The sequence below is a fragment of the Quercus suber genome, unplaced genomic scaffold (genome assembly GCF_002906115.3).
Source record: "Quercus suber isolate HL8 unplaced genomic scaffold, Cork oak 2.0 scaffold_2, whole genome shotgun sequence".
NCBI classification, from domain to species: Eukaryota; Viridiplantae; Streptophyta; class Magnoliopsida; order Fagales; family Fagaceae; genus Quercus; species Quercus suber.
Window position 1 is genome coordinate 2,372,416 of NW_027069469.1, and position 72,089 is coordinate 2,444,504.

Genomic DNA, 72,089 nt, shown 5'->3' on the forward strand with positions numbered 1-72,089 from the left:
TTTTGTGTGTGGATCTTGTGAAGATTTCATTGGAAAAGTCATTTTAGGTTGGGTTTGGATAGCGTCCCACAGCACGTCTGCATTTTTTTTGGATGGATCCCGTGCACTATTCACAAGATCTGTAAGTACGGATTTCAGTAAAATCAACTTTAAAAATTGGGTCTCACAGCACTATTCACACATTTAAAAATTATTTTGCTATATTATTTTCAGTTTTCAGTTTTAGTTTTCAGTAATAAGTGGTATCCAAATAGATCCTTAGTGTCATGTGATTGAACCTGGCATTATTCGCAACTTTGCATATTAAAAAGTTTAGAATGATAAAAAAAAATTAATGATATTATTCACTTGTTGGGTATGCTTGTGCACATGCGAGTAATTAAAAATCTCACATAGTGGAAAAACAAGGAAGTTGAGGAATTAGTATAACATAATTGGGTCAATACTTAAAGAGTTTAAATGTTTGAGTTAAGAGATTTTCAATGGTAATTTTTCTAGATTGAAGCAAATTCTTCGGTAGAAAGTCTCAATAAAATTACTTAAAATTTGAAAATAATAAAAGTAGGGTTGACCTTTATGAAATTTGCTATTTTTCTCTTATTTTTTTTAAGTAAAAAATTCGTTACTCCAACTTCATTTGGACTTAGACTCGCCGCCCAAATTTTTGCTTGGGCCTACCGAACATGGGTTTGAGATGAAAATGTAAAGTCATTGGTCTTGTCCCACCTTTTCTTACGCAAAAAGAGTATTAATTAAACTAGGTTCTCAAAAAGGGTAAACATGGACCTTTCCTCCACCAATATTCACCAATGTGAATTGAAATATTTTATTTATAAGACTATTAACATTTTGTCAGATGTAGCGAGAGCTGTCATCCAAAAACCCTAACCAACCTCTAATGAGGGAGATCAGGATCTAATCTTGATGAAAATTACTACTTTAATTTTGTGGTTAGTTTAGAGTCCACATAAATGGAAGCAAATTATTACAAGTTATAGAACTTCTTGGTCAACTCATGTACCAAATATTAATACATTCATATAATAATTACAATAGTAATTCAGGGATCGAAAGCCTATGGCCTCTGAGGCTGCTTTTACTTTTTATTTTTCAAACATTAGAAAGTAGAAATTGAAGAAAGTGTTTGCTACTTTAATGTCTAAAAAGTATGTCTAAATTCATTTGGAACTCTGCGAGAGCTTAATCCCTCTTTTAATAATCTATCCACGAACAATACTTCATGGGTGTCATGTGATTGAAATGTGTAGCTTAATTATACCATCCACGAACAATATATACTCCATGGGTGTCATGTGACTGCAGTTAAATCTAAATAAACACTACAGTTAATAGACCAAGTTATATTTTATTTTCCGTATACCTGTTTGATCACTAAATATATGTAATATTTTAACTATTTTAGAAATTCTTCTTTTTGCTTTTCCTATGTTAAAATGAATGGAAATATATAAAAATAAAAATAAGGAATTTAAGGCTTGTGCTATTAACAAAACGCATGGTGGAATCGTCATGTCAAATATAAATCTCAGTCACTAAACACATTTAAACAAATTGTGTATTAATCATGTTCATATATATATTTTTCTTAATTTATAACACTTGTACATTAAATAAAAAAAATGCATCGTGTCTTTTTTTGTAAAATACAAAGAAAAAATATATCGAAACCCATAACTCCAAAAAGAATTAATCACGCGTTTAAATGGAAGAAAATTTAAAAAAAAAAAATTAAAAGAAAAGAAAAAGAAGAGATGGTTGGAAGTTTGTGTAGCCATGATCTATCAGAAAAGCTTGTCTAAGAGGCAAATCTTTGCATGTGATTAGGACCTAATATTGTCCCCACTTCTGATTAAGTTATTCTACTCCACTGTGAAACACTTCAAAAACCCTATGAGCTATTAGTATGATGAATTGAGCTTGAAATCTTTGAGTTTTTGTTACACCCCAATTATTTTCTTGTAAAATAAGCTTAAGCTTGTTCACAGATTATTTGATTAACTAATTTCTTTTTCATATATTGTAAAAAAAATGACTAAATTTTTTACCCTATCATAAATCTATAAATTTTTATTATGAATAGATTGTTTATATTATCAATAAACTATAAATAATAATTTGATATCATATATAATTCTATTTACAAAATGTATACAATCTAATTTCAAATATATATAACTATTTTTTTAGAAAATCTAGAAAATTGTACATATAAAATATATAATTACACATGGTTAAATTGAATCTTATATTCACAAGCTTGTTTACAAACACATTATTATATTTAAACTTGTGTCATTTAATAGTCAAGTCTAATCTTAAGCTTGAGTATAGCTTGTTTGCAAAACAAAGGAACAAAAACAAATTTTTATCCAAATTAAGCTCAAATTATTTATAAACAATTTGGTTCATTTATTATCCTTTAATTTAAGAAAAGCACACACTTCCACATCTAATTTTATAATATGTTGGTGTATGACTATGAGTAATGAAACTTTTTTTTCAATTTTTATTTACATGGATCCACATTTTTTGATTGATCACTTCTGATCGCACAAATCAAAAGATTACAGAATTAATTAGAAAAATGAATGTGCTCGTGATATTGTTGCTAAGCGGCTACCATAATGATTCCATCACATGTAGCGTTCTGGCAAGACCCATCTTGTTAACATGGTCCATCCACGTGGGTACGCACCCACCATTGGACACAAAAACCATAAATAAATAAACAAATAAAGATTCACATCCAAAGAAAAAGAAAAAAAAAAAAAAAAAGCAACCAAATAAACAAAACTTTCTTATTCGGCAGAACCACACCCATGTACTCATATTGCAGCCGGGACCCACCAACTAATAGTAACCACACACGTGTCACCACATTAATTAAAATCCCAGATATTACAAACAACCACTGGACCCGACCCTTCATCGTGGACCCATATCTTTCACAGAGAATCAACTGTGCAACGTGGCGGCAGTAGGACCCAGATGCAAAAAAAAAGCGGTTGTGAGTAACCGCACCATAGCCACGTCACCTCACTCCCTTAAGAACAAGTTTGGTTGGTCACTCTTTCTTTGTCTCTCCATTTTGCTCACTTCTCAGTTCTCACAAACCAAAACACCACAGTCTGGTAACTGTAACCTTCAAAACCAAAACCCCAAAATAAACAGCCAAACACATCGTTAATACACAATGAGTTTGAAGTAACTAACTTTTCAACTGTTAAAAGACCTTGGAATCTCTATCTGTGACTGTGAGTACTCTTTCCATTTTTTTTTTTTCCTTTGTAAAATTCATGAAACAGTTGAAGTTTATTGTTGTAAGGTACAATCTAGAAAATATTTTGGTCCCACTTTTTTTTTTTTTTTGGGGTCTAAATTTTCTTTTGGTGGTTATTATTGGACAGGGGGTTTTGTTAGAGTAGTTTGAGTGTAGAGAGTAATTGGGGAAATGGCAACTGATATGGATCATCATTATCATCATAGCTATTGTGGCAATGAATGGTCACAAACTGAGGTACCATTAGAGGGCCAACAATCTCAGGTACACTCTAAAATTACTATTTCAATAGCTTAAAAAAAAAGATTGAATAAAAGGTAAAGTGATTAAGGTCAAAGATAGAGTTGCTTTCTGTGATGGTGAAATAAATATATGAATGATTGATGAAGTATTCAATTAAGCTGTTTGTACTATTTGAAGTAGTTTTGGAAAGGCTTAAAATTTGGTCAAATTTGGATTTCATACTTTATAGTTAAACAGCTGCAATTTAATTTGACTGAGAAGCAATGAACATAGTGTCCTACACCTTCCTCTCACATAAATGGTGGATCCCACATGTGAGAAGGAGGTGTAATACACATGGTTTACCGAATAATTTCTCATCAATGGGAGTGTGATTTCGTCCATTATTTGGGGGGAGTGTCATTTTGTGAAACCTTAAGAAAGGTTGGTGTAATATATCCATATGATTACCTATAAAGAAATTCTTTATGTGATAGACAAAGTGTTGACATTGTACATTAAAAGGCTAGAACATGATCTCTTCTCTGTTTCTAGAAAGGGAGACCATTTCAAGGTTCTGATTTTAAATGAAGTTGTACACCTTTAGATTTGTGATGTACAATTGAAACATGAACTAGATTTTTTTCAAATGGAAAGGATCCTTTTCCTAAAATGCAAATGTGACTTGGAATAGCTTTAACAAAAAATAGAAGGATGAAATTATTACCTTTTTAATATTTGAAGAACAAAAACTAAAACTTTCACAATTTTTTTTGAAGCACTGGCTGACTTGGTTAAGTTATCTACTATTTCGGAATGATATTAGCGAGTATATTGTTCTGATGTGAGGCTATTCTGTTTTTGGAGATTTTAAAGCTTGAGAAGTGAGTTTTAATAAATGTTTTGTGAAAATAGATTGATTGTATTTTATGTGGACATCTAAATATTCTTTAGAGTAATGGTAAGGGTGAAACAATGTTTATTACAATTTTGTTGAAACTGCAGTGACTTTTACGTGGTGGTACAAATTAATTTGTGGAATGCAGGATTGTGTGATGCACATGGCATGACAATGTAGCAGCCATGTCAGTTTGTAACTTAGATGTAACCTGTAAGAATTTAACAATGCTGCAGGCATAACAAATTTCACTTTCTTGTTGAGGTGGTAGATTGTGATTTGTAATATATCATTTTCACACAGGAGTCCCAATAACATCAATTTTACTTCATACCAATCATGGGCTGCCACCTTAGCAGTTGTGAAATTGGTTGTGGGCTTAGACTTATTGGTAAGCAAAATTTGTAAGAACTATAGCAATTTTCTACTCTTCAAGAGTCTACTTGGTTTCCAAATTATCTAAGGAAAATGAAAATAAAAATAATTGGAGCATTATAATTGTTGTGATCTAGATATAGTTCAATTGACTTTTGTATTTGACATTTAAACATACACTGATTCTTCTTCTTTTTCCCACTTTTCTTTTTCTCTAGCCTTTTTAAGTCCAAAGGCTCAAGTGGGGAATTTTGGATGGTCCTAAATCTTGAAATTAAATGTGCTAAGATGGTTTTCTTATGCTTTACTGGGTTCTATGTTGACATTTCTGCTGTATGGCTTTGTTATTACATCTAAATTTTACTTGGGCAAGCAGGTTGTTTCCATCTCTGACATTCTGGATCATGGTTCAATATCTTTTGGAAGATTTGCTGTTGAATCACTTGCTTGGGAAAAGCGGTCAGTGTTCTCCCACAACAGACGTCAGGAGGAGCTGGAGAAGTTTAAGGCCCCTGGATTTGTTGCTCAAAAGAAGGCATACTTTGAAGAATATTACAAAAAAGTTAGAGCTATGAAGGCATTACAAGCAGAACAGCAACAGACAACACAGCCTGATTCTTGCCTGGTGGCAATGAGCACCATCACACAAGTGGAAAATGCTGACTTCATGAAAGAGGAAAAGAAGCCTATCATTGTCAGTGAAAGACAGGTCTTAGAGAATGACGCAACTAGAGACATTCTGGATAGTTCAAAAGGTGCTTCCAAAGAAGAATTAGGTTGCTGTGGTAATGACAATGACAAAACTAGCCTGACAGATGAAACCAGTGTGTCCTTATCTGCCATTGAACTCCAACATTTTGTAAAAGAGGCTTCCTCCACTTCATCAGTCAGTAAGAGCTCAGAAACTGCCCAGCATGACTGCTCTGTCTCTGACAGAGCCAAGCATGATGCCAACAAGCAAAAGAAACAATCATCCAGTCTAAATGCTAAGGTAAAATGTTGGATTTCTAATTTGTGTCTCATTTCCCCTTAACCAATGATATAAAAATCTGTGAAAAGATTCTCACTTTTCTTGAGGACTATTTACTAATAATCCTTTCAAGTGGATAGTTTGCTGAAGTAATCTATAGAGCTCAGGATGGCATAACTTATTAACACTGACTTTAGAGGCCAACAAATTTTTTTTATGAATTGCAAAGTGAAACTCTGCCAAAAAAAAAAAAAAAAAATTCTTAGTCCAAAGAAGAATTAGGTTGCTGTGGTAATGACAATGACAAAACTAGCCTGACAGATGAAACCAGTGTGTCCTTATCTGCCATTGAACTCCAACATTTTGTAAAAGAGGCTTCCTCCACTTCATCAGTCAGTAAGAGCTCAGAAACTGCCCAGCATGACTGCTCTGTCTCTGACAGAGCCAAGCATGATGCCAACAAGCAAAAGAAACAATCATCCAGTCTAAATGCTAAGGTAAAATGTTGGATTTCTAATTTGTGTCTCATTTCCTCTTAACCAATGATATAAAAATCTGTGAAAAGAATCTCACTTTGCTTGAGGACTATTTACTAATAATCCTTTCAAGTGGATAGTTTGCTGAAGTAATCTATAGAGCTCAGGATGGCATAACTTATTAACACTGACTTTAGAGGCCAACAAATTTTTTTTATGAATTGCAAGGTGAAACTCTGCCAAAAAAAAAAAAATTCTTAGTGTGTTTAGACCTGATTACTAAATAGCTGTTATACTGCTGTATGCATTATCTTGTTAATTGGAACTCTCTTGCTGTATCAAGTTATGGCCCCATTTATATTTTGATTGCACTTGTGGTTAGTTGCCAAAGTTTGCTAATGTGCAACAGATAGGTGATTTTCTGTTACTCAGTTTTAAGTTGTTCTACCAGGTGACGGTTGCTTCTGCTGAAAACAGAACACATTCGAACTACAGAATTACCAAAGGTGCTGTTAAGCTATCTGAGAAGCCGAAAGTGTCTATTAATGATAAAATTGCTGGCAAGAAAGATAACGGTCTTGTTTCAAGCAAAAGAAGTACACCTAAGATTGCAAAAGACATTAGTTCCAACAATGTTTACTCAAATAGACAAAATACGGAAATACGCCCCAATGCCACTGTTCTGCGCACTTCATTGGTGAGGGCTAGCTCAGTGACATCTTCACCCATTAGTATAGTTAGTCAGGTGAAGGCAATTTCAACTTCCAAAGGGTCAGTAGACAAATTGCCAACGAAGTTGCCACTTCATGAACGATCCACCCAGGTAGACTATCATGGTTGTATTCATATTGAATTTTAGTTCCTCTGCTGATGGCTTTTCTTGCTGGTTGCATGCAACTATATATGCAGAGCACTACAAAGGAGGCTTCTGTTACTGGTGGTTTGAGAAAGAAAGCTCTGGATAACAGGAGGTCTGGTTTCACCAATTAGAATGCTTCTCTCTCTCTCTCTCTCAACAACCCCCTTTCCCCCCAAACCCCTCTCCCTCCCCTCACTCCCTCACTAATCTGAATTGTTTGTTCATTTTTAGGAGCTGTGATGGAGTTGGTAGAAAGCCTTTAGAGCCTAGTGGCTGCCAAATTACAGCCAATGGCGGAGTATCTGAGAACCAGAGACCGAAAATAATGTAATGTGCTATATCCATTTACATTTGTTTTCCTCAGATACTGTCACCACCATTTTTTTTTTCTTTGCTTATGTGATATTCTAATGGTTTGGAAATACAAAAGGTCTATGAACCTTCGTGCTCAGAATAATGTAAATCAAAATTATGGAGTTGAAGCTGAGCGAAAGAGTAATGTCAAAGGGCTGCAGAAAGAGGTAATTCCTGCTGGATATGATTCAGTTAAGCATGCATACATTTGTGTATGTCGGTTTCTGCATTTTAAAGATGTGATCGTTTTAACTAGGTTCCTCTAGGAAGCTTGGACCATTGGACTTAGAATTATCCTAATCTCAGCTTCCATTAGCTTGAACACATTGAAGTGGTCAAAAGATCTTGCATACACTAGGAATCTCAGGATCATAGAGAACTTAGGTTGTAAGGATTTTATTTACAAAATTAATTCATGAAGCATCATTTTAAAGTATTTATTATAGGTTCATGACATCTCTAATTTTTTCTAGGCTACTACCTATTATAGGATCTCCAATTTGGAGAAGATGGGTAAGTTAATTTCTTATCTATCTTTACTTAGAGATTTGGTATTACTGACAGTATGTTACACCTGGATCACAAATGTGGCCTACCAAGACATTAATACAATGACAATGAAACGTTGTGCTGGTTCTTGCTAGAATTTTAGGCTTGTTACTTGAAGAGATTTATGGCGCGGACGATGAAATGTAGTTTTATGATTGACGAGGTTCAATCATATTGTTTAATAATACTCCAGTTTAATTGTAAATCTATAAGCTTAATGCCTAAGACATGACTGATTTATGAAACTATGTTTTTGTTATGTTTAGTTTGAAGAGGCATGCATTCTGGTAATGAGCATTCTTCTGTTTGTTATATATAGAGGAATTTTCAGTGTTGGATGCTCAGATCATGCTTGCATTTTGTATGTGCGCAGGGAGACGAGAAAAGTAATGCTGGGCTTGGGAAAGATCCAAAATATGCATCATCTACCTTGTTCACCATTCACAAGGCTCCAAATCCAAAACCAGTTCCAAAGGTCATATTTCTATTCTTTCTGCTAAGGGTTAGGAAATTACTGCAGAATATTAGGACATAATTTTATTCCTTATCCATTCTATCTTATTTTATTCTCTTTTATTAATTGGAATAAAAAATCATGAAATTGTGTCATATAACAATTTGATCAACATTTCCAGATTGCATCATCAGAATCTGCAGATCTGACCCATGCAAGAAGAGAACCAAGGTACGATATGCTCTATGTTACTCTTCAATTACTATCCCCCTACTAATTCTTAAACATGAAGTATATACTTGTTTAAATTTGAGCATTTTATGAACAATTGATCATGAGTAAGATTTACCTTGGATTAACACGCCCAAATTCGCCTAGGCTTTTATGTTACCTCATTGACTTCTGGTTTTTTATTGTCCTCCAATTCATTTCTGACCAGTTAGCATGTGCATTGTGATTGTGACTTGTACTTGATTGCAATGCAGACCGAAGATGCCAAGTTGGCGGTGAAATTGAAACTCAAGGGGATTCGTGAATTATCATAGCCCAGGAATCTGAGGCTGTCACTTGTCATACTCATCACATTTGCAATCGAAGGTATCTGCACCGGATTTTATGAATTCAGGGAAAAAGTTTCAAGCTGGCACGAATTATGGTCTCAAGAAATTGCAAGAAACCAGAAGGAAAACCTTAGAAGGGGTAATTCAAGCATATGAGATACATTTGTAGAAGCAGCTACAAAAAATTTAACATTTAGGGCTTAAAATATGTGACAGAAATTAATGATTGTATAAAAAGTTCATGCTTGTATGGATCATAAGGCTGTCATCAACTTCAGAAGATAGACCGAAAGTATGTCAAATCTTCTGCTAACATTTCAAATTGAATAAAAACATGATATCTTATGATGCTTATTAGTTGATTTTGTATATATACACAAAATATATTTGAGAAATATATATACACAAAATATATTAAATGCTTAGTAGTTGATTTTGTATAATATCTTACAAAATAATATTAAGGTAACATAAGTATGCATGCATGCTACTAAATTGGAATATAGTAAAAGATAAAAATTAACCAAGAGTCGCGTAATTTAATGGCATTGTTTAGTCATTTTCATGTGGAGAACATGAAAATAAAATTAAAGTTATCAATTCCATTCCATTCTAGTGAAAAAATTATGTGCTAATTAATCAATCAGTAAGAATCAACCAAATTCCATCTCAACCTAAATTCCTACCCCATTTTAGTCTATTCCACCTGTTTAGGTCCATTTCACTCAATTTTCGATAAATGTTGATATGGGCCAATATGTGAACAAAATATTGACATTGTATGGGTACTTTTTATTAAATTATTAAATTTGAAATTTGAAATTTGATTTGATATTGTATATTGTCATGAAAATTTTGAGAAATTAATTTAATTCTTCTTAATTTTTCTTGATTTGATCTTTGAAATATAGTCCTATTAGACTCGACTATCGATTCATCCTAAATTAATGGAATCCTTGTTATCTTGTTATGTAACGAAATATTTTAAATTATCTTTTCATGTAATGGTGATGTTAAAAAAACATGTGAATAATTGGTTTTGATTTGATAGTTTGATATGATATAAAATTATGTGATATATATATATATATATATATAATAGTATACTCACGATTGTCATAAACTCTTTTGTGATATTTCACTTTTGGGAAAGAGGGATCAAAATCAAATCTTTTTATTTCATCGCAAGAGGAAACAATCCTAGAAAATATATAAAAGTATATATATTTATTTTTTTTAGAGGAATAAAAGTATGTTTACTTGAACAATTTGCTTTATAATACAAAATAAAACTTCCATCTCTTACCAAAAACATTTAATAGAATGAAAAATCCAATTGTACAATCAGCAAGACTAAATGAACAGTTAAAGTCTTTTAATTATCATGTTTAAGAGAAGTTTGAATGTTTTTTAGCAGTAGAATTTAAAACTTAATCATCGAGTCCCACTGCTAATTAACTCTTCTCTAGATTTTATCTAGTAACTACTCAACCTGTATGAGAATGGAAATTGCATGAGCTAAGAGTCTCATAGACCTTGATTTTGTTTTGTCTTGCCAAAGAATATAAGGACCCAAAACCCTACATAATCCTTAATTTTATTATTTTTTATTGGGAATATTACTGTATAATCCTTAATTATATACCTATTTAATTTTTCTCAGACAAAATAATATATCTATATTTATATCTATATACTATTCAAAAAAATATATATTTATATCTATATATATATGATCTTAATACGCTTAGAATCCAAATCACAATGATCTTTATAATAGGTAATTTTTATGCCACTTTTCCACGCAATATAGGACTTGACCTTACGTAGATCAAATTTTGCAAATATATATATATATATATATATATTTTTTTTTTTCACCTTGTTAAAACTTAGGAATCTCAATCTACATGAAAACAAATGGTGTGTCTTTTTTTGGTTAGATCAAATTTTGCAAATATATATATATATATATATATATTTTTTTTTTTCACCTTGTTAAAACTTAGGAATCTCAATCTACATGAAAACAAATGGTGTGTCTTTTTTTGGGCAGTATGGTGAATGACACAACGAAGATACTTTACCGTACACATTGTGATTGTACCGCATTTCAATGTTAGAATTAGATTATAAGTATAATTCATGTATCAAAAAGATTATAAGTATAATCCTATTGAATCAATTCTAAATCAAAATTCCAAAGTCAGTGGTCTTCTTCAGTTTCTTCTTCTTCAACAAAGAGAAGTTGACTTTATATATATATATATATTCCGAATATTTTATTGACTTGTATGTATTTGTTACTGAATTGTATACACTGTATAGTATACTCATGATTTTCCTAAACATTTTTCCAAAATTTTTTTGGAAAGGGGATTAAAATCAAAATCTTTTCTTCATGAGAGGAAACAATCCCAGAAAATAATAAACTAATATTTTCTTGAACATTGTGCTTTATAATTCAAAATAAAACTTAAGCAAACATTTTGCTTGATATGTTAGAATCCAAATTACAATAAACTTGTAAGATCACATGGTGATTTATGCCAATTTTTCACACAATATAAGAATCGACCTTACTAGGTCAAATATTACAAATATTTTTTCAAAATATTTGCATGATCATATTATTTGTCAAAACGTAGGAATAATGATATGGTGAAGATACTTTACCATGGACATTATCACATTACCGCATTACAAATGTGAGAATTAGATTATAAATATAATTCTCATGAATCCATCCTTAATCACAATTCCAAAGCCAAAATCCATTTCATTGGTGGTCTTTCCTTCTTCTTATTCTTCTTCTTCAACCAAGAGAGACCAAAAATCTTCTTCATTCCTTTGTTTGAGTGAGTGAAGAGAAATGGGGAAATCAATGCTGCTCCGAGTGTATTATGCAGCCCTTCTAGTCCTATTGACAGAAGTGTCAAGGTGGAGAAAAGCCTCTAAGTGGTAAATAATTCTACTTAATCTTCCTATTTGTTTTTTTTTTTATTATTCATAAAACTTCACTATTATGATTCAAAATCTTAAACATGCATTTTAATATTTTATAACCTTTTATCCATTAAAAAAAAAAAAATTCATTCTTAAACATGAATGGAATATGCTACTCTTATATATTCTTTCTACTTTTATGAAAAGGGTAGGGACGAGACTAGTTGTAGTAACCCTCGTACCCATTGTATTGAGGATCCAATATACAAAGTAGAGCCTTAATGAGTTCACAAAGGTTTCCCAATTTTAATTTTATAAGCCCCATCAATATTTTTTGGCCTACCATTTGTGCCTTTTTTTTTATATAGCATTACATTTTTTTTTTAATAATCTTTTTGTCCATTCATTTCCTTCTCTTACTTGTCTTAAAAATAACACACTAATTATGCTTTTGTTGTAGCAAGCGTGCGATAGAGGAGGCTCAACTTCGTCTAGCTATTTTGAAGAAAAGGATGAATTCAATTATACGACAGTCTCGTGCTGATATTGCTCAGCTCCTACAGCTTGGCCAGCAAGAAAATGCCTTATCTAGGGTATGATTTCTTCTCATATATGTATAGTGACATTAATCACCAAGTTTTTGTTATTGGAATTATATGGTTGAAATTCTTTTCAAAATTAATTTCTTTATTAAAATTATGGTCCTTGCACAAACTCAAGATCTATAAGAGATGTTCATTCAACCTACCAAAATTATGAGACCGATCTGATCCAATCCAAAGTAACTTGACACCTTTGTTGGTTTTCATGAGTTGTGTTGGGTTGTGATTGTTTTTTTGAACATCAGGTTGGGTCAGGGTTTAGGCTAATAGTTTTTCTAACCCATTCATTCCAGAATATGTATATTAGTTTATATTATTGTTCTTATTCTAATTTTTAGTATGACTTATTTTGATATTTTGAGAATTATTTATTTAAAACTTTAGAATAAAATTTAGACATGTTAATATTTTTTTTAAAGCTTAACTATTTTATGAAAATCCAAATTTTTATAAGTCATTAAACATATAAATATAATGCACCCACTCAACCTGACCAATGTGGGTTGGTTTGGTTTCTACTCATATAATGAGTTGGAAAATTTTCAACCCTACAAGGTTAGATTGGGTTGAAAAAATCCTTCAACTCGACCTATGCACACTTCTAGACCTTCAATTTATAGTTTATTAACTATTATGAATTTCAAAAGCTAATCAGGGACAAAATTACCATTTAAGTATACTCTAAAATATTTGTACGTAGGTCAAGACTTTTTTCTTTGGAGGTTCGGGCTCATGAATGCTTTTTTCCCCCCTTTTAAAATTATATTTAGGTCAAGAAAGTCTTCAAGGATCAGAAAATATTGGCAGCATATGATGAAATTAATGATTGCTGTGAATGCATCCTCACCAATTTCTCCCATATTAGCCAACAGAGGTACATAACTTGGACTCAACTTTATTAAATTTCAAAGGTTTTCCTTCATGTGATCGACATTGATTAGTTTATTATTCATAGTTTCATAAACAATAATAAAATGTTGCTCTTAGTCCTAGTTGATATTTGCAGTGACATACGATCCTTGCCCATTGATGTTCGCCAAGCTTTGGCAAATTTGATATTTGCTGCGTCCAGGCTTGGTGAATTGCCAGAGCTACGTTTGTTCAGTCATTATTTCAAAGGGCGCTATGGTCGTAAATTTGAGACTGTCAATGTCCAATTAGGACATGGACATCTTGTGTCTTTCCAAATGAGGCAGAATCTAAACAAATATGTGGTACCTATTGATCAGATTGTCACATTGATGAGTGAAATAGCTGAAGAACACACATTTCATCCAAGCACTACTACTACTCCTTTAGCTAACAAAAGAGACATTCAATCATGCCCTTTCTCTTGGAATAGTGAGAGAAAGAAGACTCATAGCGGGGTCAAAAATCATCACCATTCATTTCATACTTCAAATCATGAAGTGCTAAAAGACAGCCCAGCTCAATTGACTCATGTCCATCCAAAGCTTCCCAACTATGAAGATGTGGAGGCCAAAATGAGGGCTATAAAGGAAGAGCATAGGCGATGTAATAATAGTTTCTCGAATTGTTGAATATTATGAAAGTACCAATAAATTTTATGTGACTGTCATCTGATATTTGATAATTTGTAGGATCGGTTTTAACACTTTTTCTTAGTAGGTTATGGTGGATGTCACTCCTTTCTGAGAATTTGTGCTCTTAACTCTTACGTAGTATTGCTCAATAAAGTTTGATTTTCTTCCCTCTCCTTTTTTAAAAAAAAATTATTTATTTTTAAGATCATTACTGTGCTAATGATTTTCTTGGTTCGATAAATATAAATGGATAGGAACAATTGATTTTCTATGGATGTTTAACTTGGATTGTTGAGTTGTCCTACCATTCACTAGAAATGTCGTGTCGATTTCATATTTAATCACTCTTGTGACCCAAAAGCATTGGATAGAATTTGACCAATAAGGCATCTATAAATTTATTTTTATTGCATTTTTACTTGGGTAACATCAAGGATTGGATAATTGAATGCTATGTATACCACAGGATTGGTGAATGAGAGACTGTATTTTTTGATGAATGAGACTGTATTTTTCCACACCAAAAGAGCACGGTTTACAGCATTGAGCAAGCATGCAATATAAGTGAAAAATTAGTCTTGATGCAAGTTCAAAAAGTGTTTCTATCATACATCATATAAATCCATTAAAATTTAAAACCTACAACTACATATAAATCCAATATTATACAGAGTGGAGCCTAAAGCTGCGAAGTAACCGTTATAGAAATAGCTGATCCTCGAAAACGATTGGAACCCGTTCCTTTCATCTAACATCTGCTTCCACTGCTGCTTCTGCGCCCACAGTGGCTGCTTCTTCTTCTGCTGCTGATCATACCCATTTAACTCTGCCTTTGGGTCAGGGATCTTAAAGCTATGCCAATCTATGTATTCTTGGTGCATCAAATGATACCCATAGAAAACGATCTTAAAACTCCGTTGCCTTGACCCAGACCCTGAACCTGAACCTGAACTTGACCCTCCTGATGAACATTGATGTTGCGAAATTGGGAATAAGGGGGCGGGTTTACTTTAGGGTTAGGGTTAGGAATTAGGATGAGAAGAGGAATCTAGGAAATCATCTCTAATTCCTTAAAAATTAAGATCACTTTTTCGGTAAAAAAAATCATCTCTAATTCCCTACAAAATAAAATCACCATTCCAGTTAGTTTTTCCAAACTCAACTCTCACATTTCTCCCATAATTTATTCACCCCTTGTTTTTACTTTTTTTTTTTAATCCTTTATCCTTACCTTATTCTCACGTTTTTTCCCCCCCAAATCTTCTCTTTTTTATTTTGAAAAAATAAAAACTTCTACTATAAAAAAAATGGCCACTATTCCATATCCTCAACTCTCCTATCTCTCCCATATTCCACTCACCCCACATTTTTATTTTTTACTTTTTTTTTTCTTTTATCAAGACTTATTTGTTTCTACCTTAAAAAAGAGAGATTTATCTGTTTCTTTTGTCCCTTTTTATTTTCAATAAAATATCCAGTTTTCTTACTCTAATCTTACGGTTATTTTTCTTTTTTCCAAATCTCTTCTAAAAAAAACTCCTACTATAAAATCACTACTATAACTTCTCATCCATATCCTTAAATTTAGGTACCACCATAATTTTTTTTTTTTCCTAAATGGCAAGCCAGTTGCCAAACAAAACAAAACATAAATAAATATTCTCTTCCCCTCAGCCCTGCTCCTGCATGGCATTTTATAATGAGTTCCAAGCAAGTATGCTACTATACAAATCTACTGGCACTTTAAGAATCTTATTGCTTATGGCTAATTGTTGTGACCATAAAAACCATACACACTAATTGGGACTGCCTCATTAAGGGATAACATAAATAATTTTAGAGAAAGAATCACCTTTACAACAATAATCACACTCAATGAATGAGAATACATAGTTGAGGCATCCATTAATTATCAACAAATTTGCTCATACGAGATCTGAAAATAAGACTAAGCTTCATGCTTACCACTTTCATTCAATGAAATACCAATATTTGGATCAATGAGGAAAGGAAACCTGCATGGATAATAAGAAGCTCTATAATTATAAATAGGCAAAATTTTGTGAATGTGAAGAAGCGAAAGAAGAAAGAAACCTTACCCTTTGCTCAAAGAATAAATGTCCAAAAATGACATGATGACCTAATACGCATAACAGATTGTTACAAAACAAGTTGAATTATGAAATCCGGTAGAGAATTACATATTATTGCTCTTTGCCACCGGATCTTCTAACCATTTCTCTATGTCGGAGAGCCTTTTGGACCGCCATTGAGTTCAAATTAGGAAACTAAATGACAAAAGAGCATCAATAAGAAAATAATTTCCAAGTTTTACAAACAAGGCTGAAAAATAAAGGACATAAAATAGTTAATCCACTAATATACTAGACATATTTTCTTCTCTAAAAAAAACTAAATCCAGCTATACAAGCCAGTTTTAACAAATTATCAAGATCTGCTTGAATGATCAAGTTTGGACAAAAACTTCCACTAGGTTGGGTTCAAATTACACCTAGTGTAATTTTAAATAATATTACACTGCTCAATATTTTTTTTAATAGAATACCAATTTTGATAAATTCACCGTTAGATTACATTATCTTCGTATATTCTCCATACTTCAAACTTCAAATGTTATACCTTGTTTTCAAACTTCAAAAAAACTAGGATTTGCAATGCTGTTTTGCCTCCATTAGGCCGCATTATCTTCATGGCTCATTGTTGATAGTATATGTTATATATTATATCGATAAGTGGGAGTCGATGATTGAAACCAATGGTAATTGTTTTTTTAGAATATTGCTACCATATGTGGTACATATGCTTGTTTATTTTAATGAAAATAAATATATAAAGTTATGAGATTTTGTATTTTGCTTCATTCGGCTTATAAGAAATTTCTTTGTTATGATTTTTTTTTGGTTACAGATACCATAGTACTTCAAAATTCATCAAATATATGTTATTTGCTCTATGTTGATTTTTTTTATCATTAGACCAAGATACTGATTGATTTTAGTGTTGGTAAGAATTGAACCCAGATTTCTTATTAGATAACAAAAACTTTATCAATTGAGATAACTAACACCTACTCCTTGTTATAATTTAAATAAAGTAGCTTAGGTATGTCATATGACATGCACAACGAAAATTTTTGTGAAAAATTGTATCAAAATCCGAATGAGCATTAGACATGCTATATTTAATTGAGAAAATGTTAAAAGAATATAGAAGAGCACCGCATTAGCTAGTAGTAACATATTTATTTTGATAATTCGATAGTTACAATAGAGGAGAGGGATTTGAATCCGGGATGTCATAAACACATTAGAATATGTCAACTAATTGAGCTACAAGATTCTTGGCTTGCCAATATTATGGATAATGACAATAAGCTAAAGGTGTTTATTATGGACAATGTTACTAATGTGAGAAGTACAAAGAAATATTTGTTTTAATTTAGTAGATTGTATTTTTATTGGTCAATTGTATTTTTGTCACTTCTTTTTGAGAATTTCTGCTCTTAACTCTTATGTAGTAATGCCCAATAAAGTTTGAATTTTCTTCTCTCTCCTTTTATTTATTTATTTACTTTTAATACCATTACTGTACTAATGATTTTCTTGGTTGCAATAAATATAAATGGATAGGACTATAGGAGTAATTGATTTTCTTTAGATCTATAACTAGGAATATTGTTCAGTTGTCCTACCAATTGCTAGAAATGTAGTGTGTCCATTTCATATTTGATCACTCTTGTGACCCAAAAGAATTGGATAGAATTTGACCAATAAGGCATCTTTAAATTTTTGTTTTCTACTTTTATTGCATTTTTGCTTAGGTAACATCGTGGATTAGATAATTGAATCCTATGTATACCACAAGATCGGTGAATGAGAGGCGGTATTTTTTGTCTCTTTTTGATGAAAGAGACTGTATTTTTCCACACCAAAAGAAGACGGTTTACAGCATTAAGCAATTTGCAATATAAGTTTAAAATTGGTCACGATGAAAGTTCAAGGAGTATTTCTAATTTTCTATCATTCATCGTATAAATCCATTAAGACCAACAAGTAGATAAAATTCTTAGCTAATAGAATAATTTGCAATTTTGTATAGATTTTATCCACACATTTGAAGCTGACATTCAAATTGTTCAGAGGAAGCATGCTCAATTCAGTCTCAATTATCTTATATTTTTAAATATAATAATGTAAAATCATATAACTGATTTTAACTAATTTGTCGAGAATTCATAATCAATCTCAAAATTTTGGAACTAAGGTTTTGTTGTTTGTTATTGTACTACAATGCAAAATCATAGATAACCTCAATTTTTTTGATCTTCCAAAACAAATTATCATAAGTATTTATGAATTTAATATCAAGATTTATTGTAGCTATCCACCTTAAAACTAGGGTAAATTTCAATTATTAACCCTAGATTAGTCTCAATTATTTTAAAATCATATAAATTAAACCCTAGATTTTTCGGGTTTGATTTGGGAGTTTTTAGGATTTAATTTGTGACATTCTTAATCTTTAAAATCTAATATGAAACTTTTTAAAATCTATTGAGTTTAATTGAAAACTTTACTAAAAAAATAAATAAAATAAAATATGATAAATTTACTAACAATTCTTTTTTTTCAAACAACCTTTATCAATTAAGGTGACAATAAATATGATTGATGTCACATTAATAATATAATAATAATAATTCAAATTTTCAATCACTTTTTTGTGTTATACTTTAAAAGTTTTTTTTTTTTTTTTTTGCGCCATAAAACCATTTCTCACTTTTACTTTTTTAATCTAAATATAAAATTTAATAATTATTAATAGAAATTTATTATGATTATATTTATATAAGGAATGATGTGTATCAAGCAAACACAATCAAACAATATACATTCAACCATATAAAGAAAGTACATGTACTAAAAATTCTAATTAATTGAAGTTTTAAATTGACTAAAAAAATATATATTGTCAACCGCCTTTAATTTTATAATATTATTAGAGATATTTTTTATATAAAAATAATATTATAGATTATAGATTTATCCTAATTTATTATAGATGGATTTATTAGGAAGACCATTTTGCAAAAACAATTTAAAATTTAAAATTAAAAAGTGAACTCTTTTTTTTAATTAACAGAAAAAGAGTTCATCGTGAGTCACGCCACTGATCTTGGGTCTTGCAGCTTGGTTATATAAGCTTGTGTATATGTTTATCAAAAAAAATTTGTCTATCTTTCCATGAAAACCCTAATTTGTCTTCAACCCTAATATTCTCTCCAGCCCTAACCATAACCATGAATCCCTTTGATGAAAACAAGCCTTATTGCCACTTAAATCAGTTAAATGTGCCTACGCTTCATGTGCCGAAAAACGAAGCCGCGAAAAACCCAGACCCTTTAACCCTCCCTGAAGATACAGAAATCTTGGAAGCCACGGAAGCTCTGGAGGTACCTGTGGAACCAGAGTTTGAGTTGTTGGCTGCCATGGATTCAGAGTCTGACAAGTACTTTTGTGGGGATTCAATGTCTGACTTGGAAAGTTATCATGCCCCCAAAAACGATGATATCATAGTGCCTCAAAATCCCAACATGAGTGGTGTTTGTGACATGTGCTTGAATAGGCTGCCTGAGAAAGGATACTGTAATTATGGGTAAGGGCTCAATCAAAGAGAAAATTGCAGTTTTCTCTCTGATTTAGAATGAGACACTTACATTAGTCAAAGTTCAAACTACTCCTATTTACATTGACTTTCCTCTTTTGGAGGACTAAAATAGCTTTAAAAATTTTGAATTTTCTATTTTACACTTCACTTTGTGTCGACATCTCAAAAACATAAAGAAAATCTGTGCAATTTTTCCCTATAAATGAAACATATTGATTATCGAGGTTGAGTTGAAAAAAGAAAAAGAAAAAGGAACTTCTTGTCAAGACCGATGGATTTAGAGATATTTCAATATAATGCTATAATTAATTGTTTGATTATTTTGATCTTCTCTGGTTCAATTTGTCAAATATTTTAGTCAGTCTATCCATTCTTAAATTTTTATTACGCATTATATGTATTCAAGTAGTTATTATGACTGATCAAGTAGAATAACTTTATTTTTATGTTTTCACAAATATTTCCAGCATTTAATTTTTCCTCGTTCTTTCTCTCTTGAACGCCAGTAATTTGCTATGTTAATGATGTTATTCCTCATTGTGTTTCTTCTTTTTCCATTATATTAATCACCATCTATATCTGTGTGATGGAATTTGATGTTGTTTCATTATTATTTGACCATAACTATTCACAGTCTAGACAATGATTCTGCCAAAAAGTATAGAAGACATTAAAAAAGACTCGCTAAGAAAAAGAAAATTGGAAATATAACTGGTAATTATGTTCTAAAAAAAACTTGGAACTTTCATTAGCTAGAGCTGCTAATATTGACTTTGACACTTGGATTGATTAATTAATCTACAACACAAGATAAACTTATTTACCATGTCTTTAAGGTGAACTTAAGGTAGCTTTATTCAGGGTAACTTCATCTAACTTCGATTTTATCTATAATTTTCTTGGTTTTGTGCTTGAGAATTGTACAGGTCATAATTTTTATGTCCAATTAAGATTTATTATATACAATTCTATCAATAATTTTTAATACATTAGTTGATAAATGAAGTCATGTGTATGTCTATGTGTATATACTATATATACATCGTCTTATTCCTCCTTAAGTGAAAGTCATTAATAATCATATAATTCTTTCTGATAGTTTTAGATTAGCAAAAATATATCATATATGTATACTTGACACTGAAACTTGATTATGTAAATGCAGTTTTGATAATCAAACATTTTGTAGCATTGAGTGCTGTGACAAACAGATTGTCGTTGACAGGATAATATCAACAGAAGCCAATTTAGCCAAGCTAGATCTTCGTGACGAGCCAAAACAAGTGAAGTTGTTTGGCGTTTGTTTAAAACACCCATAGATTGGCAGTAACCTAAGATTTGCTATGCAGTTTTGCCTACGCTAGGCATTATCTTCATGGCTCATTGTTGATAGTATATATTGTTTATAAGTGGAAGACAATGATTTGAATTTTTTTTTTTTTGAGAATGAATGCTGCGATCTTTTATTAAGAAATCCCAGCCAAATCAGCCTGATATGAAGCAAAAACATCCGATGGAACATCTTCCATCCATATTACACAATTTGGGATAGTAACAGTTAACTTCGCCAAATCATGCGCTACTTGGTTGCCCTCTCTCTTTGTATGAGAGTAAGACAATAAAGAAAAAGCTGAAATGAACCCATAGGCATCCTGTATCAATAGACCAAATGGAGCAAGTCCAACGTCCTTGGTTACTAATGCCTTAATCACCAAGAGCGAGTCTCCCTCAAGAACAGCTTCCGAGATGCCCACCTCCCTAGCAAACTCAAGGGCCCTTATGGCTGCCATGAGTACAATGAATTGAACTTAATGGTAGTAGTTTAGTAGAATAGAGTTACCATATGAGTACATATGCAGCTTTTTTCTTTTAATGAAAAATAAATATATAAACTTATGAGACTTTGTAACTTTTGGTTCATTCTATACGAATTTTATTTTTTATGATTTATTTATTTTTAGTAAATACTATAATATTTCAAACCTATGACGTCTACTTTATGATAATTGTTCATTATCATCAAGCTAAAATATCAATAGTTTTGGCATAGGTAAGAAATATTACCTATTTAGCTAATTGAAATTTGCTCTTTATTTTGATTAAATATAATAAATTAGGTATCTCATATGACATACACAATAAGAATTGTCAAAAAATTGTATTAAATTCTGTATGACTATAAGAAATGCTACATTTAATTGAGAACATGTTTGGGCAGTTCAAGCATTCCAACCCTGTAAAGCATTCCAAGAAGTCGACTATGCTCCCACAATATACACTTCTAGCCATTTCCCTTATATATATATAAATCAAATGGAAATAGGGGCACTACAGTCAACCTCACAAACTGTCCTTAAGACATCTAGAAGGCTGAGTTTACTAAAACAAAAGGACCTAGAAGATGAAAGGGAGATGAATTATAATCTCTCCTAACCCAACTGAAATTACAATTAAAAAAAACTCTCTGAGACTAAGGATGCCAATGACCCATTGCTGATACTTGTTCAAACAAAAATCTGATATCTTTGCCTCTTGACCTGTGAGAAAATAGAAGCTCCAGAAGACCATTTTCCACAGCTCTCTGACAACTCATTTCTAATCCTAATGGCATTAGCTATCAATTAAAGAAGGTAAAGCATTCCTTGTGCGCAGACCTCTCACAAATATATCAGAGAGTCTTAAGCATAGTATTGTAATTTGATATATAAGACAAGAAGACCATAACTACAATGTCTTGGTATAATATGAACCTTCTCATTGTAGAAAGAACAGATTAAAAATAGCAAGAAAAATCTTATATTGAAATGCAAAACTTGTTTGTGAATCCTCCCAATGCATGGTTCCATGTTCACTAATCATGATTCAAACATAGAAAAGCAAGTCTAAATCATCAATAAGCCGAACACGAGATTCAATTAAATTCCCATGATAAAGAACAACTGAGATTAATGCACACATCAATCACATGTTCAATAGAAAGTTCTACCAAAAATAAGGAGCAGATTCTTACAATTTGTAAAAATCAACAATATTTCCAATAATTTTCCTATTTTTCTTAATCTTCTTGATAGCCAAATTTTGCATAAAGATATATATAAATTAATGTGAAGAGAAATTAGGGTGCCAATATTAAGTTTTACGAAACAAAACAAAAGAAAAGTGAGAACATTCTTAGCATCTATATCTAATGTAAAATTCCCATTGCGATCCCAAACTATCAACCTCCTATCATCAGAAGACAATGCCAACAGAATTTCATGATCAGGATCCCATTCTTCCTGTAAGAAAAAAAATCCTGATTAAGGCATTTCAAACAATCTGGTTTTATCAAATTTATCTCAAAGCGAAATGATAAAGAGCACAACTTAGTATGGGAGATATCACAGGAAATTGCAATTAAGCATTACTGGGAGCAGGATAGCCAGAATTCAAAAATAAAAATAAAAATAAATAAATGCCTGCCTTTTTGTGCCTGTCAGATACATAAGAAACAGCTAAAACAATACAGAATATTAGAAGAGAAGATGGGGGGAAAAAAAAAACAACATATGAATCAGAATCCAAAATAGCTCAACTAATTTAAAAAGTGACTTTTTTTTATGACAAGGAACCTCTTCAAGGCAGGCCACTTCATGTACCCAATCCTGTCGAGTAAACCCCAAATACACCACCCCGCCTGCAAGAATTGTGTATCAGGAAATTTAAAGAGTGACTATATTCTATATATGTTAAAAAGTCCTTCAACAACAACAATTTAAACTTATGCACTTTATGTAAACCCAAAACATACAGACACATAGACAAATTAACATAGAGTTGAGACTAGCAAGCAACACTAAGTATTCTATAAGAGGGATGGACTTGATTGTACCTACAAATTCACAATGCAATGAGTCAATCATTGCTTTATTAATGATTGTAAAAAATTGATTGACAAAGAAAATTTACTTGTACAAAGTTGCAGCTTGGTGCAAAGCATCAGAATTTAGTTATTGAAAATAGACTAACTTGCTAGACCTAAGCACCAACGGAATTTTACACATTATCTATTCAAAACATACGAAAACCTAAGTCCACTTCTACTGTTACCTTTATTGGAAAGGTTTAATGCAACTTTACCATTGCTTATGCTTCAACAATTCCCTTAGCCTCCATCACCATTCTCCCCTTGGCCTAATTGATTAGGTTAAGGATATGAACTGAGCACAAAACAACAAACAAGTACTCTTTAGTAGCAGGGTTTTTACAGTTTTGTTTAATAACAAAGTACTTAGTTATAAACCATATAGCAGATTTGTGGAAAGAACTTACCTTCTGCAGATTCTAGAATACACATGGAAGTAGGATATTTCTGGTATAAGGAAGAACTTTGATTCAAAAACCTTGGAAAATGAGAACTAATACTCAAGAAACACCCATAGCTGTAAAATGAATATTAAAACCTGGAAGTGACTTTTAATTTGAAAGATGGTTAATTCCCGGGTGTCCATTAGCCATAGGATCTCCAAATTGCTTGTAATGCTACTTTTGAAGTAATATAATGATCTTAAGGGAAAAAAGAGCATTGCATAAGAAATACATGAATTATGTGGTTCAACTTTTGCGCTACACTCACGAGTCAAAGATGGCAAGAATTATTTGACAATGATAAGATAATGATAATACAATGTCTGGCCTCTCCCCCCCTCTTAGAGTGTCACCCCTGTTATACTCAAATTTGGATATCACAGATGTAATACTAGTTCTCAGAAACAATACCCTTTTCCATGCTAAATTGGTTACAAAAGGTGTCTAGTATATTTAAGTTGGATGATGCTGTCTAGTGTCTACTCCACCATGCAAAAGGCCTGGACAAACATTCAGGCTTATACAAACAAGTCAAGCTGAATTCCATGCAGCCTGGCAACAAATGTACAAGAACAGAAGGTCCCAGCAGGGCCAGTACCAGAAAATGTTGCAGCAGGAGACATCCCAGCAGACTGGCAAACCCTTCTACCGATTGATGGGAGCAAAAATCACAAAGACAATAGAGGATGAATAGCATATATAGCAAAAGATAGAGATGGAAGCCTAATGTTCGAAGGATGCCACACCAAATGGGTACAAACCCACCAGCATATAAGATAGATAGCTGCAAGAGAAGCCATTCACTAAGCATGGACCAGAGGAATCCAAAAAAGACAGTGCTGACTCAATGCAGCCACACATTGGCTGCACCAGAAAAGATAAGAACAGCACCTTTCTGCTCAGTTCTACTGGAAGACATGGACACATGGAGAAATTAGGGTTTTGCTTTTGGCTGTAGGATTATAAAGGATGGCATACTGGCAGTGGTTTCCAGCTGGGCTGCCCAAGCCTCAGCTTTTTTTGTAAATCACTTAGAGCCCAGTGTTTAAATTCTTTTCCTATTGTGGTATTAAAAATCCAAAAAAAAAAAAAAAAAAAAGAAATTCTGAGTTTCATGCTTCAGCCTACTCTCAGAACCCTACATGCTCTCCTCAATAGTTGTTGCCCTGTCATGCAGAAACCTTGACAAGAATCAGTGCCAGCTGAACCTATAGGCCATTTAGGCCACCACCTAAGGCCCCCACTTGTAAGAGGGCCCCCAATAGTACTAATATAATATATAATGTTGTAAAAATAAATAAAAAAATAAAAAAGTAAGGCCCGCCCAAAAGATTTTAGACCTGCCCAAATTATTTAAGCCCTTAATTGAAAATTGAGAAGAAACAAGTTATTTCTAACCGTTTCTCACAAAGCAAAAAGGCAGAAAGGACATGAAGTCCAATCAAATCACCAAATCTTTAGCTTTCTCAGAAAAAAAATCACCACATCCAAGTATCTTCTGGATCAAACCTTTGTACCACATTTCATTAAGAAAACCCATGTTTTTTACTTGAAATGTAGAGAGGGAGAGAAAGAGAGACACTGGTTTTCTCAATATACAAATAACAAAATGCAAAACAAAAGATAACAAAAAGTAGAAAAAAGAACGAATAGACAAGTAACAAAAGGCAGAAAAAAGAAAGAAAAAAAAAAAAACACTCACTCTCTCCATCTTGATTCTAAAAAAAAAAAAAAACTCTTTTTAGTTGGCTTACTTATCAATTGGTGTTGGCAATAGATTTGGTGTGTTCACAGATCTTCATTTCAGGTTCGTTTTTTTGTTTTCTCTTCAGTCTTCCCTTTGCCTCTTTGGTCTTCTTCATGGTTTGTTGTTGGGTTTTTATTCTCCATTTTTACTTAACTTTTGTTGTACTCTTTAGTCTTTACTCTTTTTTGTTTTTACTCTAAAATTTTGATTTCTTTAGTATTCTCTAGAAGACTATGGAATGGACCACTTAAAGCATTGATCCTAGTCCTACACATTTTTTAAAGCTTTCGCCTAGGGCCCCCAAATTCGTTGAGGGCCCAGCCGGCCCTGACAAGAATTAATAACAAATACCTGTGAATATTTTTCTTTTTACAGTCAGATGATAGTTTCATCAATTGAACTAGCTTTATAATGCTCACCCAGGATTTCAGGGATACACCATGAGCAGGAGCCCAGAGTCCATGTAACTAAGAGAAATCCATTAGACAAACACATACATAAGTGCCAGGACATGAACACTATTAGCAGCTTGTTTATGTCTCTAATTCTGAAAGAAATGCAGCATAATTCATAATCTTATGACATAAGAAGTAAATATCTTCTTAAAATGATAAATTCAGTGAGCAAATTGCATAAATTTAATCATGAAGTTCTGCCCCTTGTCTTTTCTAGTTGATCGTGAAGGTGTGACATAATAATTTCACTAAGAATATCCCACTCAGTTGTGGTGTTTATAAAGATTGGTAGTAGAATCAATGATATTAAAAATTTAACAAAAGGCATCAAATTTGAAATAAATACCAACAATAAATAAGCAAGCTCCAGGTCTCATAATATCAATCATTTGTAATAGTAATTGAGAAGTCAATTAACAGTATGGTTGAACAACATAATGTTCTGAAGGTAGAACTTGCCACTACAATTTATATGCAGAAACAAATTGATAATTTGTCTTTTTTTCAGTTTGTGTAGGTGTCCTGAAAATAAAATCATTTAACTCAAAAGAACAGTATATAGTTATCATCAAAAATGAAACCTCAAGCTCAATATAACTCAATTAAAAAAATTGAAGCTTACATGAAACAAACTTAGAGGAGAAGAACTTCATTACTTGTTCAATTAAAGTGAGAAATAAAATCCACTGGAAATGCTCTAATGTGTTAGCTTACAGAACTCATCCAGTTTCTGAACTTGGCTGTAAACTCAAACTAGAGAAGCTGCTCTTTAAGTCTCTGGCCAAGTCTTCCCTGCCTGCATTATTTAGATGACGCAAAACCCTCATATACACTGCAAAGTTTGGTCTGAGACCCTTTTTAATCATTTCCAAAAGAATATTTCGTGCAATGACCACATTTCCTTTCTTCTGATGAAGGCTTGCAAGCAAGCTGTAATTTAGATTGCTTGAGAACCTATGCTTAACACTTGAATCAACCACATAATTATATGCTTCCTCATATTTCAGTAAACTGAAATAACCCTTGATAAAAGCAGCATGTGTGCTACGACGAGGTTCAATGCCATTTGACACCATCCTGTCAAGAAACTGGGAAGCAAGATCGGGCTTTCCAAGTCTAAATGAGTAACAAATAAATATCTCAAAGGTTAATGCATCAGGAAGCCAATCCCTTCCTTGTATTTCTTCCAGTACCTGACTAGCTTCAACAGTTTTATCATTCTTGCATAAACTACTAAGTAAATAATTGTAACCAATGACAATTCGATCACAACAACCCCTTAGCCTCATCTCATCAAGCACTTCTCTAGCTCCTTCAAAATTGCATCTTCGACACTTCTCCCTAACCAAAACATTGTAATAAACTGCCTTCCTCTCTGTTATTTCCATCACAAATTCTGCCATTTCAAAGGAACCCAAAGAGACAAACGTCTCAATCAATGAGTAAATCCCAGAGTTCCGGCATGACCCCCCAACTTCCTTCAACACCTCTACCACTCTTCTTACAGAGAGCATAATGGATTCCTTGTTTGAAACCAAAACAGGTAGGAACCCAAATGCCTTCTTGTTCAGACAAATTTTTCTATTCCTTAACTCATTCAGAATACAAAGCATGGCCTTCTGGTCATCCAACCAACCACAATTATCAATAACCATACTACAAATATCGGAATTGCAGTAAAGATCCAGCCGCGAACCCCTAATCCAATTAAAGAAACGCAATGCGGACACTCTTTCGAAATTCAAAACCCGAAAAACCTCAGTAATTGAATCAATAGATAATGTTACATTCATAGAATCCAACTTAGACTCCAGATCATTTTCATCCCTCATAACCAAGCCAATAATTTCGGAAACTTGCTTTCGAGTAGGTTTTGGCCTAATCCCATCAACACCCATTTTTCCAAATTTAACATTTTTAATAGAATTCATCTCACTCAACCCAGCTGAACCCGATGACACATCCTTAGAAGACACCGAAAACCAACGAATGCATCTATTAACACAAGGTTTAACCAAACCTAGATTAAAAAACTGATGTCTATACTCATTATTGTTACAGCTATAGAAATGTAAATTTTGTGAAGATTGAGGAATTGGGCTGGTTATAGCAGAAAATAAGGATGACCCAGACGAGGAAATGAGTGGATACAGAGAACTAGAAGTGGGGTTTGTGTGAAAATGAAAATGATTGGAAATGAAGAAAATTTCTGTAGAGGAATTGGGTGGGACGAGGGTTTTAGGAGAGAGAAATGGGTGTGGGGAGTGAGAGAAGAGAGAGTAAACAGAGCAAGAGCTTGAGAAGTACCTGAGCTTCTTGTAAAGGCTTGGGATTTCCATGGTGGATTCTATGGTCTCAGAGTCAGAGCACACATTACTGACTGAGCTCACACACAGAACAAAGGCTAGCTGAGCGGCGAGTGTTCAAGCTGATTTTGCTGAGAGAGAAATTTTTTTGACATTATTATTATTATTATCATTTTGGGTTGGGCTAGTAGAACTTTCTATGTGGGCTGTATGGGCAAATGGGGCTGGAATTGAAATACATATATGATGGGCTTCTTCACAAAAAAAATGGTGTGGGCAAGTGAAGCCATGGTGCTATTTGGAAAATTTCAAATTACGGATTATGGTTTGGTGGAGATTCCACGCAAGTTTTTATAAATAATTTGATAGTTATACTTTGATAAAATAAATAAATAAATTGATAGTTATACTAGAGGAGGAGAGATTTGAACTCGTCTCTATTTGTTATTTGTATTAGAATTATATGGTTAAATAATTGAATTTATAATATCTTAATAGTTTAAATTTTTTAGGCAATCAGTAATTTAACAATTTAAACTATAAAATTCTTGATAAAATCTTTTCAACCTTAATATGATAACATAAATATTTGCATTTTATTGATTGTGTTTGTTTTATAATAGAAATGACCATGTGCTTGTTTAGCATTGTAGAGGTGAAAGGTCCAAAAATGTATATTGGGTCGTGGGCCTTGTCTGAAAACGTTTAGTAGTTCGAGGACAGGTAAACGTTAGTGAAGAAGTACAAATCAATGAGTTATGGAAGGATTCTGGTCATGAGGGTTTGGAAAGATAGTCTGAGGAGAAATCCATCATCGACTTAACAAAGTAGAGGTCAGAAGGGTTGACCTGCCATCAAGAGCAACCCTTAGGGCAATTCTTCTGATAGGGGTAAACATCAAGAGGGAATAGGACAAAGGAAAGCTAAAAAAATGTCTAATCGAAAGCTGCTACCACCACATTAAATGTTTTGTAGTTAACTTTTTGACTACATTAATGTGGAGATGATACCTGAATAGTGATATTCAGTCTTACAACTACCCCCAAAGACTTCAAGAATGTGCGAATAGGATAAGGATCAAGACATGCAACTTGACCTACACGTAAAGGGTTGAGATGAAGTAAGACAGAATAATATAAAGGAGAAAAACCCATTACAAGGGGGGGATTGGAGAGTTTATAAAAGGGAGAGAAACTGTAGCATCAGGAACTAGAATTGTAATCAAATTTAAGAGAAATTTATTTAAGAACTACTCTCCTTGGACTTTGCTGAGGAAGAATTTCCTTGCATAAAACTTGTTTGTTTTTGTTTTCTTATCATCTTTAATCCATTGTAAGTGTTGTTCAAGTCATTGAAACCTAATTTTCAACTCACTCTCTATAAGTTCATTGTATTGGGCTCTTTGGACTTTAATCTTTTTCTCTTTTGGGCTTAAGATCCAAAACCCGCCCTTACAAGCATTATTGTAAAAATTTTAAAAAGCAAAAGAAAAAGAAAAAAGACATGATTGTAAAAGGCAAAGTTTTAATTGAAAAAAATAAAAAAAAAAAAAAAAACCTCTACGTTTTTTTATAGTGGTTTTGAACTCCTAAAAATTCCAAATTTTAACTTTAACTTTAAAGTTATTTTTACCTTTTTAAAAACCTCAAGGAATTTAGAAAAATTACGAATCTGTAGAAATATTTTGTTAAAAGAACTTAAAATTTTTAAAACACCTTTTTGTTATAATGCTCAAAACATACCAAATTTTTCAATCATATAAAAAAATTCACTAATCATCTTTTTTTTTTTTAATGAACATTTAATTGTCATGAGTCAAAGGCGGTGCCACCTTTCGTTCAGGGGGTTCAAATGAACCCCCTAAGATGGCCACATTTTTTTTATATAATATTTTTATTTATTTATTTTTTGTTTTGAGTGACTTTTGACTTCCTAAAATAAAATTTTGAACGCCTTGACTTTAATTTTTTTTTTTTTAGGCTCAACTGATATAAACTTGAAGAAGACCCTATTAAGAATTTATTCTTGCAAATGATGTTATAATTAGAATCGGTAACAACTTAGCACTTATGTGGCGTTTGATACGGGGGAATCCACATTACTCCTGGCATCTAGATTCCTAGAAATGTGATTCCTAGGAATCACATTCCTAAGAATGTAGCTATTCCTATGTTTGGTTTATTCCCAAGAATCTTAAATGAATTATTTTTTTTTTTTCCATTCTATCCTTAGATTTGAATGTGAACTACCAAGTCATTTAAAAAAAATAGTTAAAATTGTCAATTTATAAAAAATACAATTTCCTTTAACCTTGGGAATCTGGATTCCCACCTGTTTTAAAGGGAATCCACATTCCTACTGAGAGGGGTTTAAGGGGGGAATCCAGATTCCCCTAGCATCTGATTCCTTAGTATGATTTGCAACCAAACATGAGAATTTTTAAACATTCCTAGGAATCCTAAAATATTACCCTGTACCAAACGCCACATTAGGATTTATTGTGAAAATGTTATGGATATAACAATTTTCAAGTAATTTATACTTTTGACCAAATATGTGACTAGAGTGGCTGAATTTGAACGTACTTTTAATTTGTTATTTCTTGAGTGCGGACTAGGGGCGTGGGTTAATCAGTTAGTGGGTAACAAATGTTAACACTAAAAAAGAATCAAATAATTAGATAGATGGTGATTCTTTAAAAAAAAAAAAAAAGACCAGGGGTGTGGGATAGGAGATTGATTAGGTGAAGATAAAAACAAATGTTAACACAACAAAATTTTTTTTAATAAAATTACAAAAACCAACTGTTATCAAAGTGAAATTGAATTGTTAAATGAAATAATTGTAAGAGTATAGACATAAACAAATAAATAAAAAAATTCTAAACTTTAATAATTAAAATTCACTTAACAACAATACTTAACATGTTTATTGTATTTAGAAACAATAGATGATTTCCAATATTTAATCCTAGAAGCAATAATTAGTATGTTCATTGTATTAAAAAACAATATACCTAAAGAACTTATAGTTTATTTTTTATTTTCTTACTAGTACTATGTACAAATTTGAATAAAGAAAATTTGAGAGAGGAATATATATAGACAACATTTTTGTTTTGATTTTCCATTGATTTATTATTTAGTTATAACATCAAAATTAAAATAGATGAATATGTAAAGTTAAAACCGCCTAAAATAAATTTGTAAAAAAAAATTATTTTATATTTAATATTGTAAAAATAATTAGAGGTAAAAATAAATATGAAAAAGACTAATGGTGTGGTCAATGATGTAGCGGATGAGGTGGCTTAATAGAAACATAGTAATAATAAATATTAGACTTTAGCTTTTAGATATATATATATATAGGTGAGTAATTGGAATAAATGGGATTGTAATGCATTCACACATGAAGATTTGAATTTCTGCAAGTGAAATTAAACTACGATTCATAAAAAGTAAAAAAAATAAAGGTGAAATTAAACTACAATTTGAAACAAATGTATGTCTCATTAGGTACGATATGATAGGCCTTTGCTAATTATGTTCCTTATTTTTTGTTAAAGTGTTAAGCCTCTTGACAGCCATGAAGCACTGTTCTTGGAACATTTCATCCTCTGCATTTATTGCCTTAGAAGCGTAGTAACAAAGAAAATGTAACATACACACGCCTCCCAATCTTTGCTGCGATTGAAATTGTGTGAAATTCACTTCATCTGCCCGCCATTATCATCCATGTTTTCAATTTACAATGTTATAAGAAATGAAATGTGCCTCAATGGCAACTTTCTAACTGGATTGTTTTTGCGTAGGAAAATTTAAGGACAACATTTTTTTTGTCCCCGTTTCTAAAATTTTCAACCTGATGGTCATTTCGCGAAGACTTTATCAATATATAAGTGATCAGGTGCCCGAGTTCCAAAGTGATGAAGATGCAATCAACCAGCTACGGGAAGGACTGACCAAAATTGGATCAAATCCTATATTATTGATCTTGAATGATGTTTGGTCTGGATCAGAATTCCATCTTAAAAAGTTTATGTTTGATACTTTGATATTCCAAATTACAATATTCTGGTGACCTCAAGAACTGCACTTCCAGGATTTAGCTTTACATATTACTTAAATCCGTTAAATGATGACTATGCAACGATGCTGCTTCATCACTCAGCATCTCTGCAACATGAGAGTTCTAACATTCCAGTTGAAGCCATCAACAAGGTGCTTTGTCAATCTTTCATAAATATTCGGATGAAAAGTGCTTAATTTTATTTATACTTTTCACCATTGGTTCAGGTATGTATATGCATATGAATGAAGAAATACTATATAGTTTTGGTCTTTGATGAGTACATGATACCGTATGTACCCTATTCCCAACCAAAAATAAAACATATGTATTTGCCAAAATCATGCTTTCATACTTATACATACATTTGAGCTTGCTTGTTTTGTTTTGAACCAATTGTTCCCAAAACTTGAGTGCAAAAGGAGAAAAATAAGAAGGTCCTACTAGCCTCGTTTCATATTTCCAAACAATTCATGTGGTTTGAGTTACTATAGCATCGGCCAATATTTACCCTTGTAGCCTCCAAACTATGACTGATTTTATTTGGTTCCTTAAATTGCAGATTGTGAGAGGCTGTGGCGGGTTCCCACTGGCGCTCGAAGTGATTGGTAGATTACTCAATGAGAACCCTGTTGAGGCCTGGCGCAGTATAGCTGAGAATTGGTCTAATAGTCATTATATTTTCAATTCAATTCTGATTTGCTTGATTGTCTTCGAAAAAGCCTAGAAATTTCAGATCATGAGGTCATCTTCAAAGAATGTTTCATGGATCTAGGTTCATTTCCTGAAGACCAAAGGATTCCTGTGGCTGCCCTTACTGATATGTTGGCAGAATTACATAAACTAGATGAAGTTGGCAACAATGCCATTTACAATTTACATAAAATTGCCACCTGGAATCTGCTCAATCTTGTGAGGAAAAGGTATACTGACTCTTTATTTCTATGGTCTGATATTCTTGTAGCCTCTTCTTCATGTAACCATTGCTAGTTGCTAGATATAATTAGTAATTACTCTGTACACAGCCTTAGGCACAAATTATTGTAATGTCCTTAAGTTATAGCTTAATTAACTTCTTATGCAATAACATTTTATCATAGATTATTTGAGATATATTTTTTACATTTGAAGAAGGAAATTTTTAATTTTTTATGAACCATTTGAAAGAATAATTTGAACCTTTTCCACTTATAATTTTTGCCCAATCACCAGGAAAGATGCAGGTGAGATCAACAAATATTACAATGAAGACTATGTCACACAACATGATCTTCTCAGAGAGCTAGCTATATTTGAAAGCTGCCAGGGGCCGAAAGACAAAGGCAAAGATTGATTATGGACATAAGTGGAAACACTCTACCAAGTTGGTGCACAGAACAGGATCAGCAACCCATCAATGCCCGCTTGTTATCAATCTCAACTGGTTGTTCATGTTTCCCTCTATCACACATGCACAAAGACGCAAGCACACATACATGTTGAGTGCCCTCTCACATCGTATATAATACTTTTTGCAGATTAATCGTTCTCGTCAACTTGGTGCACATTCAAGCACCCAAAGTTGAGGTTCTAGTTCTGAACTTCCAAACAAAGAATTACAGCTTACCTGAGTTTTGTTGGATAATTTAATTGCGATATCTGATTGCACTAAGCAATTAGACACTTGCCAAAAGAGATTGGTGAGTTATGTAAATTAGGGGAGATCCACATGAAAGGGTGCTTGAGCTTGCGTAATGAGTTGCCACCATCAACTACAAATCTTGAGCAATTGAAGCTTGTGATATGTGATGAAGAGAGGGCTAAGTTTTGGGAGCCTACAAGGAAGTTCTTACCAATCTAGAGGTCAAGGTGGCTGAAAAAGTATCAACTTGACTTGTCTTCTCAAACCATTTCTGAGAATTGTTTCTTTTTGGAAAATTTTGTGGCTTTGCAACTTATTATCATTATTTCTACTCTTTGTTCTTTTTTCTTAATTTCGGTCAGATTGAACACATAAAAAATATGTATCAGTAGAAATATGATTGTTTTAAATCCTAGAATTATGTAGATTTTTGTGTTTCCTTAATTTTATGATTTTATCTTTGGGAAGAAAATATTGGTTTCATATCTAAAGTTTGTTTGAAATCGACAAACAGATAAAAATCAACAGAAAGTAAAATTGTTTTTAATAATTTAAGGACCATACAAAAACTAATAGTTTATAAGAACAAAAATTTAATTCCATGCAAACTTTAATAATGAGACAAACTTTGTTACTTTGTGCTGGTCTTTGTTTTAAATTTTTCATTCTTTGACCACCCATTGGTTTTTTCTTGGTGAAGAAGAAGAAGCTCTTTTCTATACTACTTCCTTCTAATCTGAATTTCGACAGCCATTCGTCTAAATTCATATCATACGAAAACAGATATCCATCCACATCACCGGAGTCCACTGTAGTTGTATATCANCTCGATTTTGTCTCCTCTCTAGGTTGGCGAAATGGTCCACGTGTTGGGATGCCCTGGACTCAGCTTGCTGTTCACCTTGTCCTGCCATCATCAACCGTTGTTTTCACTCTTGCACAAGCCCTCCCCACAGACGGCGCCAATTGTAGGGTCAGTTTTTGCGGCCCATGCCCAAGGAGGTATGGATTCGGAGCCCACCGAGCCCAAAACAATAAATTTTGTAGAGAGTGGGTGAAAGGGCTAGGCTAATAATGAAAATAACAGTATTAAACAGCAACACCAATGGGAGAAGTTGAATTAATGTGCTCTCGGACTAATATGAGTACTCTGTCCAAAGAGATGTTTTTCATTGATAATCTCAGATTACAATTCTTGGAACTACAACCATCTAATATATCCTCTCTCTCTCCTGTTTCTCCTCCCCTTCCTATCAGAGACACCCTTCCCTTATATAGCATTGCCTTCTTACATCTCCTCCGTCCACTTGTTCATCATCCAGGCACCCATTTGAGTGCATGTCCCATCACCCCACTTCTGGCCTTATGTGAGTGGCGGTAGCTGAGAAAGCACTGTTCAGGGGTCCTATCCACATAAATGCGGCCAAGAAGGTAGGTGCAGTGTATTAAATGGGGTGGTTGAAGTATGCCTCCTTGATATTTCTCTGCTCCCGTTATCTTTATGTGTGTCCGAGGTTCCTCTCCCTCTTGACACTTGTCAAATAGATCGCTTGAACCTCTCATACTCGTGTTGGGTCTAACCTCTTCGGATCCGAGGATTCAGGACTACTCGGACATATGAGCATCTCCTCGGATGGTATGCGTGCTCATCTAAGGCATCCCCCTTTGGCGTGGGCTTCTGACTGAAGGCCTCACCTCCTCGGATGAAGAGTGTTCCTCATTCAGGGCCTTAGGCCAAATAAGTTGGGTTGGGTTTTTCTCCCCCCACAAAAATAATTGGACAAAATTTAGGTATAATACCTTAAATGTTGTTCCTTAGATTCTCTTTTTAAGATTCAGCCATGTGACTTTTTAACTAAAAAATACACTTTTATCTTATAAGAAAAAATTCACATGACACAATCTTAGAAAATGAACCTAAAGAACAACACATAAATATTATACCTAAGTTTAACTCAAAATAATATACTAAAATCTAAACACAATCTATATTCTCAAAAAAATTATTTTAAAAAATTATGAAATTGATTGTGGACTTAAAGTGGTGCTGTTCATAGAAGCAGAAAATATGGTTAAATAAGAGGTGGTATATCACGCATCCAATATACAAGGCATTTTCTAGTTAAATAGGCCAATGGTCCATGTTGGTGGCCAAATTTTCTTGAGGGTTCAATGTATAGTGTAGACCCATTACCGCCACGTATTTCCAAACGTCACCACAGACATCAGGCGCTGTGAAAAAAGTTCTGAATACCATTTTAAAAGGAAACATCATTGTCCAAATGGAACCATCCTGCTAGCTTATAGGAGACTTTTTTTTTTGGGACACAAATCTTTAATGCTTTTTTCATTTCTATAAATACCCATTTGTGTAACAAGCATTTCATTCCCACTTTTGTCTGAAAATCAGGAACAGAAGTAAAGTACTAGCATTCAACAGGAAAGAATAGAATAGAATCATTATAAATGGCTGCTGAAGCTCCCACCATTCCTCTTCTTACTCCTTACAAACTGGGCAAGTTCAACCTTTCCCATAGGTATACCAATACTCCTTACAAACTGGGCAAAATTCTTTCTTGGCCAATTTAACTTATTGTACACTGAGTCTAGGCTAGGTCTGGATACTATTAAGAGTTGAAATGTCATAAGCAGTCACTTTTGAAGTCCATACTACACAAATATATACTTGCCTTCTTTCCAAAATGCTCTCATTAGAATTGTTAAGTTTTATGTTTGAAAACAGTCCTAAACAAAGTGCCACTCTTTTTTTTTTTTTTCAAAAAAAAAGTGCTCTTTGCTGCAGCTTTCTAGGTGTTGGAAAAAGGTAAGCTTATGATATAAACATAGGTTGAAAAGAGAGGTACACGAATTAAGAAAAACATAGGCCCTGAACTTGAAACTAAGTATTTTCAAATTTCAAGTGCATGGCAAATTAGCTATTAATGATATAGAAATTGTCATAATTGAAGGGCCTATAGGATCTTTGAGGTTCTCCTACCCCACTCCAGTACAGCATGTTGTGAAATCTATCTTTAATACTCGACAATATGGTTGTACTTTAACGATGAACAAACTCTAAAGGAGAAAAAAGAAATTATAGATCAAGTCAAACATTTTGTCTGTCTTTGTCACTCTCTCATTTAGGTTTTTATTTATCTACTCAAAAGGAAAAGCATTATATTATAGGCAGAGTTTTTCTGATTTTGTGTTTTTCTTCAGCTTCTCAAACCTTATTTAAAAGTTTATATTTTAGCAATCCACAGGTGAAGTTGTGAAGCTGTCCTTGTCTCCACCATAATCATTCAAAAATGAATTGTTTGATTTGGTTTCATTTGTTACTTGCCTTATTTTATTTTATTTTTTAGTATCTAGTATAACATATAGAAAGGGGCTTAATCATATTATTCTTCCCGACTTTGCCACAGGAAATATATATTCGATTCTTATAGGGTACTACTTTCTTCAATTAGATAGATTTCTTACTTGATTTGCACAAGTTATCATTTAATTTGTATTTTCAGAGTTGTTTTGGCACCATTGACCAGATAGAGATCTTATGGCAATGTTCCTCAGCCACATGCTATCTTATATTATTCTCAGAGAACCTCCAAAGGTGGTCTACTGATAGCTGAAGCCACTGGAGTTTCTAACACTGCTCAAGGGTAATCAATTTCTTACCATGTTTCACATTGAAAGACAATTTCCATTTTGAGGGTTCCCTTTCTTGCCTTGAAAATTTTTATGACTTGTTAGGTTTCTTTGCTATTGTAAAGGTTTCCAGACACACCTGGAATATGGACAAAAGAGCAAGTTGAAGCTTGGAAACCCATTGTAGATGCTGTTCATGCCAAAGGTGGAGTTTTCTTTTGTCAAATTTGGCATACGGGAAGGGTTTCAAATCAAGGTTTGTCTTTGACTTAGACCACCTTTATATCTTCTCTTCTATATTGCTTGTTGACAATTAAACTTTTGTAATGGATGGAGAGAGTTGAATGTTTTGTAATATGCTAAATTACGAAGACTATATGGTAACTGATTCATGAATTGAGTAGATTTGGGTTTTCCATACCACATTGTGCTATTTAACTATTGATTGCTGTTGATCCTAAAGGAAGTATTGTGTGTGAACCTATTTGGTAGAGAATCAAATTGGATTGAAGTTTTTATTAACTGCTGAAATAACCATCTGTTGGTGCTGTAGAATGCTATTACCTGCATAATAAGTGTCACATTTGAAATAAAAACATACTTTTTGAGGAAGAGCATTAATTGGATTGACTCTCATTTTGGAGAAAGAAAAATTAACAAAAGTGATGATCATTGTTGGATTGAGGGAGTAAAGGAAATTTATGCAACAATAAAATATTTTGTTGCATTATCTTCTCTACTATAAATGGGTTTTTTTTTTTTTTTTTATTACAAGGGGGCATTTATGATGATCATTGCCTCAGTGGAAGGGGCATCTTCTATTATAAGTCTGATATGTTAATGTAATTTTGTTTTAAGGATACGAATAAAGTGACACCCACTGCTTTAACAAAATCAAATCACTGTATCAAATCACTGTGGTTGGTTGGACAAAAAGCTAATGTTGTTGTCATTTCAGCCAAAAAGGATGTTTTATATCACCATTGAATAGAATATTATTTAGTCATTTCAGTAGAAAAGGCCAGAGTGGTGGTTGCATGCCACTTTTTCAAAAGCATGGTTCTTTAAGTCGGTTGGTCTTTCAAAATCTTCGTAGTTTTGTTTTAGATTTGTAGACACCACTTGCTCTAAATCAGTTGTCAAAATCATTATTAAGTCCTATATCTATGGTAGTCATAGACAACCAACCACCACTTTTTGGCATGTTAGACAACCCTAAGATCATGAGCTTTCCAAAAAAAAAAAAAAAAAAAAAAAAAAAATGTAATAAGATCTTGAAATTTCCTTTTTTTTGGAGTGGAATATTTATGGAGCCCCATCCTTACTGTACAATTATGTGAAACACATAATGGAGCTATTATGCCTTCATGATCCAAAAGAAGTATTAATTTTGTCTCTCTTTTTTTAGTAGTTTTCAAATCAATGAAGGTCTTGTCAATTACCTCTTTAGATAATTTTTTTTTTTTTTTTAAATCAAAATTATATCTTTGTGAAGAAACATCTTTTTCAAAGTAATTTAACGGATCATAACTCATTTTTCTAATTCTTTAAGTGGTGATTGATGATTTCTTATCAAACTCATTTGAATTAATTGGATATTTATTTTTCTTTATATTGTTGTCTACAGGCTTTCAGCCAAATGGTCAAGCCCCACTTTCTTCCTCTGACAGGCCTTTGACCCCTCAAATTCAAGCTAATGGATTTAACATTGCAGACTTCACTCCTCCAAGGCGGCTGAGGATAGAGGAAATTCCTCAAATCGTCAATGATTTTAGACATGCTGCAAGGAATGCTATTGAAGCTGGTAAGTTCTTTTCATGTGCTTATATAAGATAAATGATATTTGATTGGTCAAACGTACAAGGGAGTGAAGAAATGTACTTTGTACTTGATGAAAGAAATCTGAAAGAACAACGGGGCTCATGGTTACCATTGTTATTACATAGTACCTTCATTAAAATGTCATTATTTGTCTTATACAAAGGCTTTGATGGAGTAGAGATCCATGGGGCTCATGGTTGCCTAATTGACCAGTTTATGAAGGATCAAGTGAATGATCGAACGGATCAATATGGTGGATCCCTCGAAAATCGTTGTCGGTTTGCTTTGGAAATAGTTGAAGCTGTTTCTAATGAGATAGGAGCAGACAGGGTTGGAATAAGGCTATCTCCTTTTGCAGACTACATGGAATCCGGAGACTCAAATCCAAAAGCTTTGGGCCTTTACATGGCTGACTCCTTAAACAAATATGAGATTCTTTATTGCCACATGGTTGAGCCAAGAATGAAGACAATTGGAGAAAAGAGTGAAAGTCCCCATAGTCTTATGCCAATGAGAAAGGCTTTTAAGGGTAGCTTTTTAGTTGCTGGGGGTTATGACAGGGAAGATGGGAACAAAGCTATTGCTGAAAACCATGCAAATCTTGTTGTTTTTGGTCGTCTATTTTTAGCCAATCCCGATTTGCCTAAGAGATTTAAGCTCAATGCTCCTCTCAACAAGTACAACAGAGACACATTCTACACCTCTGACCCCATCCTTGGATACAATGATTATCCATTCCTTGAAGACATTGCTTAGGCTTTTAAGGAGAGGAGTGAAAATAAATTGTCCAAAAACATTGCCCTATGTAATTCCTTTCTTGCTTTTAGTGTTTTCATTGTATTGTACAAGTGCAACAAAAAGATTTGATAGATCTAAATAATTTTGAAGTGGTTATTCTCTTCTAGCGATAATATTGTCGGTGCTGATCTACTTCTGCGCTAGACTAATCATGATTTTGAAGAATAATTTGGCTATTACAAGCAATGATTCTTTACTTAAATTGACAAATATGCGTATAGGATTTTGCTTTCAGCTTTAGCTGTAATGGACTCGGTCTCCTTTCATTTTTGGCATACATAAGGTCTACATTGAACCATTATAAGTGGCTACTCAATTACTTGTGATATTATCCATATTTAGGGCATTCAGGCTTGTTTTCTCACTTCCATTTATAATAAAGTGACTAAATTTCAAGCTAGCTATCAACTTTATCTTTCTAAGCTAGAGACCAGTTGTGTACAAAATATGTTACATTAAGCACAAATACAAGTGGAGTTTACAAATGGAATTATACGCACACACATGATTAGCAAATAGCATTTCCTCAATTCCTTGGCAACCAAGAGGAGTCTAAGAAAAGTTATTTATTATTTACAATTGGCATCATAAGGTTAGCTCCAATGTTTATACTTGAATAGCGAAGAAATTCAGGAGGATTATCTCTGGATTTAAGAGAACATGTACATAACACTTATCATGGGTATGTGTGTTGAATCTATTGCTGACATGATAGCGTGGTTTAAGTAGAACTGTAATGGGTTCTACTTACTCTATTTACTTATTCTTTACTAAATGAAAGGGTGAATATACTCTACAAAGATCAAACAAAGCTAACTCCAGAGCTAGCAACATCTTCAGGAACCAATTTATCAAAATCACTGACAGACCATTCTGCAGTCATCCCTGTGCTGCTAACATATATCTCTGTACCAACATTAATTGAAGACCATACACGCCTTGCTGGTTCAGTTCCTAGATCCTGGGCAATAGTAATATGTTTCCCATTAGTGCCCTATAACTATGTTGTTCATCTTCAAGCAGAAGGACAAACTCAATAGCACTAATCAAGTTAAAGTAAACTAAACTACAAAAGTTCACTAATGTGAATTAGCAAAGCAATTGCTCTGAATTCTAATGCGTTCAGGCCCTTCAGGATGTTGGGAGTAGGTCTAGATAAATGATAAATCCAAAGCAAACATATGACATTTTTCAATTGCATCCAATCTGAATATTGAATGCTGCATAGAGTTAGGGTTAGAATTTTTGGACAAAGCTGTAGCATCTCAAGGATGAGTATGGGAGAAAGGACAGACATACGGATGACAAGTTTGCACAGTAGTGCAGAAATTAAGAGTAAGTAAGAGAGGATTAGACAGGAGATAGAGGAAGAATTGAAAATTCTTAAGTCTCATGAGGCCTCTGGGAAGTCTCACCTCAAAGATAACATATAGAAACTTACAATTAGCAGTAAGGACTTATAATTAGTTGAATTTTCTATGCATAGAAGTACATGATAAAAAATTTGAATGTTCCTAGATGCATAGCACACAAACATCCATTTACTATGAACATGAACTTAGCATTTAGCCAAATTTTAAGTCCACATTCGCATATCATTCCTTTGTGTGTGTGTGTATGTGTGAATTCAACCAGGATTCCAAAACAAATTTGATAACGGCTAAGTTACTAAAAATAACATAATTACCTGATAGAATTATAACCGACTAGAGAGAGCACCCACATCAAGCACCCAAGTCCTAGAGTCTCCAACCCATCCATCTCCTTGCTTTTCAGGATATCCCTGCACAACCCATTCAGGAGGTGGTAGAATTTGCACTAGTTCCTGTGCCTGTGGATTGCTATATGGATCACAGATATCATATGGTTTCTCCAGATAACTAGCATTTCTTGGACTGCAGTAGAGATGATGAGTAGAATACAGAAACTGAGATGTCTCATTTCTGTATATTTGGCCTATTCCTTGATATGACATGTGTTAATGTAGTGTTTTTGTTTCTTTAACTGGTTTCCGAAGATCTTGGATACAGAATCTTTGGTTTCTTTTTGTGTCATAATGGAGGTTTGAGTTAGTTTGCAAAGCAAAGCTATGGCATCATTGGTTGGAGGGGCTGCTCTGGGGTAGTGTTTGGAGAGGGGTTTAATGACACAATTAAGAGTGTTGGAAGCTATGCCCTTGAGTTCAAGCCAATTCTTAAAAGCCTCCAATTCAATCTAAATCTTTTAGCTCCAGCGGTTGAGGAGATAAGACAATTAAACAAAAAGCTTGATCACCCAGAAGGGGAAACAATGAGCTTGATTGAAGATATGAGGAAGGCCCAGGAGCTCATTGGCAATTTGGGGCACCAAGAGTGGGACTACCCTTTACAAGCCTACTAAGGGAGACAACTAACAAAGTTGAATGAGGCCATTGTGATGTTCTTCCAGGTTCATATGCAAGTACAAAACAAAAGGATATTTTGTAGATTCTGGAGCAGTTGAAGATTGGTTAGTTGTCGTGCTCAGTTCCTGGACCCCCGGATATTACTGTTGGGATGGATGAACCTTTGAAGGTCTTGAAGATGAAGCTGCTAGAGGAGGAGAAGCAGCGGCTTCTACGGACTACTCCTGGAGGATGCAGAAAGACCACATTGGAGAAAATGCTTGGTTATGACCAGGAAATTAGAGGTATTTGATCCCTCTATTTTTTTTTTCTTTTTTTTTTTTTGTGTATGTAATTATAATGCATAATTGGCATGAGTTTGCATATTCTTTAAGTTATTTATAGTGCTAGTATGTGGATCTTAGTAAACTGTTAGGAACTACCTAAAACAAAATACATATACAATTTTTTTTTAAATGTTATAAACAAGAATTACAATGCTGTGTTATGTTTTTATACATCAAGAACAGGGTTACAAAACTTATTAACTGACTGTATTAGCCATTATACTGTATTAACCAAAGGGTGGTGTTTATTTCACACCACTTGAAGTCAAGATTTCAGTGCAAAAAGTGTGTACATTTGTGTAAAATAAGCGGTGTATACTAGTATTTACCCTTAACAAAAATAACTGACTCCACTAGTGAAATCTAAGAACCAATGTGTCCTGGTCTGTTGGTATAATGAGACGCACATGTATAAACATTACATAGAATACATAGAACGACTTGCAATAAAATACTTGATAGTCTTAAGCTAAAATCATTTATATCACAACCAGCAAAATCAAATTTCTTCAAATCAACTGGTTCATCAGTTGAATTCTTGATAAATTTCATTGGTGAACCTTAAATTGAACTATTGCTTGAAATTTGAATATCATATACATGACTATAATGGGAATAAATGGGATTGCAATGCATTCACACATGAAGATTTGTATTTCTGCAAGTGAAATTAAAATACAGTTTGAAACAAATTTATGTCTCATTAGGATTAGGTAAGATATGATAGGCCTTTACTAATTATGTTCATTATTTATTTTAGCCCTTTCAAAAGTCAAGCACTGCTTTTGGCACATTTCATCCTTTGGATTTATTGCCTTAGAAGAGTAGTAAGATATATATAATTTCTTAATAATTGGTGGTGTTTCTCAAAAACTTTAAAAAAAAAAAAAAAAAAAAAAAAAGCTCACCTCTTAATCTTTGCTGCGATTGAAATTGTGTGTAATTCACTTGCCATTATTATCTATGTTTTTAGTTTAAAATGTTATGCGTTAGCAAAGACTATATCAATGTATAAGTGTTTAGGTGCCCCAGTTCCAAATTGATGAAGATGCAATCAACCAGCTACAAGAATGACTAACCCAAATTGGATCAAATCCTATATTATTGATCTTGGATGATGTCTAGTCTGGATCAGAATTCCGTCTTCAGAAGTTTAAGTTTGATATGCCAAATTACAATATTCTGGTGACCTCAAGAACTACACTTCCAGGATATAGCTTTACATATAACTTAAAACCGTTAAATGATGAAGATGCAAAGACTCTACTACATCACTCAGCATCACTACAAGATGGGAGTTCTCACATTTCAGTTGAAGTTATCAAAAAAGTTCTATGTAATTGTGATACATACGGATGCAATGTGCTTAATTTTATTTACACTTTTTGCCATTGGGTAAAGTAAGTATTTGTGTTATGCATATGAATGAAGAAATACATTCTAGTCTTGGTGTTGATTAGTACATATATAATATCATTTGTACCTGCCAAAATCATGCTTTCAAACTAATACTTAGAATTGAACTTGCTTGTTTTGTTTTCAATTCATGTGATTTGAATTTTGAATGACTATAACTAAATTTTATTTGGTTCCTTAAATTGCAGATAGTGAGAGGCTGTGGGGGGTTTCCACTAGCCCTCAAAGTGAATGGCAAATCACTCCGTGGGAAGCCTGTAGAGGCTTGGATCGGTAGAGGTAGAAAATGGTCTAGTGGTCATTCTATCTTCAATTCTAGTTCTGATCTGCTTCATTGTCTTTAAAAAAGCCTAGAATTTTCAGTTGATGAGGACAATTTAAAAGAGTGTTTTATGGATCTAGGTTCATTTCGTGAAGACCAAAGGATCCATGTTCTTGCCCTCATTGATGTGTGGCAAGAATTATATAAACACGATGAAGATGGTATTGATGCCATTGCCATTTTACATGAACTCACCTCTCGGAATCTGGCTAATCTTGTGATGACAAGGTATGCATGCTGACTCTTAGCGTGTATTTTTTTCAAGTAACCATTGCTAGTTAGTAGTCATAATATGTTATCACTCTGTACATAGCCTAAGGAACAAATTTTTGTAATGTCTTATAACTTAATTAACTTCTTATGGCAATAATATTTTTGTTATAGATTTTTTGGGAAGTACTTTTTGCATTTGAAGAAAAAAATTGAATCTTTTCTTACTTATAATTTTTGCTCATTCTCCAGGAAAAATGCAAGTGAGATCAACGATTATTATAATGAAGACTATGTCACACAACATGATCTTCTTAGAGAGCTAGCTATGTTTGAAAGCTGCCAAGGGCCAGAAAGACAAAGGCAAAGACAGATTATAGACGCAAGTGAAAACACTCAGGATCAGCAACCCATCAATGCCCGCTTGTTATCTATCTCAACTGGTTTGTTCATGTTTTCTCTTATCACACATATTCATGGACACACACAGTCACACGCCCAATACATATTGAGTGCCTTCTCACATCGTCTATAATTCTTTTTGCAGATGAATCATTCTCATCAACTTGGTGCGACATTCATGCACCCAATGTTGAGGTTTTAGTTCTGAATTTTCAGAAAAAGCATACAAGTTACCTGATTTTGTGTATAAAATGGATAAACTCAAGGTTTTGGTAATTTCTAATTATGGACTTTCCTGCTGAAATAATAAATTTTCAACTACTCAACTCTACCCAATTTAAAGAGAATCAGATTGGAGAAGGTTTCAATCCCTTCCCTTTGCAATGCCTCTGTACTATTGAAGAGTTTGAAGAAAATATCCTTGTTCATTTGTAATATTGGTCAGGCTTTTGGGAATTGTTCCATCCAAGTTTCAGATGCATTGCCAAATCTAATGGAGATAAACATTGACTATTGCAATGATCTTGTGGAATTTATTGTATATATAGGTAAATATAAGGATAGGTTGTAATAGTGATATAAGGTTGGTGAGTATTTATTTGTAAAATGAATAAAATGGAATTTCGAGATCTGGAATTTTCTTTGTGAAAATTCAAGTTTTAGGATGTTCGATCGGTTGAAACTTTTGCTCGATCGATCGAATTGATCAAGAAAATTGATTTGAAGCTTCTGCCTGACTCGATTGATGTTCGATTCCTGTTTGATCGATCGAACTCTTTTCGATTGATGCTCAATTCCTCTCGATTGATTGAGCTTTGTAAAAACTGTTTTTGCAAAATCTTTTGCAAAATTGTGGTAACCGTTCTAAACTTTGAGAAAGGTTTTAAATCTTGTAAACAGTTTTATGAGGCATCGTAACTCTCCATATTTACCTTTTGAAAGGTTATAACCCTATGGGTATAAATAGAGATTAATGTTCACTTGAAAGATAGACTTGATAGTAAGTTATACAAAAACACAAAAAATCCTGTGGGTATTCTCCAAAATTGTTATTTGTAGAACCCAATAAACTTCGTTGTATCTTGGAGACAAGTTTATAGAAATCCTTTAGCAACTTGCATATGGGGACAACTATTATCTAAAGATAACATTCAATTATACTTTCAAGTCAATCACTAATTTCTATTTACTTAATGTTTTCATTTGTTCCTTCATTATTACTCCTTAATTTGGTGAAATCCCCAACAGAATTGCCTACAGTGCTGTGTGATGTTATCCTCCTAAAAAAACTTGTGATCACTAATTGTCATCAACTGTCTTCACTTCCCAAAGGAATTGGAAAGCTAGTGAATTTAGAAGTGCTCAGGCTTAGGTACTGTACTAATTTATCTAAGTTGCCAGAATCAATCAAAAGCCTCGATAAGTTAAGACTTCCCGACATATGTGATTGCCTAAGCATTAGACACTTGCCAAAAGAGATTGGTGAGTTATGTAAACTAGTCGTTAACCCGTGCGATACACGGAAAAATTCAAATAATTGTTCAAGAAATTCATTTTTTTTTTAATTCATCTTCCTCTAGATTGATGAAAGTTATAAGATTAATTCCTAATATTCATGTACTTAAACAACAAATTTAAATGGTTAAATGTTGCAAGTTTGATGAATCCATAATCATAACCTTTAAAAATGCTTTATTGCAGACTTACAAAAGTAAATTTATGAATCTTTACTCCTCCTTTGGCAAGCACAATTATTTTCCATTTAAATCTCCTTTCAAATAGTGTTTCTCAGAATTGGTACATTTGTAGTTGGAAAAGAGATATGCAAGTCTATTGTTTAGTTCATATTGCAAAGTTACATGCTACTTATAATTTGTTTCTAAATATTTGAAGATTGATCTATTTAATGAGGCATGTTATATAAACTAAAAAAAAAAAGAATGTCAAATGTTTCTCGATATTCAATTGGTTGAAAACACAATCAATGCTATCTAACAAAGTTCCACTTTGAATTCATTAAATTTTATTAAAATGCAAGACCCCATTAAACACTAACAGGTATTTGCTAAACTATCTAGCCAAGCAACTATATAAGTTGATAGTGTATATATTGTGTGCGGGAATGTGGATATGCATACACAAAAACACACAAAATTAAAATACAAATTATGTGTTCCTACTTCTCTATAAAATCTAAAAGGGAATAAAAACCAACATCAAAGTTGAATAAAAATTGTATCTGAAAGCATAATGTAAAAGAAATTTCTTATTAACTTATATCCCAAAATTTTAAGGAACATCTCAAGTAATTTAGTAGCTAAACATGGCTTTTAGTAACTATAGCATTCAGCAAGAGCTTTCAATATCTAGCCTAATTTACAATTTTTTTTTTCAATAAGTAACCTAATTTACATTCATGACAGTTTAGCAACTGAGAGAAGACTTCCATTGAAACTTCTATGGCACCATCAAACCCCAAACTTGTCAACATGTGCTAATCCAAAATGGTTCCTCTTTCCTTTAGATTCAATTTTTCCACTATGTTCTATAATAAGTTATATACAATTATCATAGAACTCCTAATCATAACTTGAGACAAGTTTTCAAGAACTCCATAAAACTCCAGTTTATGGTTTTCCTCCACTCTATCTATGTGTGGGAGTGCACAATCAGGTACACAATTCAATGCAAACATTCGTCTCTAGCCTAATTTTATAAAAATTAAAAAAAAAAAAAATCATTGGTTGAATTATTTCCATTTAAAACAGATTTTGGATGCATGTTTGATTCAATAACTCAATAAAAAAACAATTAATAGGAGTTTCTTTGAATATATTATGTTGAACCTATGACTATAAATAGAATCTATATAAGATTTCAAATAAACTATTACACATTTACAAATTAATGTAAGGGAAAAACAAAAACCTTGAGATAGAAGACAAATAGCTCATTATCTTCGTCTAAGTCCCCCACATCACCATTCACATCCAGCAAATCAATACAAACTACAAAACACAAACATAGAAAACTCATCAAATTTTCCCCACAAGTAAAACAATAGTACAAAAACAAAATAAGTTTGTCACTGAATCCTTAACATTGAAACAATAAGCAACAGAAATTAATAAATCAGAGAGAGCTTTAAAAAAGAGCATCAAGAACTTTCATTTCCACCTTCATGGTTGTGTATTGAATTGATGTTAGTTGCATTGAAAACTATACATAAAACAAAAACCCATTAACAATTTCATCTAGAATAAGAAAATTGTGTTATTTCAATTTCAACTAACAAATCAAACGGCAAAGCTATATTAGGGGAAGGAAAAAAATTGAAACAAAAACGTGCCAACAAACTACCTGGATGTTCATGGCCTTCATGTTGGACTTAAGTTGTTCATGGCTTTGTTAGACTCAAGTTGGCTTCCTAGGCAGTAAAAGTTCATAAAATTTTCACACTATTACATTCCCCAAAATTCACCAAATTTGAAACAATATTCTAACTGCAAAATTTATGAACTAAAACCCCAATAACTTGCTCAAAATTTAAAAATTAACAAAATCAAAATTCTTTCATTAAAAAAAAAAAAAAAAAAAAAACTTTTTGGGTCAAGATTAGTGATGTAATGGGTTGCTGCAAAAATCCAACAACAAATAAAAAAGGGAACAAAACAAACGAGTTTTGTTTTGATCCTTACCTTCTTCACATACATACAGGGATTTACGGAGGTTTATGTATGTATAGAACTATTAATATCACAATCCAGTGGTTAGAATTTAGGATTTGAATTCATTGATATCCAAATAGAAAATAAAGCAAAACCCAATCATTACTCAAGGAAATTTGCGATTTCAACTTGCCTATATCTAGAAAATAAAAAACTAAAGCAACATAATGCTGAAATATTGTGCTTCAGTAATGAATCCGAAGGATCTAAAATCAATAATATCCAAACACCAAAACCATATATTAGGGAGTTTAGGGTTCCAAATTCATTCAAATACACGAAAATAAAAACTGCAAATGAAAGAAAGAAAGAAGACAACGAAGTTTGAAATTTCAAACGAAAAACAACTTAAGAGTTCACACCTTGCCAATCTTGAACTTCATGGAAGCAGTCTCAAGCATCGTCTTCGTTGACAAAGCCTCTGAATTGATAGAACGAGAGAGAGAGAGAACGCAACATCTGCTGTTGTTTTTTTTTTCTTTTTCTTTTTCAGCTTTTATAATATAACTTGGTTTATCGGTACTCGGTAAGCCACTAAAACTCAGTTAAACGGCTAAGATTAAAACATTTAGAATTAACGGTCCAGATATGGGTGGGTACCGTACCCACACAAAAAACAAGTGGGTACTGTAGAATGACCCCTTTTGAAGCAAACAAAAAAAAAAACATAAGAAAGAACGAAGGAGGAAAAAAACTTCAAATGCAGTAATTAAATTAAGCTTACTACCAAAAAAAAAGAAAAAATAAATAAACAATGAATAAAGAATCATATGTAACCCTTGCTTAATGATGTACAACTACAAACATGAAGAAAAAAAAATGCAAGCATCTGCAACGAAAGAAGAAGTTATTCAGGTGTTAATCTCTTGTTTGAATAACTCTTGGCCTTTTCTGTTAGTTTATTAACTCTATTATCAATTTATCATAGCTAAATGTGGCAATACCTAATTACGTGACAATTAAATCAATTAGACATTTAAATCCATCCAATCAATGCACAATCATCTATATAAAACAGGAAATTAGCATTATTGATTAAGGTATGGATAAAGGCTTCGGTACAATCCATAATGACCCTCCCACACAACTCAGCAAGTAGCAAAACTACCAAATTGACACAGAAGATAGACGTGCATATAACAAAGTCACATGTATTATGGCTACAATCTAAGGTTCACATATGGAGATTGACCTGCAGGCTGCAGCTATTCAAAAACAATGAATCTTGATATGTTCCATCTTCACAATGCCAGCCAGCCTGCACAAAGGAAGGTGGAAACATTCTTCCTCTGATCTCCCTGAAGTTGTATAACTTCAACTTGATATAAGCCTAATAAAAATAATCACAGATTCAAAAACTGTTTTTTGGCTCATGTCTTAATCTTTGCTGCGATTGAAATTGTGTGTAATTCACTTCATCAGACCGCCATTATTATCTATGTTTTCAGTTTAAAATGTTATACGTTAGTGAAGACTATATCAATGTATAAGTGGTTGGGTGCCCCAGTTCCAAAGTGATGAAGATGCAATCAACCAGCTACAAGAATGACTAACCCAAATTGGATCAAATCCTATATTATTGATCTTGGATGATGTCTAGTCTGGATCAGAATTCCGTCTTGAGAAGTTTAAGTTTGATATGCCAAATTACAATATTCTGGTGACCTCAAGAACTACACTTCCAGGATATAGCTTTACATATAACTTAAAACCGTTAAATGATGAAGATGCAACGACTCTACTACATCACTCAGCATCACTGCAAGATGGGAGTTCTCACATTTCAGTTGAAGTTATCAAAAAAGTTCTATGTAAATGTGATACATACGGATGCAATGTGCTTAATTTTATTTACACTTTTTTGCCATTGGGTAAAGTAAGTATTTATGTTATGCATATGAATGAAGAAATACATTCTAGTCTTGGTGCTGATTAGTACATATATAATATCATTTGTACCTGCCAAAATCATGCTTTCAGACTAATACTTAGAATTGAACTTGCTTGTTTTGTTTTCAATTCATGTGGTTTGAATTTTGAATGACTATAACTGAATTTTACTTGGTTCCTTAAATTGCAGATAGTGAGAGGCTGTGTGGGGTTCCCGCTAGCCCTCAAAGTGAATGGCAAATCACTCTGTGGGAAGCCTGTAGAGGCTTGGAGCAGTAGAGGTTGAAAATGGTCTAGTGATCATTCTATCTTCAATTCTAGTTCTGATCTGCTTCATTGTCTTTAAAAAAAGCCTAGAATTTTCAGTTGATGAGGACAATTTAAAAGAGTGTTTTATGGATCTAGGTTCATTTCGTGAAGACCAAAGGATCCTGTTCTTGCCCTCATTGATGTGTGGCAAGAATTATATAAACACGATGAAGATGGTATTGATGCCATTTCCATTTTACATGAACTCACCTCTCGGAATCTGGCTAATCTTGTGATGACAAGGTACGCATGCTGACTCTTAGCGTGTATTTTTTTCAAGTAACCATTGCTAGTTAGTAGTCATAATATGTTATCAATCTGTACACAGCCTAAGAAACAAATTTTTGTAATGTCTTATAACTTAATTAACTTTATGGCAATAATATTTTTGTTATAGATTTTTTGGGAGTACTTTTGCATTTGAAGAAAAAAATTGAATCTTTTCTTACTTATAATTTTGCTCATTCTCCAGGAAAATGCAAGTGAGATCAACGATTATTATAATGAAGACTATGTCACACAACATGATCTTCTTAGAGAGCTAGCTATGTTTGAAAGCTGCCAAGGGCCAGAAGGACAAAGGCAAAGAGGATTATAGACGCAAGTGAAAACACTTCAGGATCAGCAACCCATCAATGCCCGCTTGTTATCTATCTCAACTGGTTTGTTCATGTTTTCTCTTATCACACATATGCATGGAACACACACACACAGTCACGCGCCATACATATTGAGTGCCTTCTCACATCGTCTATAATTCTTTTTGCAGATGAATCATTCTCATCAACTTGGTGCGACATTCATGCACCCAAGTTGAGGTTTTAGTTCTGAATTTTCAGAAAAGCATACAAGTTACCTGATTTTGTGATAAAATGGATAAACTCAAGGTTTTGGTAATTTCTAATTATGGTCTTTCCTGCTGAAATAATAAATTTTCAACTACTCAATCTCTACCCAATTTAAAGAGAATCAGATTGGAGAAGGTTCAATCCCTTCCCTTTGCAATGCCCCTGTACTATTGAAGAGTTGAAGAAATATCCTTGTTCATTTGTAATATTGGTCAAGGCTTTTGGGAATTGTTCCATCCAAGTTTCAGATGCATTGCCAAATCTAATGGAGATAAACATTGACTATTGCAATGATCTTGTGGAATTTATGTATATATAGGTAAATATAAGAATAGGTTGTAATTGATATAAGGTTGGAGAGTATTCATTTGTATAAATGAATAAAATGGAATTTCGAGATCTGAATTTTCTTTGTGAAAATTCAAGTTTTAGGATGTTTCGATCGGTCGAAAATTTTTGCTCGATCGATCGAATTGATCAAGAAAATTGATTTGAAGCTTCTGCTGACTCGATTGATGTTCGATTCCTGTTCGATCGATCGAAAACCTTTCGATCTATGCTCAATCCTCTCGATTGATCTGAGCCTTGTAAAAACTGTTTTTGCAGAAATCTTCTGCAAAATTGTGGTAACTGTTCTAAACTTTGAGAAAGGTTTTAAATCTTGTAAAAGTTTTATGAGGCATCGTAACTCTCCATATTTACCTTTTGAAGGGCTTATAACCCTATGGTATAAATAGGGTTAATGTTCACTTGAAAGATAGACTTGATAGTAAGTTAACAACGAAACACAAAAAATCCTGTAGGTATTCTCCAAAATTGTTATTTGTAGAACCCAATAAACTTGTTTATCTGGAGACAAGTTTGTAAAATCCTTTAGCAACTTGCATATGGGACAACTATTATCTAAGGATAACATTCAATTATACCCAAGTCAATCACTAATTTCTATTTATTTGAATGTGTTCGATTTGTTCTTTCATTATTACTCCTTAATTTGGTGAAATCCCCAACAGAATTGCCTCAGTGCTGTGTGATGTTATCCTCCTAAAAAAACTTGTGATCACTAATTGTCATCAACTGTCTTCACTTCCCAAAGGAATTGGAAAGCTAGTGAATTTAGAAGTGCTCAGGCTTAGGTACTGTACTGAATTTATCTAAGTTGCCAGAATCAATCAAAAGCCTCATAAGTTAAGACTTCTCCGACATATGTGATTGCCTAAGCATTAGACACTTGCCAAAAGAGATTGGTGAGTTATGTAAACTAGTCGCTAACCCTGCGATGCACGGAAAATTCAAATAATGTTCAAGAAATTCATTTTTTTTTTAATTCATCTTCCTCTAGATTGATGAAAGTTATAAGATTAATTCCTAATATTCATGTACTTAAACAACAAATTTAAATGGTTAAATGTTGCAAGTTTGATGAATCCATAATCATAACCTTTAAAAAGCTTATTCAGACTTACAAAAGTAAATTTATGAATCTTTACTCCTCCTTTGGCAAGCACAATTATTTCCATTTAAATCTCCTTTCAAATAGTGTTTCTCAGTATTGGTACATTTGTAGTTGAGAAAGAGATATGCAAGTCTATTGTTTAGTTCATATTGCAAAGTTACATGCTACTTATAATTTGTTTCTAAATATTTGAAGATTGATCTATTTAATGAGGCATGTTATATAAACTAAAAAAAAAAAGAATGTCAAATGTTTCTTCGATATTCAATTGGTTGAAAACACAATCGATGCTATCTAACAAATTCCACTTTGAATTCATTAAATTTTATTAAAATGCAAAGACCCATTAAACACTAACAGGTATTTGCTAAACTATCTAGCCATGCAACTATATAAGTTGATAGTGTATATATTGTGTGCGGGAATGTGGATATGCATACACAAAAACACAAAATATAAAATACAAATTATGTGTTCCTACTTCGTCTATAAAATCTAAAAGGGAATAAAAACCAACATCAAAGTTGAATAAAAATTGTATCTGAAAGCATAATGTAAAAGACATTTCTTATTAACTTATATCCCAAAATTAAGGAACATCTCAAGTAATTTAGTAGCTAAACATAGCTTTTAGTAACTATAGCATTCAGCAAGACTTTCAATATCTAGCCTAATTTACAAATTTTTTTTTCAATAAGTAACCTAATTTACATCATGACAGCTTTAGCAACTGAGAGAAGACTTCCATTGAAACTTCTATGGCACCATCAAACCCCAAACTTGTCAACATGTCGCTAATCCAAAATGGTTCCTCTTTCCTTTAGATTCAATTTTTCCACATGTTCTATAATAAGTTCATACAATTATCATAGAACTCCTAATCATAACTTGAGACAAGTTTTCAAGAACTCCATAAAACTCCAGTTTATGGTTTCCTCCACTCTATCTATGTGTGGGTAGTGCACCAATCAGGTATCACAATTCAACTGAAACATTCGTCTCTAGTCCTAGAAAAAAATTAAAGCAAAATATCATGGTTGAATTATTTCCATTTAAAACAGATTTTGGATGCATGTTTGATTCAATAACTCAATAAAAAAACAATTACATAGGAGTTTCTTTGAATATATTATGTTGAATCCTATGACTATAAATAGAATCTATATAAGATTTCAAATAAACTATTACACATTTACAGAATTAATATAAGGGAAAAACAAAAACCTTGAGATAGAAGACAAGTAGCTCATTATCTTCGTCTAAGTCCCCCACACACCATTCACATCCAGACAAATCAATGACGAAACTACAAAACACAAACATAGAAAACTCATCAAATTTTCCCCACAAGTAAAACAATAGTACAAAACAAAATAAGTTTGTCACTGAATCCTTAACATTGAAACATAAGCAACAAAAATTAATAAATCAAGAGAGAGCTTTAAAAAAGAGCATCAAGAACTCTTCATTTCCACCTTCATGTTGTGTATTGAATTGATGTTAGTTGCATTGAAAACTATACATAAAACAAAAACCATTAACAATTTCATCTAGAATAAGAAAATTGTGTTATTTCAATTTCAACTAACAAATCAAACGCAAAGCTATATTAGGGAAGGAAAAGAATTGAAACAAAAACAGTGCCAAAGACTACTGGATGTTCATGGCCTTCATGTTGGACTTAAGTTGTTCATGGTTCTTGTTAGACTCAAGTTGGCTTCCTAGGCAGTAAAAGTTTATAAAATTTTCACACTATTACATTCCCCAAAATTCACCAAATTTGAAACAATATTCTAACTGCAAAATTTATGAACTAAAACCCCAATAACTTGCTCAAAATTTAAAAATTAACAAATCAAAATTCTTCTCATTTATAAAAAAAAAAAAACAAAACTTTTGGGTAAACTCTATAAAATAAGCAAATTTAAGAGGAAGAGAGAGAGATTTATTGTGCACAAGATCCCAAGAAACTGAGCCCTGCGGAACTTACAGCTAAAATTATAAAAATTGAAACCCAAAAAAAAAAAAAAAAATAGAAGTAAAAATCTCATTTAACCAAGCATAACATAATATTTAACTTCTCCAACTAACATACTACATATATAGTAGTACATTCTTTTGAAGCAAACAAAAAAAAAAAAAAATAAGAAAGAACGAAGGAGGAAAAAAACTTCAAATGCAGTAATTAAATTAAGCTTACTACCAAAAAAAAAAGGAAAAAAAAAATAAATGATAAAGATCATATGTAACCCTTGCTTAATGATGTACAACTACAAACATGAAGAAAAAAATGCAAGCATCTGCAACGAAAGAAGAAGTTATTCAAGGTGTTCATCTCTTGTTTGAATAACTCGTTGGCCTTTTCTGTTAGTTTTTACTACTCTATTATCAATTTATCATAGCTGAATGTGGCTAATACCTATTACGTGAACAATTAAATCAATTAGACTTTAAATACATCCAATCAATGCACAATCATCTATATAAATAGGAAATTAGTATTATTGATTAAGGTATGGATAAAGGCTTGCGGTAAATCCATAATGACCTCCCACAAACTCAGCAAGTAGCAAAATACCAAATTGACACAGAAGATAGACGGCAATATAACAAAGTCACATGTATTATGGCTACAATCTAAGGTTCACATATGGAGATTGACCTGCAGGCTGCAGCTATTCAAAAACAATGAATCTTGATATGTTCCATCTTCACAATGCCAGCCAGCCTGCACAAAGGAAGGTGGAAACATTCTCTCTGATCTCCCTGAAGTTGTATAACTTCAACTTGATATAAGCCTAATAAAAATAATCACAGATTGGGGTAATTTTCCTACCCTTTGACTTTCTCTAAGCGCAACAACTAAAAAACAAAAAAAATTGCAGACCATAATAAACTCAATACCCAAACAGGAAAACATAGAAGAATTAACCTAAAAATTTTAAATATACATAGAAAATAAAATTTAAGTGTACCACGACGGCTCGTACAGAGGAAACCGAGTGTTGATTGAATTACTGAAATACAAAAGAGAGAGCAATGCGTTTAATGATTGAAATTAGCAAAACCCACTACAGGGCTCCAAACCATCAATTTAAGCAAATCATTCAGAAGAAACACTCCCAAACGAAACATGAACAAAGGTGAAATACCTGAAGTGTATCATACATATTCTGTTAGTGTTTCTGAGCTCTTCTTCAAATATGCTGTTTTCTGATTCAATTAATGGCATGTTTGGATGTTTAAAAAAGGAGGGGGAGTAGAGTAGAGGGAGGGAGAGTAATGCAATTACCTTGTTTGGAAGTTTTTTAAAGAATGAGGGAGAGGGGTTTGGAGGAGTTTGGAGGGGTTTGGACTCCCTCTAGCCCCCCAATTTTAATTCCCCAAAATTGGAGAGATTTGGAGGGGGAGTAGAGTATATAAACTATTGACCAAGTAAATTACCTAATTTACCCTTATTATATTAACAAAATTACACAAGGGGAAGGGCTAATTATTCCCTTCCCCCTTACTAATTTTAAAAACATCCAAATAAGGTCGAGGTGAATCATTCTCCTCTACTCTCCTCCCCACTACTCCCCTTCCCTCTACTCCCCTCTACTCTCCTCCCTCTCTAAACTTCCAAACAAGCCATAAATGAGGAGTTTTGAAACCGTGAACGATAGGAAGAGCAAAAGGAGGGGAGATAGTCATGAGGCATGAAGGAGTTATTCACTTAAATAAGGAGAGGAAGAGACGAAGAAGGGAAGAGAGAGGTTGGAGTTAGAAAGCCGAAGGTCTGAAGTATTGAATCTGTCTGTCTTTGGAAGAGAGAGAGAGAGGGGTTGGCGTTAGTCATGCTAAAGGTCTGAAGAAGAAGAAGAAGAAAGGGATGGCGTCTAAAAGAATAAAGGGTTGGATTTGGGGTTTTATTTTTATTATTATTTTTTTTTTTTGGGTGAGAATGGATTTGGGCTTTTAACAGTGGACATCAACGTAATGTCCATTTTTTTGGGTTTTATGGTGAACAAAATTAAAACCATAAAGATTGGGCTTTATGGGGTGATATAGCTGGAAATTATTTTCTTTTTAATAGTATTTTAAAATTTGAAAAAAATTTAGTAAAAGTATTTTAAAATTATAGGAAAAATTCAGGGAAAAAAAATTAGAAATGACATGGCAGTTATTCACTTAAATAAGGAGAGGAAGAGACGAATAAGAGAAGAGAGAGGTTGGAGTCAGAAAGCCGAAGGTCTGAAGTATTGAATCTGTCTGTCTTTGGAAGAGAGAGAGAGAGGTTGGCGTTAGTCATGCTGAAGGTCTAAAGAAGAATGGGTTGGCGTTTAAAAGAATAAAGGGTTGGATTTGGGCTTAATGGTGGACAACAACATTTTTGGACTTTACGGTGAACATAATTAAAGCTAAAAAGATTGGGTCCTATGTTGGTGATATGGCTGGAAATCATTTTCTTTTTAATAGTATTTTAAAATTAGGAAAAAATTTAGTAAAAGTATTATTAAATTATAGGAAAAATTCAGGGAAAAAAAATTAGAAATGACATGGCGGTTGATGTGACTCAACAAGAACGTAGCAACATTAAATACTTGAAAGAGAAGATCCACATGAAAGAGTGCTTTTTAACTTACTACCTTAATACTTTAGTCTATTTTATTTATTTATTGGGCGGTCCACTATTTTTTTTGAGTCAAGTTTGTGATCAATTTCTCTGTGTTTTGAGCACTTTGGCATTGTTAGGCTTACTCAATATAATTCTCACTTGTTTATTTATTTATTATTATTATTATTTTAGTTTTGGCATTTTTTCCATTGGATTTCCTGTACTAGATCGAGCAATTGTGGTTTTAGTAGACCACATTTGCCTTTTCAATTTGAAAATTTTTACGGACACACTCAAATCAATATTTGATTTCACAAGCTTGAGAGTGTCATCTTATGTACATAAATATTTTTTTCTTTTTCATAACTAGTTGACCCATATGTAAGTGATGAAACCAATTGACAAATTGAGAACCAAACATGTTATTTTTACCCTTGTTAATGGCAACTGATTTTTTATTTATTTAGTCCATAAACACTTTTTAAGAGAGTTTCAACCTAAACACTCTTTGAATCTTGCTCAAGAAAGGCAATTCATTAATTAAGCATTGTGACTTATGAGAACGACAAAAAAAAAATTTTAAATTAAAAAACCTTATTATTATGTATATACAGTGGAATCAATGATGTAATGGTCGATTAGCACCTGATATAAGCACTTTGATTATGAATTTAGACGTATGGTTGTCGAAATTCAGATTAGACAGGAGATAATATGGGGCTTTGTNCTTTAGTCTATTTTATCTATTTTATTGTGCGGTCCACTATTTTTTTTTAGTCAAGTTTGTGATCAATTCTCTGTGTTTTGAGCACTTTGGCATTGTTAGGCTTACTCAATATAATTCTCACTTGTTTATTTATTTATTATATTATTATTTTAGTTTTGGCATTTTTTCCATTGGATTTCCTGTACTAGATCGAGCAATTGTGGTTTTAGTAGACCACATTTGCCTTTTCAATTTGAAAATTTTTACGGACACACTCAAATCAATATTTGATTTCACAAGCTTGAGAGTGTCATCTTATGTACATAAATATTTTTTTCTTTTTCATAACTAGTTGACCCATATGTAAGTGATGAAACCAATTGACAAATTGAGAACCAAACATGTTATTTTTACCCTTGTTAATGGCAACTGATTTTTTATTTATTTAGTCCATAAACACTTTTTAAGAGAGTTTCAACCTAAACACTCTTTGAATCTTGCTCAAGAAAGGCAATTCATTAATTAAGCATTGTGACTTATGAGAACGACAAAAAAAAAAATTTAAATTAAAAAACCTTATTATTATGTATATACAGTGGAATCAATGATGTCGATGGAGAACCAATTTTCCTTGATATAAGCACCAAGAATATATGATTATGAATTTAGACGTATGGTTGTCGAAATTCAGATTAGACAGGAGATAATATAGAAAAGAGCTTCTTGTTCTTGACCAAGAAAAATCCAATGGGCAAAGAATAAAAAATTTAAAACAAAGACCAGCACAAATTAACAGCGTTTGTCTCATTATTAAAGTTTGCATGGAATTTTGATTTTTGTTCTTATAATATACAAAAAAAAAAAAAATTCATAAAATTAAGGAAACACAAAAATCTACATAATTCTAGGATTTACAACAATCATATTTTCTATTGATATATATTTTTTCATGTGTTCAATATGTCTGAACTGTAAGGAAAATGAAACAAAGAGTGGAAGATAATGTTAATAACTTGACAAAACCCACAAAATTTTTCAAAAGAAACAATTCTCAAAATCATGGTTTAAGAAGCCAAGTCAAGTTGATTCTTTTTCGGCCACCTTGTCCTTTATATTGGTGAGAACTTCCTTGATAGGCTCCCAAAACTTGGCCCTCTCTTCGTCACAAATCACAAGCTTCAATTGCTCAAGATTTGTAGCTGATGGTGGCAACCATTACGCAAGCTCAAATAATGATTCCAACCCATCCACCAACAATCACTAATTATAAATTTATAAATTATCATTATGATATTAATTAATTGTGTTAGGACTCTGATTGGGGTGCATTGCTATATGGTGTAGCTGTGGCTAGGCAGTGCAGTGAAGGGTGCTTGTGTGGTGCAGGGAAGTGTGTTGCTGTGTGGGCAAGGCAAAAGGGCAAGGTAGTAGAAGGCTTGTACATACAGAGAGGCAGAGAGGCAAGGGATGCTTGTACAAAGTTAGTTACAAGTAGTTGGTTAATTGTTGATGCATTAAGAGTTGTACTTAGTTATTTAGTTAAGGCTGAGATGTGTTGTACCTTGTTAGTTAGTCAGTAGGATGGAAAGTTCACTTCAAATTGTAATATGATTTCCATTGATGAATAATACAATTGAATAGCTATTCTTGAAATGCTATTGGAGGTTGATTCCCTTGAAGAATCCATGGAGGCCTAGTTCCCTTGAAGAACTACAAGATTGAGAGTAACAGAATTTAATTCAATTGAGTCATATCAAATTGTGTCTATGTGTATTAGTCATTCCACAATGTCTTGGAAATATTCTCTCTTTATTCTGTTGGTATTGTATAGATTTAGGGATTTTTTTTATAAAAAATAATTAATAGATCTAAGATTCATTGATCAGATTTGATAAATAATGATTTTTAAAGTGATGTTTTGGTTGATTGGGCTAATTTTTGTTGTTCTATAGGCTAGATGTTTTTGTTGTTGTTTGAACTAATTATGTTGTTCTTGTCATCACCATTATCTTTTTCTTATTATTTAAAGGGAAAAAAATTATATTACAGAGGCTAAAAATAATTTTCATTGGCCCAAATTCTAAAAATGTCATAAAACAAATATACTTTTAATTTTAAAAATAAAAATCTAGGGGGACCATGGCCCCCTTGGTTGTCTCCGTCCCTACTCCCTACCTTTATTTATATATATATATATATATATATATATTCTCTCAATAAAGTTGGCAAATTCCAATTTTCTTTTCAAAAAAATAAAAATGTGGTTCATATTAAGAAAAATATTTTGGCTATACATATTAATTTACTGCCTTAAGAAGCTATAAAAAAAAAATGAACTCTTTTATGTCTCAAAGATTTCTCTTTTTTTAAGTAAAATAAGTGATGACGTGACAAATATAATAATATTTTCATAATTTGTAAGGTTATAGATTATAAGTAATATATCATAAAAATATTTTTTTAAATACAAAATAAAGTTAACGGTGATCTCATATAAAAATAATATACTAAAATCTATATTCTCAAAAAATTTATTTTAAAAAATTATGAAATTGATTGTGAAAGTAAAGAGGTCCACATTGGTTGCCAAATATTCTTGAGGGTTCAATATGTATAGTTTTGACCCATCCCCATCCACCAAACGTCACCACAGACATCAGGCACTGTGAAAAATGTTATGAATACCGTTTTAAAGCAAACATCATTGTCCAATTGGAACCATCCTGCTAGCTTATTGGAGACTCTTTTTTTGGACACAAATCTTTAACGCTTTTTTCATTTCTATAAATACCCATTTGTGTAAGAAGCATTTCATCCCCACTTTTGTCTGAAATCAAGAACAGAAGTAAAGTACTAGCATTCGACAGGAAGAGAATAGAATAGAATCATTATAAATGGCTGCTGAAGCTCCCACCATTCCTCTTCTTACTCCTTACAAACTGGGCAAGTTCAACCTTTCCCACAGGTATACCAATACACCTTGCAAAATTCTTTCTTTTTGTCTAGTATGATCGAATTGTTAATATGTGTGATGGGTTTTGATTTTTTTTACTTTTAATTTTAAAAATAAAAATCTAGGGGGACCATGGCCCCCTTGGTTGTCTCCGTCCCTACTCCCTACCTTTATTTATATATATATATATATATATATATATTCTCTCAATAAAGTTGGCAAATTCCAATTTTCTTTTCAAAAAAATAAAAATGTGGTTCATATTAAGAAAAATATTTTGGCTATACATATTAATTTACTGCCTTAAGAAGCTATAAAAAAAAAATGAACTCTTTTATGTCTCAAAGATTTCTCTTTTTTTAAGTAAAATAAGTGATGACGTGACAAATATAATAATATTTTCATAATTTGTAAGGTTATAGATTATAAGTAATATATCATAAAAATATTTTTTTAAATACAAAATAAAGTTAACGGTGATCTCATATAAAAATAATATACTAAAATCTATATTCTCAAAAAATTTATTTTAAAAAATTATGAAATTGATTGTGAAAGTAAAGAGGTCCACATTGGTTGCCAAATATTCTTGAGGGTTCAATATGTATAGTTTTGACCCATCCCCATCCACCAAACGTCACCACAGACATCAGGCACTGTGAAAAATGTTATGAATACCGTTTTAAAGCAAACATCATTGTCCAATTGGAACCATCCTGCTAGCTTATTGGAGACTCTTTTTTTGGACACAAATCTTTAACGCTTTTTTCATTTCTATAAATACCCATTTGTGTAAGAAGCATTTCATCCCCACTTTTGTCTGAAATCAAGAACAGAAGTAAAGTACTAGCATTCGACAGGAAGAGAATAGAATAGAATCATTATAAATGGCTGCTGAAGCTCCCACCATTCCTCTTCTTACTCCTTACAAACTGGGCAAGTTCAACCTTTCCCACAGGTATACCAATACACCTTGCAAAATTCTTTCTTTTTGTCTAGTATGATCGAATTGTTAATATGTGTGATGGGTTTTGATTTTTTTATTTATTTTGATTTTTTATTTTATTTATAAATCATGTTATGGTTTTTTTTTTTTGTTTGACTTTGATTTTGTAAAAAAAAAAAAGTTGATTGTGACATATCCCAGTTGGGATAATGAATTGTTTTGTTTACAAAGGTTTCAACTTTCAAGAAATCGTAGTTGATTATTTATATATGTCGTTTCCATTATGTAACACTCTTGCCCTTTTGAGCATTTTCTTGTCAGTTCACATCTGTGTTTGTTTTGTGTTTTGACCAAGAAATTACACATTCTTTTCAGGAATTCTCAATATTAATCTGCTAAAAGTCTGAGACTTTGCTAATTTTGCTAATGTTAAGATTGATGGATTTTGTTGGAACTGTATTAGCTGTCTTGCTGAACTTTACTCAGATCATGAGTTGTTAGTGAACCATTTTTTTTAACTTGATCTCAAAAGGATAATCAAGCTGTCATTTGTTTTATCTGAATCTTGTAAAGCATCTCTGCTGTGTAAATTGGTTTTAGATTTGCAGATTAAGGTATCTGATCACCTTGGCTGTCAGGATTCTTTGTGCTTTCAGAACCTCTAAGTAATGTATTTGTAGCTTCATCATGAGAGATTGAGAGTGCTTACATTTATTTACAGTTGCTTTGATTATATAAAATATCAATCTATAGTTATAAAACCATTTCTCAACAATTTTGGTCTTACTTTTTTGGGGCTGGGGAGGGGGGATGAAATCCTTCTATTTATCAGTTTTATGTTGATACCTATGATTACACATTCTGTATGATGAAAAGCAATCCAGTTTGGCTCCCTCATCTATATCCTGCCATAGTACCCAAGTCATTGTTCAAATGCTGTATGGTGTCATTTGATGATCTTGAATCTACATGTGATTAACAGAACTAATTCACCCTATTCTGTGCATAAAAATTCATCAAATTAATTGTTACAAGTTTTTACTTTTTCATCATTCATCTGTAAATATCCCCCCTCCGTTTACATGCTTCATTTTGTTTCTTACTTATGTTTTCTGTTATTTTCTTAAAGTAAAACGTGGCCATGCATGTATTGCACAAGCCACTGCCCCCTCACTAGCAAATTTACAGTACTCATGGGATTGTACTCAGGGGTGTTTAAACTAGACAACTGGGAAGTCCAAACTTCCTTTTGGATCTGCCAAAATATGATTTTATACCTTAGAAAAGCAGTGACTGTGATTATGTTGAAATAAGAAATATCTGAGGTCAACTGCTGCATTCGGTTTGGTCTGCTTGTACAGGGGTTGGACCTGGAGTGGAAGCGAATTGACCAATTTAACTTGTTGTACACTAAGCCTAGGCTAAGTTTGGATACTATAAGAGATTTTTTTTTTTTGGAGAAACAAACACACACACACAAGAGAGAGGGAAAGGGGTTTTAACACAAAGAGTTGAAATGTCATAAGCAGTCACTTTTGAAGTCCATACTACACAAATATATACTTGCCTTCTTTCCAAAATGCTCTCATTAGAATTGTTAAGTTTTATGTTTGAAAACAGTCCTAAATTAAATGCCACTCTTTTTTTTTCAAAAAAAAAAACCTTAGTGCTCTTTGCTGCAGCTTTGTAGGTCTTGGAAAAAGGTAAGCTTATGATATAAACATAGGTTGAAAAGAGAGGTACACGAATTAAAAACAACGTAGGCCCTGAACTGGAAACCAAGTATTTTCAAATTTCAAGTGCATGGCAAATTAGCCATGAATGATATAGAAATTTTCATAGTTGAAGGACCTATAGGATCTTTGTGGTTCTCCTACCCCACTCCAGTACTGCATTTTGCAAAATCTATGTTTAATAATTGATGATATGGTTGTACTTTAACAATGAACAAACTCTAAATGAAAAACAGGAAATTGTAGATCAAGTCAAACATTCTCTGTCTTTGTCTCTGTCACTCTTTTTCATTTAGGTATTTATTTGTTTACTCACAAGGAAAAGCATTATATTATATGCAGAGTTTTTCTGATTTTGTGTTTTTCTTCAGCTTCTAAAACCTTATTTAAAGGTTTATATTTTAGCAATCCACAGGTGAAGTTGTGAAGCTGTCCTTATCTCTGCCATAATCATTCCCAAATGAATTGTTTGATTTGGTTTCATTTGTTACTTGCCTTTTTTTATTAGTATCTATTATAACATATAGAAAGGGGCTTAATCATATTATTCTTCCCGACTTTGCTACAGGAATTACATATTTGATTCTTATAGGGTACTACTTTCTTCAATTAGAAATATTTCTTACTTGATTTACTCAATTTATCATTTAATTTGTATTTTCAGAGTTGTTTTGGCACCATTGACCAGACAAAGATCTTATGGCAATGTTCCTCAGCCACACGCTATCTTATATTATTCTCAGAGAACCTCCAAAGGTGGTCTACTGATAGCTGAAGCCACTGGAGTTTCTGACACTGCTCAAGGGTAATCAATATCTTACCATGTTTCAGACTGAAAGACAATCTCCATTTTGAGGGTTTCCTTTCTTGCCTTAAAATTTTTTATGACTTAGGTTTCTTTGCTATTGTAAAGGTATCCAGACACACCTGGTATATGGACAAAAGAGCAAGTTGAAGCTTGGAAACCCATTGTAGATGCTGTTCATGCCAAAGGTGGAGTTTTCTTTTGTCAAATTTGGCATGTGGGGAGGGTTTCAAATCAAGGTTTGTCTTTGACTGAGACCACCTTTGTATCTTCTCTTTTAATATTGCTTGTTGACAATTGAACTTTTTTAATGGATGGAGAGAGTTGAATGTTTTGTAATATGCTAAAGTACAAAGACTTTATGGTAAATTATTCATGAATTGAGTAGATTTGTGTTTTCTATGCCACATCGTGCTACTTAACTATTGATTTTTGTTGATCTTGAAGGAATTATTGCTTGTGAACCTATTTGTTAGAGAATCAAATTGGATGGAAGTTTTCATTGACTGTTGAAATAACCATGCTTGGTGTTGTAGAATGCTATTCCTGCATAATGAGTGTCACATTTGAAAAAGAAATATACTTTATGAGGAAGATCATTAATTGGCTTGACTCTCATTTTGGAGAAAGTAAAATTAGCAAAAGTAATGATCATTATTGGGTTGAGGGAGTATGGGAAATTTATGCAACAATATAATTATTTTGAAAAATTATTGATTTATCAATGTAGTGGTGTTATTTTTTGCAGTATCTTGTCTACTACAAATGGATTTTTTATTTCAGGGGGCCTTTTATGATGATCATTGCCTCAATGGAAAGGGCATCTTCTATTATAAGTCTGATATGTTAATGTCATTATTTTTTAGCATCTAGTATATACGAAGAAGGTGACAACCACTGCTTCAACAAAATCGAATCACTGTGGTTGGTCGGGCAAAAAGCTAATGATGTTGCCATTTCAATAGAAAAAGGCCATAGTGGGTAGTTGCATGCCACTTTTTCAAAAGCATGATTCTTTCAGTTGGTTGGTCTTTCAAAATCTTTGTAGTTTTGTTTTATATATGTTGACACCACTTGCTCTAAATCAATTGTCAAAATTATTATTGAGTCCTATATCTATGGTAGTCATAGACATTCAACCACCACTTTTTGGCATGTTAGACTGCCCTAAGATCATGAGCTTTCCTTTTTTTTAAATGGAATAAGATCTTGAAATTTCTTTTTTTGGAGTCGAATATTTATACAATCATGTGAAGCACATAATGGAGCTTTTATGCCTTTATGATCCAAAAGAAGTACTAATTTTGTCTCTCCTTTTTTTTTGTGGTTTTCAAATCAACGAAGGTCTTGTCAATTAATTCTTTAGATAATTTTTTTAAAATAAAAATTAAATCTTTGTGAAGAAACATCTTTTTCTAAGTAATTTAACAGATCATAACTCTCATTTTTCCAATTCTTTAAGTGGTGATGGATGATTTCTTTTCAAACTTGTGATTTATTTGAATATTTATTTTTCTTTCATATTGTTGTCTACAGGTTTTCAACCAAATGGTCAAGCTCCAATTTCTTCCACTGATAGGCCTTTGACCCCTCAAATTCGAGCTAATGGAATTGACGTTGCAGAATTTACTCCTCCAAGACGGCTAAGGATAGAGGAAATTCCTCATATTGTCAATGATTTTAGACTTGCTGCAAGGAATGCTATTGAAGCTGGTAAGTTCTTTTCATGTGTTTATAGAAGATAAAAGATATTCGATTGGCCAAATGTACAAGGGAGTGTGACGTAGGACAACCACAAAAATAATAGAATAAGAGATAAAACCCTAGGAGTCAGCACCTAGGGGTTGCTTGGAGTCAGCACCAAGCAAACTGGAGTCGGCACCAGTAAAAGAAAACACACGTTTTTTTAATAATCATCAAAACTGTCTTACAATAATCCAAAAAAGTGTTTAAATAGCTAACATAAAGAAACCCTAAAGAAACCCTAATAATTAAATATTTGGGCTTGCTGAGACTCAAGCTCAATGACTAATAGGCCCTAGCCATAAGGCCACAGGTTGGGCCATCTTCTTTCTCCTATACGTGCGTGTAATTGGGGGCTTGTATCTTGTGTCCGCACCAACTCCCCCCGGGTGAGAAGAACTCGACCCCGTCGAGTGGAAATCTGAAGAGCTCTGATAATACTCCAACAAGTCAGGGTCCAGTCGCTGTAGCTCATCTCGAGTAATCCAAGTGCAATCAGAATCTGGTCGCCCTCGCCACCGAACTAGGAAACGGTGAACTCCTCCATCCCTGGTAGAAACAATCTGTTCATCTAAAATAGCATCAATATTTTTTTTTTTTTGTTTGACTTTGATTTTGTAAAAAAAAAAAAGTTGATTGTGACATATCCCAGTTGGGATAATGAATTGTTTTGTTTACAAAGGTTTCAACTTTCAAGAAATCGTAGTTGATTATTTATATATGTCGTTTCCATTATGTAACACTCTTGCCCTTTTGAGCATTTTCTTGTCAGTTCACATCTGTGTTTGTTTTGTGTTTTGACCAAGAAATTACACATTCTTTTCAGGAATTCTCAATATTAATCTGCTAAAAGTCTGAGACTTTGCTAATTTTGCTAATGTTAAGATTGATGGATTTTGTTGGAACTGTATTAGCTGTCTTGCTGAACTTTACTCAGATCATGAGTTGTTAGTGAACCATTTTTTTTAACTTGATCTCAAAAGGATAATCAAGCTGTCATTTGTTTTATCTGAATCTTGTAAAGCATCTCTGCTGTGTAAATTGGTTTTAGATTTGCAGATTAAGGTATCTGATCACCTTGGCTGTCAGGATTCTTTGTGCTTTCAGAACCTCTAAGTAATGTATTTGTAGCTTCATCATGAGAGATTGAGAGTGCTTACATTTATTTACAGTTGCTTTGATTATATAAAATATCAATCTATAGTTATAAAACCATTTCTCAACAATTTTGGTCTTACTTTTTTGGGGCTGGGGAGGGGGGATGAAATCCTTCTATTTATCAGTTTTATGTTGATACCTATGATTACACATTCTGTATGATGAAAAGCAATCCAGTTTGGCTCCCTCATCTATATCCTGCCATAGTACCCAAGTCATTGTTCAAATGCTGTATGGTGTCATTTGATGATCTTGAATCTACATGTGATTAACAGAACTAATTCACCCTATTCTGTGCATAAAAATTCATCAAATTAATTGTTACAAGTTTTTACTTTTTCATCATTCATCTGTAAATATCCCCCCTCCGTTTACATGCTTCATTTTGTTTCTTACTTATGTTTTCTGTTATTTTCTTAAAGTAAAACGTGGCCATGCATGTATTGCACAAGCCACTGCCCCCTCACTAGCAAATTTACAGTACTCATGGGATTGTACTCAAGGGCGTTTAAACTAGACAACTGGGAAGTCCAAACTTCCTTTTGGATCTGCCAAAATATGATTTTATACCTTAGAAAAGCAGTGACTGTGATTATGTTGAAATAAGAAATATCTGAGGTCAACTGCTGCATTCGGTTTGGTCTGCTTGTACAGGGGTTGGACCTGGAGTGGAAGCGAATTGACCAATTTAACTTGTTGTACACTAAGCCTAGGCTAAGTTTGGATACTATAAGAGTTTTTTTTTTGGAGAAACAAACACACACACACACACACAAGGGAGAGGGAAATGGGTTTTAACACAAAAAGTTGAAATGTCATAAGCAGTCACTTTTGAAGTCCATACTACACAAATATATACTTGCCTTCTTTCCAAAATGCTCTCATTAGAATTGTTAAGTTTTATGTTTGAAAACAGTCCTAAATTAAATGCCACTCTTTTTTTTTCAAAAAAAAAAACCTTAGTGCTCTTTGCTGCAGCTTTGTAGGTCTTGGAAAAAGGTAAGCTTATGATATAAACATAGGTTGAAAAGAGAGGTACACGAATTAAAAACAACGTAGGCCCTGAACTGGAAACCAAGTATTTTCAAATTTCAAGTGCATGGCAAATTAGCCATGAATGATATAGAAATTGTCATAGTTGAAGGACCTATAGGATCTTTGTGGTTCTCCAACCCCACTCCAGTACTGCATTTTGCAAAATCTATGTTTAATAATTGATGATATGGTTGTACTTTAACAATGAACAAACTCTAACGGGAAAAAAGGAAATTGTAGATCAAGTCAAACATTCTCTGTCTTTGTCTCTGTCACTCTTTTTCATTTAGGTATTTATTTGTTTACTCACAAGGAAAAGCATTATATTATATGCAGAGTTTTTCTGATTTTGTGTTTTTCTTCAGCTTCTAAAACCTTATTTAAAGGTTTATATTTTAGCAATCCACAGGTGAAGTTGTGAAGCTGTCCTTATCTCTGCCATAATCATTCCCAAATGAATTGTTTGATTCAGTTTCATTTGTTACTTGCCTTTTTTTATTAGTATCTATTAGAACATATAGAAAGGGGCTTAATCATATTATTCTTCCCAACTTTGCTACAGGAATTACATATTTGATTCTTATAGGGTACTACTTTCTTCAATTAGAAATATTTCTTACTTGATTTACTCAATTTATCATTTAATTTGTATTTTCAGAGTTGTTTTGGCACCATTGACTAGACAAAGATCTTATGGCAATGTTCCTCAGCCACACGCTATCTTATATTATTCTCAGAGAACCTCCAAAGGTGGTCTACTGATAGCTGAAGCCACTGGAGTTTCTGACACTGCTCAAGGGTAATCAATTTCTTACCATGTTTCAGACTGAAAGACAATCTCCATTTTGACGGTTTCCTTTCTTGCCTTAAAATTTTTTATGACTTAGGTTTCTTTGCTATTGTAAAGGTATCCAGACACACCTGGTATATGGACAAAAGAGCAAGTTGAAGCTTGGAAACCCATTGTAGATGCTGTTCATGCCAAAGGTGGAGTTTTCTTTTGTCAAATATGGCATGTGGGGAGGGTTTCAAATCAAGGTTTGTCTTTGACTGAGACCACCTTAATATCTTCTCTTTTAATATTGCTTGTTGACAATTGAACTTTTTTAATGGATGGAGAGAGTTGAATGTTTTGTAATATGCTAAAGTACAAAGACTTTATGGTAAATTATTCATGAATTGAGTAGATTTGTGTTCCCTATGCCACATCGTGCTACTTAACTATTGATTTTTGTTGATCTTGAAGGAATTATTGCTTGTGAACCTATTTGTTAGAGAATCAAATTGGATGGAAGTTTTCATTGACTGTTGAAATAACCATGCTTGGTGTCGTAGAATGCTATTCCTGCATAATGAGTGTCACATTTGAAAAAGAAATATACTTTCTGAGGAAGATCATTAATTGGCTTGACTCTCATTTTGGAGAAAGTAAAATTAGCAAAAGTGATGATCATTATTGGATTGAGGGAGTATGAGAAATTTATGCAACAATATAATTATTTTGAAAAATTATTGATTTATCAATGTAGTGTTATTTTTTGCAGTATCTTCTTTACTACAAATGGATTTTTTTATTTCAGGGGACCTTTTATGATGATCATTGCCTCAGTGGAAAGGGCATCTTCTATTATAAGTCTGATATGTTAATGTCATTATTTTTTTAGCATCTAGTATATACGAAGAAGATGACAACCACTGCTCTAACAAAATCGAATCACTATGGTTGGTCAGACAAAAAGCTAATGATGTTGCCATTTCAATAGAAAAAGGCCATAGTGGGTAGTTGCATGCCACTTTTTCAAAAGCATGGTTCTTTCAGTTGGTTGGTCTTTCAAAATCTTTGTAGTTTTGTTTTAGATATGTTGACACCACTTGCTCTAAATCAATTGTCAAAGTTATTATTGAGTCCTATATCTATCGTAGTCATAGACATTCAACCACCACTTTTTGGCGTGTTAGACCACCCTAAGATCATGAGCTTTCCTTTTTTTTAAATGGAATAAGATCTTGAAATTTCTTTTTTTGGAGTGGAATATTTATACAATCATGTGAAGCACATAATGGAGCTTTTATGCCTTCATGATCCAAAAGAAGTACTAATTTTGTCTCTCCTTTTTTTTGTGGTTTTCAAATCAACAAAGGTCTTGTCAATTACTTCTTTAGATAATTTTTTTTTTTAAATAAAAATTAAATCTTTGTGAAGAAACATCTTTTTCTAAGTAATTTAACTGATCATAACTCTCATTTTTCCAATTCTTTAAGTGGTGATGGATGATTTCTTTTCAAACTTGTGATTTATTTGAATATTTATTTTTCTTTCGTATTGTTGTCTACAGGTTTTCAACCAAATGGTCAAGCTCCAATTTCTTCCACTGACAGGCCTTTGACCCCTCAAATTCGAGCTAATGGAATTGACGTTGCAGAATTCACTCCTCCAAGGCGGCTAAGGATAGAGGAAATTCCTCATATTGTCAATGATTTTAGACTTGCTGCAAGGAATGCTATTGAAGC

At 32.8% G+C, this 72,089-nt stretch overlaps 7 protein-coding genes and 2 long non-coding RNA genes across 11 annotated transcripts in view; 6 read left to right on the forward strand and 3 right to left on the reverse strand.

The window, feature by feature from the left end:
* The first annotated feature begins 2,847 nt into the window (after positions 1–2,847).
* LOC136061930 (uncharacterized) lies at positions 2,848–5,959 on the forward strand. The gene is made up of 3 exons (XM_065760401.1): positions 2,848–3,275; positions 3,429–3,565; positions 5,173–5,959. Exons 2-3 carry the CDS (start codon positions 3,473–3,475, stop codon positions 5,827–5,829), a joined length of 750 nt encoding a protein of 249 aa, XP_065616473.1. The 5' UTR covers positions 2,848–3,275; positions 3,429–3,472; the 3' UTR covers positions 5,830–5,959.
* Positions 5,960–5,982: 23 nt separating this feature from the next.
* Positions 5,983–9,372, forward strand: LOC111994993 (uncharacterized). Its single transcript, XM_065776778.1, has 9 exons — positions 5,983–5,994; positions 6,033–6,263; positions 6,694–7,065; positions 7,152–7,213; positions 7,333–7,428; positions 7,532–7,622; positions 8,378–8,479; positions 8,640–8,689; positions 8,944–9,372. The coding sequence occupies exons 1-9, from the start codon at positions 5,983–5,985 to the stop codon at positions 8,966–8,968; spliced, it is 1,041 nt and encodes a 346-aa protein (XP_065632850.1). The 3' UTR covers positions 8,969–9,372.
* Positions 9,373–11,890: 2,518 nt separating this feature from the next.
* LOC112002569 (uncharacterized) lies at positions 11,891–14,107 on the forward strand. Its single transcript, XM_065776824.1, has 4 exons — positions 11,891–11,979; positions 12,425–12,557; positions 13,337–13,440; positions 13,573–14,107. Exons 1-4 carry the CDS (start codon positions 11,891–11,893, stop codon positions 14,105–14,107), a joined length of 861 nt encoding a protein of 286 aa, XP_065632896.1.
* Positions 14,108–19,316: 5,209 nt separating this feature from the next.
* On the forward strand, positions 19,317–21,229 carry LOC136064493 (uncharacterized). The gene is made up of 2 exons (XM_065766300.1): positions 19,317–19,786; positions 20,964–21,229. The coding sequence occupies exons 1-2, from the start codon at positions 19,431–19,433 to the stop codon at positions 21,115–21,117; spliced, it is 510 nt and encodes a 169-aa protein (XP_065622372.1). The 5' UTR covers positions 19,317–19,430; the 3' UTR covers positions 21,118–21,229.
* Positions 21,230–21,930: 701 nt separating this feature from the next.
* Positions 21,931–25,225, reverse strand: LOC136062013 (uncharacterized). Its single transcript, XR_010623857.1, has 2 exons — positions 23,410–25,225; positions 21,931–23,076 (listed from the first exon to the last, which is right to left on the reverse strand). It is a non-coding gene; the product is annotated as an uncharacterized LOC136062013 (long non-coding RNA).
* A 1,684-nt stretch (positions 25,226–26,909) lies between these two features.
* On the reverse strand, positions 26,910–28,780 carry LOC111994982 (pentatricopeptide repeat-containing protein At1g55630). The gene has a single exon (XM_065760433.1). The coding sequence runs from the start codon at positions 28,684–28,686 to the stop codon at positions 27,067–27,069; it is 1,620 nt and encodes a 539-aa protein (XP_065616505.1). The 5' UTR covers positions 28,687–28,780; the 3' UTR covers positions 26,910–27,066.
* Positions 28,781–36,711: 7,931 nt separating this feature from the next.
* LOC111994809 (12-oxophytodienoate reductase 2) lies at positions 36,712–40,727 on the forward strand. The gene is given in 5 exon segments (XM_065760476.1): positions 36,712–36,882; positions 37,867–38,007; positions 38,119–38,249; positions 39,621–39,797; positions 39,978–40,727. Coding segments are annotated over 5 exon segments (1,113 nt in total). The 5' UTR covers positions 36,712–36,811; the 3' UTR covers positions 40,571–40,727.
* A 392-nt stretch (positions 40,728–41,119) lies between these two features.
* LOC136061984 (uncharacterized) lies at positions 41,120–57,130 on the reverse strand. Of its 3 annotated transcripts, XR_010623851.1 has the most exons (7): positions 57,055–57,130; positions 56,878–56,919; positions 50,592–50,729; positions 49,032–49,098; positions 48,600–48,679; positions 42,300–43,219; positions 41,120–41,573 (listed from the first exon to the last, which is right to left on the reverse strand). It is a non-coding gene; the product is annotated as an uncharacterized LOC136061984 (long non-coding RNA). The 3 variants fall into 3 exon arrangements; XR_010623838.1 differs by lacking the exon at positions 49,032–49,098; XR_010623849.1 differs by lacking the exons at positions 49,032–49,098; positions 50,592–50,729.
* Positions 57,131–62,857: 5,727 nt separating this feature from the next.
* Positions 62,858–72,089, forward strand: part of LOC112000171 (12-oxophytodienoate reductase 2) — a 14,857-nt gene continuing 5,625 nt past the window's right edge. The window contains exons 1-4 of the mRNA XM_065760617.1: positions 62,858–63,116; positions 65,502–65,642; positions 65,751–65,881; positions 67,179–67,355. Coding sequence (XP_065616689.1) covers positions 63,046–63,116; positions 65,502–65,642; positions 65,751–65,881; positions 67,179–67,355 — 520 coding nt within the window. The 5' untranslated portion in view covers positions 62,858–63,045. The remainder of the gene's footprint in view (positions 63,117–65,501; positions 65,643–65,750; positions 65,882–67,178; positions 67,356–72,089) is intronic.

Bases quoted from the DNA above. Each gene is read 5' to 3' on its own strand.
- LOC111994982 (XM_065760433.1), bottom strand. From the start codon at position 28,686: ATGGAAATCCCAAGCCTTTACAAGAAGCTCAGGTACTTCTCAAGCTCT.
- LOC136064493 (XM_065766300.1), top strand. From the start codon at position 19,431: ATGAATCCCTTTGATGAAAACAAGCCTTATTGCCACTTAAATCAGTTA. The intron at 19,787-20,963 runs GTAAGGGCTCAA...ATGTAAATGCAG, and splicing joins AAAGGATACTGTAATTATGG to TTTTGATAATCAAACATTTT.
- LOC136061930 (XM_065760401.1), top strand. From the start codon at position 3,473: ATGGCAACTGATATGGATCATCATTATCATCATAGCTATTGTGGCAAT. The intron at 3,566-5,172 runs GTACACTCTAAA...TTGGGCAAGCAG, and splicing joins TAGAGGGCCAACAATCTCAG to GTTGTTTCCATCTCTGACAT.
- LOC111994993 (XM_065776778.1), top strand. The intron at 7,066-7,151 runs GTAGACTATCAT...CTATATATGCAG, and splicing joins TTCATGAACGATCCACCCAG to AGCACTACAAAGGAGGCTTC. The intron at 7,214-7,332 runs GTCTGGTTTCAC...GTTCATTTTTAG, and splicing joins AAAGCTCTGGATAACAGGAG to GAGCTGTGATGGAGTTGGTA.
- LOC112002569 (XM_065776824.1), top strand. From the start codon at position 11,891: ATGGGGAAATCAATGCTGCTCCGAGTGTATTATGCAGCCCTTCTAGTC. The intron at 12,558-13,336 runs GTATGATTTCTT...AATTATATTTAG, and splicing joins AAGAAAATGCCTTATCTAGG to GTCAAGAAAGTCTTCAAGGA. The intron at 13,441-13,572 runs GTACATAACTTG...TGATATTTGCAG, and splicing joins TCCCATATTAGCCAACAGAG to TGACATACGATCCTTGCCCA.